Source organism: Canis lupus, chromosome 12 (assembly GCF_048164855.1).
Source record: "Canis lupus baileyi chromosome 12, mCanLup2.hap1, whole genome shotgun sequence".
Classification (NCBI taxonomy): domain Eukaryota; kingdom Metazoa; phylum Chordata; class Mammalia; order Carnivora; family Canidae; genus Canis; species Canis lupus.
In genome coordinates, this window is record NC_132849.1 from 63,651,220 (window position 1) to 63,720,548 (window position 69,329).

General features: G+C 58.7%; 4 long non-coding RNA genes across 11 annotated transcripts; 2 read left to right on the forward strand and 2 right to left on the reverse strand.

Moving 5' to 3' along the window:
- Positions 1-13,261: 13,261 nt before the first annotated feature.
- On the forward strand, positions 13,262-18,429 carry LOC140601829 (uncharacterized). Its single transcript, XR_012004937.1, has 3 exons — positions 13,262-13,607; positions 13,848-15,967; positions 16,366-18,429. It is a non-coding gene; the product is annotated as an uncharacterized lncRNA (long non-coding RNA).
- On the reverse strand, positions 16,359-19,550 carry LOC140601827 (uncharacterized). Of its 2 annotated transcripts, XR_012004935.1 has the most exons (5): positions 19,343-19,549; positions 18,949-19,151; positions 17,577-17,794; positions 17,220-17,428; positions 16,359-16,736 (listed from the first exon to the last, which is right to left on the reverse strand). It is a non-coding gene; the product is annotated as an uncharacterized lncRNA (long non-coding RNA). The 2 variants fall into 2 exon arrangements; XR_012004934.1 differs by having other exon boundaries at positions 17,220-17,794; positions 19,343-19,550.
- Positions 19,551-19,638: 88 nt separating this feature from the next.
- On the reverse strand, positions 19,639-21,761 carry LOC140601828 (uncharacterized). The gene is made up of 3 exons (XR_012004936.1): positions 21,703-21,761; positions 20,900-21,626; positions 19,639-20,587 (listed from the first exon to the last, which is right to left on the reverse strand). It is a non-coding gene; the product is annotated as an uncharacterized lncRNA (long non-coding RNA).
- A 48-nt stretch (positions 21,762-21,809) lies between these two features.
- Positions 21,810-29,434, forward strand: LOC140601830 (uncharacterized). 7 transcript variants are annotated; one of them, XR_012004943.1, is made up of 7 exons: positions 21,810-23,583; positions 24,084-24,135; positions 24,507-24,663; positions 24,794-25,473; positions 25,791-25,881; positions 27,261-27,371; positions 27,718-29,429. It is a non-coding gene; the product is annotated as an uncharacterized lncRNA (long non-coding RNA). The 7 variants fall into 7 exon arrangements; XR_012004942.1 differs by having other exon boundaries at positions 24,084-24,663; positions 27,718-29,433; XR_012004941.1 differs by lacking the exon at positions 21,810-23,583 and having other exon boundaries at positions 23,685-24,135; positions 24,480-24,663.
- Positions 29,435-69,329: the final 39,895 nt, after the last annotated feature.

Below are 69,329 nucleotides of genomic sequence, written 5' to 3' on the forward strand. Positions count from 1 at the left end.
GCCCAGCTGCTGTACGGTGACCTCTCTGCAGGCAGGGACCCGAGGCCCAGCTGGGGTGGCGGGGCGCCACGGCGTGGAGGTGTGGCGGGGTCTCCGGCCACGGGGACACGAGGACCAGAACCAGGGGCGTCTCATAGCAGCAAGGTGCCCAGTGAGGGCAGGATGGGAGGCAGCCCCGACCTGCCCCGCCGTCAGAGCAGGGGGACTGTGAGGGGGACCTCGGGACCCAGGAGAGCTCGCAGGCGGAGAACACACCCCACTTATGTGCCAACTCCGTGCTCAGAGCTGCTGCCACAACCGCACATTTATAGTCAACACGGGCTTCGAGAGCCAGGCAGGCCCTGCGGAGACCCGGCTGGGCAGGCGAGCAGAGCTGGGTGCTGCTTCATAATCACCATCAAATGGGGGGCGGAGGGGACCGCTCGGGAGGACAACACAGACGGGGGCGGCGTGCTCCGTGCGTGTGGGTGGGGCCTGCGTGTCCGCTGTGTGCTGTGTGGTGTGTCCGTGAGCGAGAATGTGCTGCATGTGCGGCGCGTGTTTGCGTGCCGTCCACAGCGGGTGCCTGGGGCGTCTCGCCCTGACGGGGCTGAGGCTGGGACAGCTGGCCACGGGGCGGCCGGCCTCCACAGCTGCGGCTTGTCTCAGGGCACAGCGGCCCGGGAAGCCGACTCCCTGAGAAAGAATTCCCGCTCCCTCTCCCCCTCCTCACGTCCTGCGGTCGGGCCTGGAGCTGGGCACAGGCTCACTGGAGCCCAGGGCCCAGCCTCGTGAGGGGCACCGTGTGCACGGGGCCAGCAGAGAGCGGCGTCGAGGGGCCCAGCCTCCCGGGGAGTGACAGACTGGCTGCGGCCAGATGCGCGGAGCTGGGCTCAGACACAGGCCGGGCGAGGGAGGCAGAGGGAGGCAGACGGGCAGCCCGTCCAACCCCGAACCCCGACTCCCCGGACGGCACAGCGTGTCCGCGGGCACGAAGGGACGCGCTAAGGACAGACCCTGGACCCCCGCAGAGACCAGCCCGGGAGGGAGGAGGGAGACAGACCAGGTCTGGGGAGCAGAAGGCACAGACCTGGCTCCGGGTTCGTCCTCCTGCAGGGAAGAGGGGCTTCGTGGGTGCTCCCCGGTGCAGACACGGGTCTCTAACCTCATCTGAGGGCCGCTCTTTGCTTTTCCTCTAGATGCGCCATGAAGGCCTTCGTCCAGGGTGGAAATGCCACCACGCGCTAGAGAGGCCTCGCCAGGCGTCCGCGGCGGGCTCAGTGTGGGTGCACAGCAGGACCGATCGCCGCGCCCAGGCCCAAGGGCCAGAGCCTCCCACGGAGGGGGACGTCCTGAGCCCCCCGCCCCCAGCGGGGCCCACCTCCCGTCTCTCTCTCCCTCTCCCTCTGCCTCTCCTTCCTTCCTTCCTGTACCCCCTGCCCCCTCCCTCCGTCTCCCCCTCCCCCCCTCCCCCATCTCCTCCCTCTCCTGCTCTTTCTCCCTCTCAGTACTGGGATAATAACCACCCCAACCACAGCAACGGCTGCGACATGCTTCATGTCCCTCCAGGACAAGCCTGACCCATGGGGAACCCAGGGCCACGGGGGCGGGTGTCCAGGCCCAGGAAGGGTGGTGACATCCCTTTGGGGGTGGCGGGTGAAGTGTCAGGAGAGCTTACCCCCATCCTGCTGACCTCCTGGACTTCTCTGTCCAGGGTGGATGCAGGGCTCGGCTTCCCTCCTCGTCAAGAAGTGTCTCTTCCCCGCCGCGCATGGACCCACCGCAGACGCATGCCCCACGGGAGCCCCCGGGACCTCTGAGTTAGACTATCTGCACTGGAAACCCAACCTCCCCTTACGCGCAGCCGCGTGCTCTTGCGAAGGTCACCTTTACAAGCCACAGTTCAATCTAGCTGAAAGTAAGACTATTTTTCAGGATGTTTTTCCTCCAGTACCACTGGGTCAAAGTCTCTTCGATAATGTGATTTACATCTATTAGCTCTTCCCCTTACGTTCATGAACATACGCTTGCAAAATAACTTGCAGGCGACAGTGGGGATGGTTAAGAATCTCCGGGGGTGGGCGTGTTCTGTCTCAGGACCCCCAGGGGTCTGTTCCTCCATAGGAAGTTCACCTGCTGCCTGCCCCGGGCTGTGTGCTCGCTGTGGGGCACCTTGCTGGGTGCCAGGGGGGTGAGGAGAGCAGACGTGCCGGGGGTCCAGGGAGTCTGAAAGCACAGGTGACCCCTGGGCCCGGGGCCTCGGGGGAGGGAGCCCACGTCTGCAGGGCTTCGGTGGTGAACGGTGGACTGACCTCTGTTTCTGTGAAGCTGAGACAACAGATCCGGGTCAGCAGTGGGGGCAGGGAGTCGGGGACCGGCCAGTGGAACAAGACATGGCCTGGCACGTGGTGAGAAGCTCAGCAGAGGCCCCTGCCTATGAGCTGATGCTTTATGGGGCCCAGGGCAGTGATTCTTAATCCACTTCCCCGGGAACATCCCCTGGGCATCCTAACAAAATCCCAAGTCCAATCTGCAGCTAAGAACAGTGAAACCAATGTTTCTGGGAGTAACATCCACGTGTCAGTATTTTTTAGGATTCCTGAGGTGAGCTCATGCTGGAACTAATGATGGGGAGGTGCAGGGGGAGGAGGTGTGGGTGAGAGTGGGGAGGTGTAGGAGGAGGAGGTGTGGGTCCAGGTGGGGAGGTGCAGGGGAGGAGGTGTGGGTCCAGGTGGGGGCCGAGCAGAGGGAGGAGGTGTAGGTCGGGGCGTGGGAGGTGCAGGGGAGGTGAGTGGAGGTGGAGCTGGGTGGAGCACACAGGGTGGTGAGCTGGTCCCGCCCACCCCTGCCCTACCCACTCATGCCCTGGTCGGGAGCCACTCCCAGACCCCGTCCCTGCAGCACAGGACTGTCCCGCTCACGTGCATGTCTCAGGCTGTGCACCTGTCACTCTCTCCTCCTCGGCTGAGGAGACCCCGTGGGACGACCGCAGATCTGAGGCGGCAGCCTCCCAGGCACCGTCACCCCTGGTGGCCCGTCTCACCTCTAGCCATGAAGACGGGCAGGGTGGCATCATGCGCCCTGCAGTCCGAGCCCTGTGTCCCTTCTCTCCTGCCTGCGTGTCCTGGGCCCGGCCTGGGCACCAGGCGCTGTCCTAGCCCAGGTCGCACCCGTGCCAGGCCACCCCGCACGACTTCCGTCGTCCGCCCCAGTGTGTCCTACTTCAAGGACACGTGCTGCCCCGGCTCATGCGTGGCCTCCAGGTGGGCTGCTCTGTCTCACCCTTCGCCCACCCTGACGCCGGGGTGATCCCTCCATGTGTCCCTCATCGACCGTCCAGGGCCCTCGGGGTCAGGTCATCTGCCTCCTGCGGGACCAATGATGCCTTGTTGGCGGGAAGCTCGCTGGTCTCCCCAGCGTGACCCCTCGGCCTGCAGCTCTCACCCATCCACGCTCCGTGGGAGTCACAGCCACTCGTCCCTGGTAGGTCCCGTCCCTCGGCTCTGGGCCCTGCATGCCCCTCCCCGCCGCCTGCTACAAGTGCCCCCCAGACCCTGCACATCGGGGAGGAAGCACCAGATGTGACCAGATGTGCCCCCACCCCATAGTCTACGCTCCCTGTGAAACAGGAGGAGGTGTCAACTGGGTTAAGGCAGCGTACATTGCTCGATTTCAATACATGGAGGTTGTGTTTTTAAACAGTGACACTGTTCCCTTGATGATATGACGTCTCTATGCCCCTCCTTCTGCGTCTTGAACCCAAGACAGTGACCACCCGTCGCTGAGCGGTTGCGAGATGTAAATCACGTTTGTGAAGCCCCCGGGCCGGTGCCTGCCGGCTGGTCACGTGCTCACGGCTCACGGAGCTGGTTACCTGCCTCCCTGCCCGCAGGACCCCAGCGTCGTCCCCCGTCTGGGTGGCCTCTGTGCAGTGGACCGAGTCCACGGTGAACAGTCCCAGGCCTGAGCTCTCGCCGCACCGTCGGCCTCAGCCAAGGGCATCGTCTCTATGCCCGAGACCCTCCCTGTCCCTCCTTCTCGCCGAGGAGGGGCTTGGGCCGCGGGACATTGAAAACCGCTCGGCGAATGTCCGCAGCCGTCACCTGAAGATTGCAGCCTCTTGGTTGCCCTTGAGAGCTGTGCTTTACGTCAGCGGCATCTCTGTCCTTCTTCTAGATCGTTGGTAAAAAGTGGCAAGTGCAGCCTGGCCTTCCTGCCGACGCACATGGCACTTGGGCTGCTGCTGCCGTGCCTGCCGGGAGCACCTCGTGGGCTTCGAGCACTGTGGCCGGTCGTAATTCGTGACCGCGTATTTATTTGAAATACAATTACGCTCAGCTTCAGGGACGTTCTGGGAGGTTGTTATATAACTGACACTTTCTTAGAGCCTGAATATGTTTTATCTGTTGCTGTTTATCCCATTGCTTAATGCCGTTTGGGGAACGCGTCCCTTGTCAGCCTTGCAGAGTGGCAAGGTGCTACGCTGAAATGAGTTTTGCAGATAACTAAAGTTTACCAGTTTGAGAGGAGAAACTTAAATGCACACATACGCATGCCCCATTTTGAATTCTGAACGGAAATCTCTCAAAAACGGAGAAGACCCTTCCTTGTCTACAGACTATGAGAGATATGATCCAACCATTCCTTGATGGTCATAAATATCAATGACTCCATCCTATAAAAACAGGGGTCCTTTTAAGAGCTATGGGACTGGGGTGGGCTATTTTTCCCCTTACCCTCAATGGCCTAGACAAGCTCATGCTCTCCAAGTCAGCATTAGGATCTTTGTTCTCTCATGACCAGCGGTTGGCCGTTTTGGGTGGTCAGTTTATGGGTGATTTGTTTTCTTGTTAAATACCCGCATAGCGCGTACGCATAATTCTTTACTGGGAAAATATTTATGTCAAACCACGTATGTGTCAATAAAGGTAGAGGGAGCAGCCCCGGGGGAATTGCCAGCCGCGGAGGGGGGGCCCACGGAGCAGGAGAGGCTTCAGGGAAGTCTCATCAGAGGATGACAGAGATGTTGAGACGCCACATCCGGGGGCGAATTCCTTCAAGAGAGGGTGAGGTCACTAAGGCCCGGGGTCACGTGCGCCATGGGTTTCGGAGCCAGGAAGATAAATCTCCCGTCCTGGCTCTGCAACTTAGCCTGTTTGACCTTGGGTCAGAGTCACCTTGTAAAGTGCAGCCGGTGCCGCCGGGCTCCCCTGCACCCGACGGGCGAGAGGAGCCCCCAAACGCTCCTCGAGGCACCTCGACACGTCTTAGCCGTGAGCTCCAACAACCGTCTAAAGGAACACGACGGGCGCACGCGGCGTGGGGACGAGGAAGCTTCTCTAGCTTTTCTTCTTTGGCTCTTGAGATTTCAAAATCTCACCATTTTTCCTGCATTCTGGCTTTTGGTAAATTGCTTGCGGCTATCTCAATAATTGGATACTTGATCATTCGAAGGATAATTTCGTTGCTTTAAAAACGTCGCTCGTCGCCGAGAGAAACTTCATCCGCAGTCTGCTTCTCGCCTTTCCCGCCCTGATCCACCTTCTTCCCTTTAGACCCTGCCCGCCTCCCCGTCCGAGCTCGCTGGGCAGGCCTGGTGCCTCTGATTTTGCTCGGAAGGTGTCTGACACCTCCTGCGCAGACGCGGGGACACCTCCTGGAGCCTTGTTCCTATTCCTGATGGATCAGCTCCTGATTTGTATTTATTTGGAATTTTTTTTTTCTTTTTTAGTTTTGTCTTTTTTTTCGCTCCTGATTTTTAAAACTCAAACCTAATTGACGTGCTTTTCTGCTGCTGTTTGTAGAGGAAGAGTTCATATTTCTGTTCCCCGAACTTGACACAACCCTTCGGCAGAAAACATTCAGGGGGAAACAGCTCCGGTGACGTTCAAAACACATTCAGCAGAATTTTCAGGCGCGTACACAGATGCTCGCGCTGCGCGTGGTGTGTCCGCAGCGGGACGTGTGCCTCCCGAGAGCCGTCGGTGCCGCGAGCCGGTCCCCTGCTCCTGGGCGGCCGCGCCGTCAGCTGGGAAGCCGGACCACGCTGTGAGCATGTTACTTACAGAATAAAGGTTTTATTGTGCTTCAGTTAGTTTTAGGACATCAACCCAGGGGTTTTTGATCAATAAGTAGTGTATATATATATTTTTTTTTTCAATTTAAAATAATCAGAAAGGAACTTCCGGTTAGTGTTTTCCCACAAGCCGTGATTCTCAGACAATAGTCACCGATGCTCGGTGGGCAACGTCCATCCCTGCCCCTGGACCTGCTGGGCCAAGCTGGGTCCCGCTGCTCCATGGCTCGGGGAAGGAAGGCTGTGTGTGATGCGTCCTTTGCATCCACGGCGGGTCACGGCACTGGGAGCAGCTTCTGCCTCACGTCTACACTGTGGGTCCCCCTTGCATCGCCAAGCCGTGTCTCAGAGCGCTGGTCGAGTTTTCTTCCAAACGAGGCGCTGCTTTCCTCCGCTACTGCTGTCCAGCACCTCTTTGCGCACTTCGGGTGGCTCCGCACGGCAGTTTATCACTCCTCACGGTTGGGTCACCTGCGAGGACTTGAGCTGGACGGAAGCACCGTGGCCTCACTCACGGGCCTGCCATTGGTCCTGTGTGTGCCCGTGGGCCTCGGTCCTCCTGCGTCCGCACTGAGCCCCAGTGCCCGTGGTGCATGGCCGCGCCTGCCACAGCCTGTTGGTGCCATTGGGGAGCGCGTGCAGCCAGATGGAAGTGCGGCCCACGTCTGCACACGAGCCTTCCGAATCCCACGCTGTGTCCTCTAGAGCTGCGTGCGTGCGAGTGGGACGCCTGCCAGGACCGCGAGCGGGAACTGAGCGCACCCCTGGCACCCAGGGCCCCAGGGTGGCCTCGACTTTGAAACCACCTCTGAAGTCACGGGAACCACATGGGGCCCTGCGCCGGGGTCTCTACCGTCACACCAGCCCACGGACCGCTGGGAAACAGGGAGGCTGCATTGCAACCCCGGGCAGTTCGCCTCGTTTTGTTTGTTTGTTCACTGGCCTTCTGTTAGATTTGCTATTCGATCGATACCACATATCACTAAAGATAAAATAATAATGTCTTTTATTTTAATTTTATTTTTTAAAGACTTTATTTATTCATGACAGAGAGAGAGAGAGGCAGAGACACAGGCAGAGGGAGAAGCAGGCTCCATGCAGGGAGCCCGACATGGGACTCGATCTCGGGACTGGGGATCACGCCCTGGGCGAAAGGCAGATGCTCAACCACTGAGCCCCACCCCCCAGGCGTCCCTAATAATGTCTTTTAGCTGCTAGAAATGCTCCCGCGTACACAAAGCCGTTGGGGAGATAGGCGTATAAATGCCTCATTGTGACCCCTGGACCCCCTCCCTGAGGCCCCGCAGCCCCCACCGCCGCTCTCTCCTCCAGCTGGGACCTGGCTGATCAGGGCCACACGGCGTCCGTGGTCCAGAGCCAGGAGGCCGGACGCTGAGACACCTGTCGGGCTGCTCACGAGGCTGCCTGGGCTGGGGGCAGGGGGGGGGTCCCTGTGCTCTGTCTCCTCCAAGTGGAATGGGTTTGATAGTCTCTGCTCTGCCCGCTGCATTTATGAATTCAAATGACAGTCGTGGGACCCTCTGGAAAAATACATTAATTTATAGTATCTATGGAGATTCATGATAGAAATGCAAAAATTGTCCCTGACCTGGGATAGAACTTCGGATTTGACATGCGGCATGTCTCTCTTCGGGGGCTTCTCTTTCCTTTTCTTTAACACTTGTATTTTCTCTTTTAACATTTTATCATCAAACTGTGCACAGGCGAGCTAATGAAGAGGAGACTCCAGCGCAGGGAGCCGAGGGCTTTGGGTTTCTCCCTCTCCGCTGCTGGGCCCGAGCTGGTTCTCCGGGCCCGAGCCCTTGACTGAAGGTGCCGGTCGGACCGCTGACGGCAGCCAGAGGCACGAGCCCCCGTGGCTAAGCTTCTGTGTGGTCCCTCCTCGTCGCATCCCGGGCGTGACGCGGGACGCGCGGGTGTTGCGGGGCTGGGCTGGCGTCGTGAAGGCTCCCTGTTCCCCGGGGAGGAGGCGGGGGCCGGAGGCGGCCAGTAGCCCGCGGGGCGGGTCAGCGTGCCAGGACAGAGGGGACGGCTGGACGCCACATGCGTTCGGAAGCGGGCGAAGGCAGCCCTGTCCCCAGGCCGGGCCTCGCGCACGTCCTGGGAGGTCCCCGCTGCTCCCTTGAAATCCCATTCTCTTGGTTCTTCTTATCACAGAGGTGACAGGGTGACATTTTAAACATCCTTCAAGATTCTAAGGCAAAACCAGAAGGGAAAGATTAGGAGTTAAAAATAGTCGTTTCCGAAGTGCTGGGTTTTCATCGGAAGGAGCTGCACCCTCCAAGCTGTGAGGGGAGGCAGATAATGAGCAGCAGACACAAGACTTAAGTGAGTTATGCAGCGGTTGCCCCCTGCCCCGCGGGGAGACGTGCCAAGCCCCCGTGGGCGCCCGGGACCACGATGACACCGAGACCTGTACACACTGGTTTTTTCATGTACGTGAGACAGAGCTTAACTTATAAAATAGACGCGGTAATAGACTGACAACGACTGATAATAAAATAAGACACTTGGAACAACAGACTGTGATAAAAGTCAGGTGAGTGTGCTCTCCTTCTCCAAACATCTTACTGTGCTACACTCACCTTGCTCTTCGTGTGATGACGTCAGATGGCAAAATGCCCACGTGGTGAGGCGAAATGAGGTGAGTGACACGGACGTGACACGGGCATCAGGCTCTACTGACCTGCTGACAACGCATCAGAGGGAGGCCTGGGGCCGACCACATGTAGCTGGAACCATGGGTGGTGAAACTGCGGGGGGCGCAAAGCCACGGGGAAGGGGAAGACCGGGGGAATAGAGGGAGACGGTGGATGGGGCGAGGCTTGGAAGTCCCGGGCGGTGGTGGGATTCAGTGTCACATCGGCCCGTCAGAGGGGGCAGCTCCGTGAGGACGCCGGTTGAGCCAAGTGACCTTGGAACTGACCCTGGGAAGAGTGGATTCGTGTGTCTGGGTATGTGTGTATATATGTGTGTGCATGTGGGTCTGACACTTATGTGTGTTTGTGGATACGTGTGAGTATGTGTGCATGTGTGTGTAGGTGTGTGCACATGACTGTGAGCGTGCACGTGTGCACGCATGTGGAGGTATATCAGTGTGCATGCACAGGCGTGTGTATGGGTAGGAGTATGTGTATATGCATTGTGTGCACGTGTATGAGTGCTGTGTGCACGTGGGTGTGTGCATGTGTCAGTTTGCATCCATGCATGGGTGTGTGCATGTGCATGAATATTTGCATATGCATGCGGTGTGCATGTATGAGTGTGTGTACATGTATATGAGTGTGCATGTATGCACATGGGCATGTGCAGGTGTATGAGTGTGTGTGCATACATGTGGGTGTGTGCATGCGTGTGCATGCATGCGTGTGTGCGTGTGCACCTGGGTAGGATACTATTTGATTTCCACTCGCTGGGGAGACTGAGGGGATCTCGCCCTCCTGCTCACCTCGGAAAGGCTCGGAGAACGTTCTGTCCAAGAGGAAGCCTTCCTGCCACTTTGCTCTCCTCCCTCAGTCGCGGTGGCCGCCTCACCGTCTGTGCATCACGGTTGTCACCTTCTCGTTAGGCTGTGAACACCTCGAGAGGAGGGATCTTGTCCCTCGTGACGCCGCATGCAGTTCCTGCAGCGTCGACATTCGGTCCTGGAGTTCACAGGGGAACGAATGAAGCCATCCGTGAGGCTGAGATCAGCGTTCGCGGTCGGTGTGTGGTCGGTGTGCGGTCGGTGTGCGGTCCGTGTGCAGTCGGTGTGTGGTCGGTGTGCGGTCCGTGTGCAGTCGGTGTGCGGTCGGTGTGCGGTCCGTGTGCAGTCGGTGTGCGGTCCGTGTGCGGTCCGTGTGCGGTCGGTGTGCGGTCGGTGTGCGTCAGATGCTGGAAGGGCACTGGCGGGAGGACCTGGTGCTGATGTCGGCGGCGGCATCTGAGCGGAGCCCGCTGTGGTCCGTGTCTGCGCCCGCCGGCCCTGCTCGGCCACACCGCCCAGTACGGCCCAGGGCAGCAGTCAGCGGGATCCACGAGCCACCAGCCCGGGGCAGGGACACGGACGCGTCTGGAGACGTGAGGAAGGGAGGCCCTGTGTCACCTGTGCCCAGGGGGCGGGACTGGGGGACGCCTGTTGCGGAGGACCCGGCCCCACGTAAGCAGGGAGCTCACACTCGAGGCTCAGGAGCCTGCGCAGCTGCACACCCCCGGGGTCAGCAGGTGCCAGTGGTCCGCAGGGTATGACGTGTGGGGCCAGGGCGACTTCCTCCGTGTCTGGATGGAGCGGGCCGGGTGGGCTCGGCAGCTCAGCCCGAACGGAAAGGGACGTAGAGGGGCTGCTAGGGGCAATGCACGTTCCGCTGACAGCGGTCTGGGCGACGAGAGAGGCCGGTTTAGGACGACGGCGAAGGTCCAGTGACTCCGCACGTCATCAGGCCCCCTTCTGTCAAGAACACGATCCTTGTCCCCAGGGAGGCTTCCAAGGTCGCAGGGGCGAGTCTCGGGCCCCGTTGCAGGCGGTGTCCCCCTCAAGTCTGACCCCCACCCCCTGAGGATGCCAACAGGCCACTCGGCATTTCGTGTTTTAATCTTCCCTCGAAGACCATGACTGTTCTTCCCGCATGTCCCGGGGAGGAGGGGACATCCACCTGGAAGAGCCCTGCTCGCTGCCGTGGGACCGACCCCTCCCCGATGCGGCCCTTGGTGACCTCTGTCAGAACGCTATTCGTGAGCTGGAATGACAGGACAGGAATCATCTTTCGGGACCATCCCTTCTCGCTCCCACGTTCTATTTAAGTTTCTGAGGCACGACTCTGGGGACACATTCAGCCGCTTCCAGCCAAGAGAGGAAATCCACGGCAAATCCCGTTCTCCATGCCTCACGCCCGATTTGACACGGCAGCTTCCCGAGTGAGGTCCCCGGTGGAGGTGGAGGGAGCCTGAGGCCTGCCCAGCACACGCAGCCGCCTGGAACCCGGGGAGGGGGTCTCGGTGCTTCTGTTCGGGCGGGAGAGGAGCTGCCCAGACCCCTTGAGCAGCCGCAGCCAGTCGGGGGTGGGGGCAGCTGTAGAGCCTGCGGGGCGCCCACCCACCCCCGACTGGCACTGCAGAAGCAGGTCGGGCCGGCGGTCGTGGTGCGGGTGCCTGTGGCGGCCACTGTGCAAGCCCGAGCGTGAGGCGTGGCAGGGGAGGAAATGGGGAGGCGCGGGGAGAGGTGCAGCGCCTCTGGGGCCCGCGGAGAAGGCCGGGCGCTTGTGGGTTTGCTGAGGCGTCCGCGCCGCACCCGGCTCTCTCGTCTGTGGTCCCGTGGCCTCCTTCACTGCCCTCCCCGTGGCGCAGAGGTCCCCAGAGGGCTGGGACTTGCCCACGACTTGCAGGGCGTCGGTGTCCTCTGCCCGCCAGGCACCTGGCTCCCCCCTCTCGACCGCCAGGGCCCACAGCACACATTTTAAGGAACGTTTAATTGAACGCGCATTTAGAAAGGTGGTGGGGGTGCAGGGGACAGTGGTTTGCTGACCACCGGGCTGGTCAAGGCGGACGGTTCCCGCTGCCAGGCCTGGCCCATGAGACGTCCCACAGGGAAGCCTACCTGCGGCCAGGGGTGGCGACTGGAGAGGCCCTGCGGCCAGGGGACAAGTTCTCTGTCCTCACACCTCTTCTTCCTTGCTTCTCCCGCCAGGGCTCCACACTGGTCAAACCCAAGAAGATGGGGAACAGGTGAGCCCGTCCACGCAGCTCACGAAGCGGGCTTCACAGGCTGAGAGCAAATGGGGACATCGTGGCCCAGTGGGTGGGGGAAGACCCGGGCTCAGACCCACGCGTGCCCTTGCTCTGCCGTCAGAGTGACCGGTGACCTCGCTGTGGGAGTCTGAGCAAATCTCCACCTTTCTCTGAGCTTCACACGCTGCACCTGTGAGTGGGGACAACGCGGCTGCATGCACACCCCGAGCCCCGTTCCCCGAGCTGGGCCCTGTGGGTGGAGTGGGGTTCAAGGGGCAGAGGAAAGGGGGCTGGAGGGGACGGCAGCAGCATCCTGCTCCTTGAAACGTGGCGGCTCTTCCCAGTTCCCAGAGCGCTTCCAGTGTCGCCTGTGCTGCTGCTGCAGGTAAAGGAGGTGATTTTCTTAACCACGAGGCTCGGAAGGACCACAGGATGTGCCTAAGGCCACACGGCTTGCAGACAGTGGACTCTGTCCTTGATCGGACTCCACGTGAGCATCACGTGTGCACTTGCACGGGTACAGTCTTGGGTGTGTATGAGGTATGCGTGCACCGGTGAGAGTCTGCAGGGACGCGCCCATGGGCTCATCCCCCAGGCGAGCGGCCGCCCCCGGCTGGTGTCAGGCCTCACCCACCCCTGTCCCCAGGTACCCAGTGCCTTGCAGATGCTCCATCCACATTTCGGCTGGCTCAGAATTTTGTCCAGAACCTGCTCTAGGAAAAGGAGGGATTTTTCTCCTCCGATGGTTGGGACTTACGGAAGGAGAACAGAGAGTCGTGGCCTTGTCTGTGAATATTTTCCCTCCCTCCATGCTGATGCTTTCTCCACGTGATTAAAAATGGTAACCAAGCGAGCACCTGAAGGTGTAGAGCACTGAACGGCAGTGCGGCCGGAAGCAACAGTCGCGGGCACCCCCTTTTCAGGTCCCGGTGCACCTGCTATTCCAGGGCTAAGGAGGGCCAAGAGCTGCCCCCCAGGACGTCATCTCGGCATTGGCAAGGCCAAGCCTCCCGATGACTTGCCTTCTTTCCAGAAACAGGGTGGCTGTCCTTTGAAAGAGGCCGAGGATGTGCCCAGCGACGGCTCTCCCTGGCACCCGGCGCAGCTGGCAGGCAAATCAATGGGTCCAGCGGCTCTGCCGTCGGAGACACAGAGCTGAGCTGACATCTTCCAGGGAAGCCCCGGAGCTTTGAGCCTGGGCACCTGGGTCTGTTCGACACAGAGCAACAGGCAGGCTCCGGGAGTGCTGTCAGCTGAGCAGTGAAAAGGGACAAGCAGCTATGTCAAAAATGACACGCCGGCTTCTGCTGGTCTTGCAAAGCAGATCCGCAGTGATGTGACCGCGGCTGACAGCCAGCAGCACAAGTGGCTGCTTTCCGTACTGGATTGAAATCCGTCCAGCTCCCCGCGCTCGCAGCGATGGCTTCCAATGCTAATTCTCAGCGAGCCACGCATGAAATATATTCACAGGCGCTACTCAGTTAGGGCCCTTTGGAGTTATTTGAGGTACCTGTGATGAAAACATCTGTGCCACTTGCTTTTGTGGGTTTTTGTTCCCTTGGTTTCAATTATGCAGTCAAAGAATCTTCCAGAGAGAGAGAGAGGAGAGAGAGTTTGCTGATGTAGTGCTTTCCTTTCTGATAAAAGAGGGTGCCTGGTCAGATGTCTGAATAGAAGGAGCAGGGGAAGGGAGAGGCGGACTTTCATTTCTACATTGACCAGGGACGCGCTCTGTTTGATGCAAATGAGGTCGTTCTAAACACATCTCCCCATGTCCTGCCAAGCTTCCTGGGGTCACGTAACCATCTCCTCACGTGACAAATAGAGGGTGAGTTTACCGGGATCACATCTGCGAACGTAAGCAATTGATAAGGATGCCTGGGGCAGGAAGGGTGGGAGGGGGCTGTGTGTGTATGTGTGTACACGTGTGTACGTATGTGCATGCACATCTGTGCATGGGTGCAGGCGTATGAGTGTGCATGCTCTAGCACACGGGTGTGTGCAAGCATATCCATGCGTGTGCGTGTGATTTCCTATGCAATCCTTCCCCATCTCTGTGGCTCCGTAGACTCGAGGAGCCCTGTCTCCCGTCACGTGGGCTCCCGCGTTCTCTCCTGGGGACGGCGTGCCGCACAGCGAGCTGAGAGCGGCTCAGAGAGGGCCCGCGGGTCACAGCGCAGGTGAGCTTGGGATGCAGGTGCTCTGCTCTCAGGGAACCATGGCTGGAAGAAGCCCTTCGTCCCTCGTGCCCTCTGCAGCCGCTGCTCCCGGGTATGACGATGGGAGGGTCACACCCTCCAGGATCCGGGTGTGGCTGAGGCACCCGTCCCGCGCGCCACCGTCCTCTCTGGGGTGCAGAGTGTGCCATTGGCTCTGCCCGTGTGCAGACACGCCCCTGCGCAGCCCGGGCTCTCCAATCTAACAGCCAGTGGTTTGGTAAGAAGCAGCCATCGGTCCCTGGAGCGGCCTCAGGCGTCTAGATGGTGGGAAAAACACAGCGAGAAAGGCCTGGAGAGGCACAAGGGCTCCCACTGGGGTTGGTCTCTGGAGCCCCTGGGTGCCCACTCGGCCCCTGCGGAGGTTGCACGCCGTGGGGACGAGGCATGGCTGCCCGGCTGCGATCGTGGCCTGCGTGGAGCGCAGAGCCTGGGCCGGTGCGTACGCTCTCTCCTCTGCAGCTGCGGCCTGCCCCGCATTGCTGACTGGCTCCCAGCACCCCTCCTGCCCCGGGCCCTGCACCCCTCGCCCTCTGCTGCCTCAGGAGAGCTCACAGCAAGGGGGGGGGGCGTTTGCTCCTCTCACGGGGCTTTTAGGTATGATGACGGTGTCCTTCATCCGGGGGTTCCACTACCCCGCTGCAGTCGTTCCTGAGCGGCCGTCCCACCCTCGGCTGGCAGGTCTGGGGCCCCAGTCCCCCTTGCAGAGCAGGGCAGGGCCAGGTGCCTCGCGGGGCCTCACGGGGGAGAACCCTTCCTTGGCCTCTTCCAGTGGTGGAGGCGCCTGCATTCCACGCTGGCTGCCCCTGCCTCGGTCCCCCCTCCCAAATGTCTGTCCCTCCCTGGCTGCCCGTCACCTCTGCGTCCTCGTCCACCTGCTGCCTCCCTCCCACGCGGACCTCGTGGTTGGGTCGGGCCACCGGCTAATCCTGGACCTTTGCTCATCCCAACATCCTCGACCGAATCACATCTGCGGAGCCCCTGCTGCCACCCCAGGTACCAAATGCTCAAGTTCCCAGGACTCAGACGTGGACTCTGGGGTCGCGTGCCGGACGTGCCACGCCCTGCCCTCCGCTCCATGCTGCGGCGTGGCTCCCCCGCCACCCCCCGCCCAGGCACTTGACTCGCCCTCCCTGCCTGCCATGTGGAATGGATCCTTGGCTAGGAGCTTCTCGGATGGCCGGAGTGTGCTGGGACACGGGACACGGGACACGGGACTCTCCTCCTGCTTCCGCCCTCGAGGCTCCTCCCGACGGCGTCCTCCTGTCTGAGTCCGGCCAGAGCCCAGAGAGGCGTCCCCGGAATTCCTCTGCAGGGATGGCTCTGGGTGGCCGCCCCCCTCCGTCCAAAGCACAGTCTTGAGGAGCGAGGAGAGTCTGCAGCGACGGGCCGCCGCGTAGGGGCTGAACACGGTGGTGCCCCGTCTCCCGCAGCGGGGCCCACCTCGTGCTGCCCCCATGGCCCGCTGGCCCCACGAGACCGTGCCTGGACCACTGGCGCCTGGTGCGTCATCGTCCGTCGATCAGCCTCCTCCACGACAGCATGAGGTTCTGGGAGCAGGTGCCAGGACTTGCCCGTCCTTGTTTGCCGAGGGCCACGCGTGGGGCCGACGCTCACACGGGGCTGTCTTTCCCTCCTTCCTCCTTCTGCTCTCAGACAATTTTGCTCAAGTTATTTATCCACCGCTGTGGCATTTTCCAGGTAGCAGGTACCCGGCTACCCTCCCTGGTGCCAGAACCGCGTGGGGGCGGGCGCCGCATCCCCCACACCCCCTTGGAGGGAGGACGGAGCAGGTGCGGGACGGCTGGACACAGCACAGCCACCCTCCCTCCTGCTCCTCCTCGTGGGCCGCTGCTTGCCCCCCTCCAGGGCAGTCGCGGGTGCACCATCAGCTCCAAGAGGCCCGGGTGGGCGGCCGAGGCATCGCTGTGCAGCAGGGGACGCGGGATTTGCCCTCGCGAAGACCCACGTCGTGAGTGGAGGGATTTCAGGCCGGAGAGAATGATGTGTGCAAGGGACAGGATTCCACTTCCCGGGTGGAGGCCGTTCCCCACCTTCCCTGTGTCCGGGCCTCGGGCTGCTCGGGCGTCACCGGAGCTGTGTCTCCACCTGCCTCCCGATGTGCCTGGCTCCCAGGGGAGCTGAGAGGCCGGGGCCTCGGGGCGGTGTGAGGGCCCGGGCCCTGGGGATACCGAGGCTGGCCTCACACTCCATCTACCAGCGCAGGGCCTCGGCGGGTCACTCTGGCCTCCTGGTCTGCGTGGTGGGGCCATCGGTGTCCCTGCCTCCGGGCTCTCATAGGAAGGTGCCCGAGCCGTGCCTGATGCCCAGGAATCACTCAAAAGGACACATCATTTTGCTTCCATGTAGGACATCCACGCTCATTTTTATTCCCCGGAGAAGGCCACACCCAGGAGAGCAAGACGCCGGCGGCGGAGGGAGGCCTGGGCGAAGCAGGACGGCCGTCCCCGTGTCCAGAGCCGCTCTGCCCTGTCTGCCAGATGCTCACACACGTGTGGTTTGGTCTTTGTGTGCATGTGTGTGCACGCGTGTGTGAGCGTGAGAGAGAGAGAGGGAGGGAGGGAGAGGGAGGGAGGGAGATGCTGCTGCTTCCCAGATAGGAGCCGAGTTGGGGATTTTTTCCAGCTAATTATTTCTGGACGGCCGCTGTGTCCTCCTGCCTCCCGTCTTAACTGCATCGTTCAGTGTCTCAGGATCGATCGAGGCGGGTCTGAGTAGCTCTGCAAGGAGCCAGTGGGAGCCGCGTTAGCCGCCAGCACGGATGGCGTCTGACGTGCTCGGATGAGGCCTGGCCAGGGAGGTCGACCGCCCGTCGTCCCCACGGCGTGTGGCCGGCATCCTTCCTAAGGCCCGGGGCCCCGGGACTCAAACGGTGCAAAAGCAGACGCCCTGGGGTCGCCTCGCGCTGGCCTCTCTCCCACAGGCCGGGCTCTGTCCTGAGGGTGGGGGCGTGGGCGACACCCGTCTGGGACAGAGCTGGCCGTGACCCGGCCCTGAGCGCGGGCGGAGGGGGCCCCAGGTCTGCCGTGTGCAGGGGTGTGGGGCTCAAGTCAGCATCTGCTACGCGTCCACATCCTAGCTGGGCTTGGAGCCGGAGAGCCGGGCTGGGGGCCCCCAGGTGGGGAGAGCTCATGGCCCGCGAGCCCTGCCACCCACCCTGCCGTCCACAAGGCTCCTGCCCAGGGCCAGCGGGGCCAGCGCACCTCAGTTCTTTCCAGTTTCCTCCGGGGCCAGCTTCGCCACTCGAGCAACAACGGACTTAGGAGGGATTGGCCCAGCGCCGGGCGCGGCGGCAGGCGGAGCGGACACCAGTGTGGCTGGGGCCACCGCTGCGTCCTGCTGGGAATCCTGGCTGAAGCTGTTCGTGTCCGGAGGAGCAGACCCCGAGGAGGCTAACGCCAGCCTGGCTGCTCTGGGAAGGTCAGAGGCGAAGCAAAATAATATGTGCGAGAGCTCCCCCGCCCCCACCCCACCAGTGACCAGGCAAGACGTGCGGTCAGTGTTCCCCGGGCTCGGTGAGCAAGGTCGGGTCCCACCCCCGGCACCTCCCGGGAGCTCACGTCGGGGTGGCCGACCCAGCAGACCCCCCTCCTTGGCCGGGGACCGTGCCCCTTGCAGAGGAACAGGCTGCCCCGAGATGCAGCTCCAGGACCGGCACAGCGGGAGGGCAAACGCGTCCTGACCCTAGGGCGGCTTCCCGTGGCCTCCGTCTACCCTCAGCGCTTACTTCAGTTCCTCTCCCGAGACGGCACCAAGCGCATTTGCCGCCCGCGTGAATCTGCGGAAATGAAAAAACGTGCCTCTTGGACTTGAGGGAACACGTGGACTGCAGCATGGGCACAGCGGTGCCCTTTGGGGTGACCTCCGCGAGGGCAAGGGAGCCACGTGCCGCCCCGCTGAGCGTCCCGCAGGGTGACGGCTGGTCCCAGCGGTGCAAAGAGGCAGGTGTCTGCGAGCCCCCCAGTGCGTGCACCCTGTCCGGCCGGCGGCCTGGGGCGCCCTGACGGCGCGGGTCCTCCTGCGGGGCCTGGCTTGGCCGGCGCTTGCCTCCTGGGAAGGCCCCGTGCCCTGTCCACGCCCCACATCTCGGTCCCCCCTTCTTTCCAGGGAAGAAGGATCGGAGACAGGAGGCGCCTCTAAGTGCAGCGGCAGGGTCTCTCCGTCTCCAGCTCCTCCCTGGGCTGCTCCGTCCTAGCATTTGGGCATTTAATAATGCAGACGAGAGGCTCTTGTCTTATTAATTATTAATCGCCCTTTTTGCATTTCTAAGGGCAGCAGGAGATGAGCTCTGAGGCGAAGCAAATGGAACTCGGAGGAGCTGCAAGGAAGCCGGCCTCCTCCGGGGCCCTCTGCGGGCGGCCTCTCGGCCCTCTCTGGCCCTGTCCTCCGAGGAGCCCGGCGCAGCCCGCGGCCCTGTTGGTGCGTGTGCTCAGAGCCCCACGTCCCCAAGGCACTCGGGTTGTCCCGCAGGACAGGAGCGCGGTGGGCTCCACGTGCATGGAGAGGCCCTCCCTCCTGCCAGCCGTCCCTGACCCCGTCCCCGTCCCTCACCCACAGCCCCGGAGCTCATTGCAGCCGGACGTGCGGAGGCAATTATGGCCGGTGGGAGTCTCCTCTCGCCACACCAGCATCCCTTCCTGCATCCCTTCCTGACGTTGTGCACCCGCTACTATCTTACTAATGCGGCCCTCAGCCTTGGGAAGTAGAATTAAAAACGTAATAATAAAAGGAGAAAAGAGGGAAAGAAGAGAGAAATGTGCTTGCTTCGGAGGCACGTATTTTGATTGTGTTCTTCCAAACCAGGGGCGAGGGTGTCACTGCCGCTCTTGTCAGAGTCTCCATGGGAGGCGGGAGGCGGATGCAGGAGGCGGGAGGAGGGCTCAGGGCGGCCGCCCCCCAGGGGAGGGCTCTCCTGACTCCCCGTTCGCTCACCCAGAGGATGAGACCAGCCAGCAAGCCTGGGCCCCACAGAGCAGAGCTGTCTGCGGGCGCTGCTTCCCCGTCCCTGCCCCAGGCTGTGCCGGGCAGTAAGACGGGGTCCAGAGGTGAAAGTCAGTTCCTAGCAAAGCGGGCTCCAGGTTCTCCAACCCCCGTCCTGAGAGGATGCTGTGTCCTTGAGGAGGCTGTGGGGTGGCCTGGAGGGGAAGCATCCACTCCTGGGGCAGGGGGTGGTTACAGGGCAGGAGCCCCCAAGCGTGTCCTCCTGGACGTCCCCACGCGGTGAATGCCAGCCCTCCCATGTGGCAGCCCAAGGCCTGCAACACCTGGGCCAGCCCCCCCCTCCTGCCCCCTGTCCCCCCAGAGCCCACGAGTGCCCCACACTCACCACCTTCTAGCTCCTGGGTGTGCTGGGCCCAGGCACTGTCTCCACTTGGGACACCAGCTGTCCCTGCAGGGGTCTGAGCCCCTTCTGGGTGCCAGGGGGTGGGACCCAAGGTGGGGGGTTGGATATGAGGATCGAGGGATGGGGGCGGGGTCCGTGGGGTGCAGGGCTGGGTCAGGGAACCAGGGACCCAGCATGAGGACTGGGGGCAGGGGACAGGGGGCTGGGGCGGAAGGGGGGCAGTGAGGGGTGAGTGGTGAGGGGCAGAGGGCCGGGGGCTGGGGGCCTGGGGTGGGGCATGAGCACCAGGGGCAAGGGGTGGGGGACCAGGGGATGGGGGCCGGGGGCCCAGGCACCAGGCATGAGGCCCGGGGGCTCGTGGGCAGCAGCACCTCCAGCCCTCGGTGGGCGCCCCGTGCAGAGTCCTTGCTGAGGTCCCGGAGAGGCCAGAACCCCTCCGGCCCGGCGCACCGAAGGAGCACAGCAGAGCTTGGGCCTGCCGCAGCCGGGCTGGGCCCTGGGAGTCTCGGTGGAAGCAGAACCTCTGCCCTGCACGTGGACTTTCTCCCCGCTGGTCCCGGGACCAGCCCACGGCCGGACAGACCCACTGTTCCTCGTCCTCCTGCATTGCCTCCGGGGCCAGCTTCCCTGACACCCCACGTCCCCTGCCCCCGGGGGACCTCTGCCCCTCAGCGGGCGCGTCCCCGAGCCGGACCAGGCTGCCAGAGGCCCCGGGAAGCTTCCACCACACTGCCCCGTCCACCACACTGCCCGTCCCCCAGGACCCCCCTCCACTCCGTCCCTGCTTTCCTGGGCATCGTGGAGCGTGGAGAGCCACGAGCCCAACCGAACCTGACACGGGTGCCCGTCCCTCTGCAATACCCACACACGGACCCGTCGCCTTGGGGCCGGCACGAGGGCTCCCAGGTCCCCGGAGAAGCAGCAGGACGGGGAAGGGCAGCCGTGGGGGCCAGGTCACCGCTGACCCCTCGTTTTGTTCTTTATCCTGTTCTGTGCTTCCAACAGGTGCGCCTCTGGGGGCCTGGCCTGGCTCTCAGAACGCTGTTGGTCCGGGCTCCGCTCTCCAGGCCGAGCACAACGCCGCAGGGTGTCACTCGGGGCAGCTCGCCGTGGGGACTCAGAGGAACAGTCGGTGCCGCACGGGTTGGCGAGGCTGTGCCAGGCTCCACAGAAGCCGGGGAATGGGCAGCGGCTGTCCCGGAGGATGCCCTGCGGCTGTCGAGTGTCCTGAGGGGCAGGGGGCAAGCCACGGGGAGGGAAACCTGCTGGAACAGGGACCCCCACTCCCCCAAAGCCCAAGAAAGCAGCTCTGCTTCTGGCACGTGAAGGGAGGATGAAGCCGGGCTCGGGTGGAGCTGGGCCCCGGGGCCTATTTCTGGGCGCCCCCCAGCACTGCGGCCCCGGCCCGGCCCTAGGAGCCCCGTCGCCACGGAGACGAGCTGTGACCAGACTCCGTGGGACTTCCCCGGAGCGCCTCACTTTGTGGCCGTCCTCCCCTCTTCCCTGCTTCTCTTACATAATCTGTCCCGTGGGACCCACTTGCAGGAGGTGAGCCAAGGAGTCCTGCTTTCACCGCGGGCCTGGCTAGAAGAGGGGGTCTCGAGGGCCTGCGCTGCGCGTCCACGCAGTGACTGTGTGTGCGCTCGAATCAGAAGGTCTGGACCGCAGAGCATCTCCGCTGCGTGTCCCGCCCACGCAGATGGCCTTATCTCTCTGTGTCCCCAGCAGCAGCCGTGGGCCAAGGGACACGGTCGAGGCCACTCACTGGCGCTCACGCTCGTCCCGCCTGGGAGGGGAGCTCACGGCGTCCGTCTATAGGAAGAGGAGTGTGGGCCCGCGGGTGGACGTCACTTTCCTCCCAGTGGACAGACCTGGGTCTGGGAAGGAGGGTTCAAACACGCAGGGTTCGAGTCCCCAGAGCTCTGGCCGCCTCCAGCAGGGCTTCAAGGTCCATCCTTCTTTCGACGCTGTGACCTCAGGCAGCGGGTGCTCAGAGCCACAAGGATGGGTGACCCAGGAGGTGGCTCCTGTCGGCCGAGAAAGGGGCTGCGCTACCCGCTGGGAGGGCCCGGGCTGCTCCCCTCTCAAGGGCAGAACTGCTCGGACCTGTATTGAAAAGGATTTCAGGGATGCCCGGGTGGCTCCACGGTTGGGCACCTGCCTTGGGCTCAGGGCGTGACCCGGGGTCCTGGGATCGAGTCCCGCATCGGGCTCCCTGCATGGAGCCTGCTTCTCCCTCTGCCTGTGTCTCTGCCTCTCTCTGTGTCTGTAATGAATAAATAAAAACCTTAAAAAAAAAAAAAGGATTTCGGTGAGAGGTGTTTCAGGGGAGCCCTTGGCACCTGCCGCCCTTCCTCCATCCTCTCATCTGAGGTCAGACCAGGGAGCACATGGTCGTCGGTGGTTGTCAAGGCAACGGGCTCCACAAACATTCGAATGCCCAGAACACGGCAGCCGCCGACGCAGCGGCGCCAGAGGACACTCTTGTCACCCCGGGGTGTGGGTGCCAGGGGATGGGCTCCAAGACGCCAGCCCGTGAGCCACGTCAGGAAGAGTGGGCCACCCTGGCCCCAGAGTGATGCGGGAGGACGGGCAGGAGGGGCAGGGTGAGGACCCGTGGGAGGGGCCTCGGTGCAGCCCTGTGGTGCTCTGTGCGCGGTAGAGCCCAACGTATGCAGAGGAGCCAGCCGGACACTCGAGTCCCTACGGGATGGGGGCCCTGCAGACTTGCCCAGGCCCCCGGGGCACCCGCAGGAAAAGCTGCAGCTATTTCATTAGTTCTAGAAGACAGAAGGAGGGGAATGTGCAGGCCGGGGGATCGTGCACGACCCTCATGCAGCAGCGGTGAAACGGAAGCGGTGCCTCCTGCATTGACTTGCAGTGGGGAGTCCAGCCTCGTCCACACACTGCGGGAAGGGACGCGATGAGGATCAGCCTGGCTGCCTTCCAGGTTCCCGGGGCCACCAAGTGACTCCCGCAGTTGGGCGGTTGGACGGGTGTCCCGCATGGTCTGGGGGCTGAGGCCTTCCCCCTGCGAGCCCGCGCGGTCCCTCTGGCAGGCCCATGTGCCCATCCCTCTTACAAGGACACGGAGGGTACGGGATCAGGGCCCCCCTAGGCACCCCCCAAACCTTAATCTCCCGACCCCACAGTCATAGGTGCAGGTGCTGGGGGCCGGGCCTTGACTGCGAAGGCTGGGGGGTGGGACAGGCTGCGCCCCCAGGGCAGTGCACGTCTCTAGCATCAGGGAGCCGGGGGTGGCCTTGCGGAGAGCGTAGAGCCTCTGAGTGACGCGGGGGCCGGCGTGAAAGGTGAGCGGGTGGGAGTCGTCGCGGTCGTCCTGCACGGACACCCACAGGTCCATCCGGCGCCGTCAGCACAGCCCTTGTATCCCCCCTCGGTGGACGTCATCAAGTTGTGCTGGGCTGGCGGCTGCGGCAGCTGCGGTTCCGGGGAGGCCGGGCAGTCTGGCCATCGGGCTCCGCAGGGCTGGCCAGGAGGATCGGGCTCATCTTGAAGGCGGGGAAAGGTCACCAGAGTGCCAGGAGCGAGTCCCCGTGGACAGAGGTGCCCAAGAGCCGGTTGAGCAGCTGCCGGTGGACCGCCCCAGTGGGGTGCCCAAGCCGTGCGCACAGGCACCCGGCAACGCCTGGCCCCTGTCCCCCCTGGAGGCCGGCCGCCCCCGCGCCAGCAGCTTCCGAGGTGCCGCCTCCGGTGCCCGCTGCCTCAGGTGGCTCTGCGTGACCGGAGCCTCCGGGGAGGCGCTCAGGGTCCTTGGGCTGTGCTCACGGCACCGCCACACAGCGACCCCTTCGCTGGAGTTTAAGCCTTTGCTTTAATGGTAGAAAGAGTCGCTGGGCTAATCCCAAGGGGCTTGAAATAAATACTTGCTGCCCGAGGCGAAAGCAGCGTTCGCGGTAAAGGTGGGAACGCAGAGGACAGCACGCAGAGGAGCGGGCCTGCAGGAGGACAGACCTGGCCGTCACGTCGGGGCCGGACCTCCGCTGGACGCCGACCAGCTGCTCGGTGGCCCCGGCTCATGCCTGCCCGCCCCGCCTGGGGGGAGACGGAAGGTGCCCCCGCAGCAAGCAGAGCGGAGGCAGTGACGGGCTGGGCCCAAGGACCACAGACCTGGAGACGTGCCTCCCGGGCTCCTGGGGCCAGTCTGAACGGCGCGGGCGTCCTGTGTCTGGCCCCCAGGGACCGCGTCCAAGTGCAAAGACGTGAGCGGCGTGCAACGGCGCGGCTGTCAGAGCTCAGGAAGGGGCAGTGCTTCCAGGAGAGCTCACGAGGGGCTCCATGGCCCCAGCCCACCCCGCCCCAGCTTCACCTGCCCCCCAGCCCCACCTATCCCCCAACCCACCTGCCCCAGCCTCACCTGTCCCCAGCCTCCTGCCACCAGCCCCTGGCCCCCAGTGGCCCAGTAGCCCCACCTGCCATAGCCCCCAGTGCCCCAGCCCCTGCCCCTAGCCCCCAACACCCCAGCCCCATCTCCCCCCAGCCACACCTGCCCCAGCCCCTCAGGGCTGGCATCACCTGTGAAATCATGTGACATCAATTTTACATGACGTGTGTTTAGGGGGTAATTCCTTTCTCCCACTTCTGTGGAGATGGGTCCCACGGGGCTCTGGTGAAGGCCCTGACCAGCCCAGGACGGTGCCTCCACCCACTCGTAGGCTCCGACCCCAGTGGACGTGTTAATTTAAGTGTTGTTGCCACACAGACAGCAGACCTATGCCGTCCTCAGAAGAGGCGTTTAAGACGCCCTGCTTCAGGTTAGGGGCACTCTCCTACCCAAACTGCTAACTGCCACCGGACCCAGCTTCCAGGAGGAACAGTGGGCATAAATAACACGGATGATGATGCAGTTGACCACAGAGTGGGGCCACATGCCCTGGGAGGGCGCATATATGGGAGGGGGAGGGGTCTTCATGCCTGAGCCGGGGGTGCTGCTGGCGGTCAAGGGGCCCGGTGGAAGGTGTGACATTGGTGCGACAGTTGGTAGTCGGGAAGCAGGAGGCAAGCCCTGCAGGGAGGGAAGGCCTCGTGGGAGAAGTGGTGTTTCCTGAGACGGTGGGACCAGAAGTAAAGACCTAACAGGCTCTGGGGTCAATTCCAGGCTCCAGGGTCAACTCCGCCCTTGCAGAGTGACGGTCCCGATGATCTAGCGCTTTGCTGTCGCTGGTGTACGGTGGGGTCCAGGCCACAGAGAGGGAGGGGACGCATCCCGACAGCGATTGTAGAATACACCGGAAGCAGTCTGGACGGTCCCTGCACTGCCCGGAGTGGGACTCCTTGCTCAGGTGACCCCAGACCCCTGTGTGCCATCTCCAGGGATGGCATGCGCTGTGCCCGCCTGGAAGACCACCAGACACAGGTGCAGATGCAGACTTTGTCTAAAGGGCTCATTGGCTTCTCTTTACTCTCCGACAGGAGCCCCTGGGATTTGGACTGGAACAGTGGCCGGAGGAGCTGTAATCGCAAACCAGCCTCACGCCGCGAGGGACCCTGTGTGCTGTGCAGTCGTTGTATGGCCACAGGGAACAGTGAGTCCTGCAGACAGGCCGTCCCCATCTACACAGAAGGAGAAAGCGAGACGGCCTTCACAGCACAGCAGGGCAGGACTAGGGGGTGGCCCCAGACTGGACCAGGCAGCCTGGCAGGGGCGCAAGCCCCCTGTGCATCAGGGGTGCGGGGTTGGATGGGAGGCAGAGGGTGAGGACACCTGCTAGGGCCCTTCTCAGCTGTACCACTTACCTGCCTGAGGTGGCCGACCATGCGGCCTCATGGGCACAGGTGCTGGGTGTTGGGCCAAACATCTCCCTGGACGCGTCTATGAGGGCGTTTCTGGAGGAGATTAACATTGGAGGCCAGACTAGTAACGCGGGGGGCCCTCCCCAGTGTGGGCCGACCTCCTCCGACCTGCTGACGACCCCAAGATGATGAAACACTGGTCCAGCGCTGGTGAGAAGGGGTGTGTCTCTGCCCACCTGTCTTCAAGGTGGGCCACTGTCTTCCGCTCACACGAGTGCAGATGGGAACCACACGATGGGCTTTCTGGGGGCCCCAGCTTGCTGACTGCAGGTCTGGGACTCCGCATCCTCCAAAACCTTGTGAGTCAATTCCTGATAACAAATCTTTCTCTACACACACACACACACACACACACACCTCCTCCTGGGTCTGTTTCTCTGGAGAACCTTCACACACTACTGCAGTCTAACAAATCACCACACAGTTAGTGGCTTCAAACAACACATATTTATTGTCTCACGGTGTCCATAGATCTTAGCCGTGTCTCCTGCTCAGGGTCTCACAGGGCTGCAGTGGAGATCTGGCCAGGCTGCCTTTCCCTTGGATGTTCCACCGTGGGAGAGTCTACTTCCCAGCTCACTCAGTGTCAGCAGAATTCCTTTCTTTGTGTTTGTAGGACCAGCAGGCCAGCCTCTTGCTGATTCTCAGCTAGAAGCCACCCTCTGCTCCCAGAGGTCATCCACAGCTCCCAGACGCCATCATAGCTTGTAAGGGTCATCCACTCCTGGAGGTCTTCATAGCTCCTAGAGGTCATCTGTAGCTCCTAGGGATCATTCATAGCTCCTGGGGGTCATCCATAGCTCCTGGAGATCATCCATAGCTCCTGGGGGTCATCCATAGCTCCTAGGGGTCATCCATAGCTCCTGGGGGTCATCCATAGCTCCTGGGGGTCATCCATAGCTCCTAGGGGTCATCCATAGCTCCTGGGGGTCATCCATAGCTCCTAGAGGTCATCCGCAGCTCCCAGAGACCACTATAGCTCCTAGAGGTCATCATAGTTTGTAAGGGTCTTCCACAGGTGCTGGAGGTCATCGTAGTTTCTAGGGGTTATCTATAGCTCCTAGGTGTCATCCATAGCTCCCAGAGGTCATCCACAGCTCCTAGGTGTCATCCATAGCTCTCAGAAGTCCTCCATAGGTCTCAGAGGTCACCCACAGCTTCTACGTGTCATCCACAGCTCCTAGAGGTCATCCATAGCTCCTGGGGCTCATCCATAGCTCCTAGGGGTCATCCATAGCTTCTGGGGGTCATCCATAGATCCTAGAGGTCATCCATAGCTCCTAGGGGTCATCCATAGCTCCTAGACATCATCCATAGCTCCTAGAGGTCATCCATAGCTCCTGGGGGTCATCCATAGCTTCTAGAGGTTGTCTGCAGCTCCCAGAGACCACTATAGCTCCTAGAGGTCATCATAGCTTGTAAGGGTCTTCCACGGGTGCTGGAGGTCATTGTAGCTTCTAGGGGTTATCTATAGCTCCTAGGTGTCATCTATAGCTCCCAGAGGTCATCCACAGCTCCTAGGGGTCATCCATAGCTCCTGGAGGTCATCCATAGCTCCTAGAGGTCATCCATAGCTCCTAGAGGTCACCCTTAGCTCCTGGGGGTCATCCATAGCTCCTGGGGCTCATCCATAGCTCCTAGGCATTATCCATAGCTCCTAGAAGTCGTCTGCAGCTCCCAGAGACCACCATAGCTCCTAGAGGTCATCATAGCTTGTAAGGGTCTTCCACAGGTGCTGGAGGTCATCGTAGCTTCTAGGGGTTATCTATAGCTCCTAGGTGTCATCCATAGCTCCTGGAGGTCATCCAGAGCTCCTAGGCATCATCCATAGATCCTAGAGGTCATCCAGAGCTCCTAGGTGTCATCCACAGCTCCTAGAGGTCATCCATTGCTCCTAGAGGTCATCCATTGCTCCTAGAGGTCATTATAGCTTGTAAGGGTCATCCACAGTTCCTGGGGATTATCCACAGCTTCTGGAGGTCATCTGCAGCCCCCAGAGGTCAGTGTAGGTTGTAGAGTTCATCCGCAGCTCCTAAAGGTCCTTGGCGGCTCCTTGTGACATGGGTACTCCCCACGCTTTATGAAGCCGGCAGGGTCACCTGCAGAATGTCTGCAGCAGGAAGGAGTGTCCATGTGCTCGCGCCCCCACAGGAGCAGCATCTCAGAGTCAGGACTGGCCCTGGCTCCCGGGCCCCAGGTGATGCCGTCCTCTCTTCCCGAAGGGCCCCTGCACTCTCCCCCCGCTTCCTCCCCTCCCACCTAGTCTGGCTCGTGGCCCTCCTCCCTGCCCAGCTCACTGCTGCACGCTGCGGAGCCCACGGACGTTCCGGATGACCCTAAAGACAGCACCCTGTCTCCGATGGGCCCGTCACCCGCAGTGACCCCCGCACATCCCTGTCTCCCGCTCTTCCGGGCCTCCTCCCACCTCTCCGGCCGCTGCCGGCTTGTTTCATCGGGGCGCCCTCCTCGCCGGGGCCCTGGGCTGTACCTCAGCCTCTTCCATGAATCTGCTGTAATTTATGGGAATCTTCTCCTGTGATCAGACGGTTCGGCCAGGTGCCGTCTTCGCTGGTGAAAACACCCCGTGCGGACCCATCTTTGCGCTCCGAGGGCGTTGTCAGGATGAATTCGTAGACCTGGAATGTCCTATGCTTCCTTCGCTGGCCTGTTTCCGTCATCCTCCCTGGGCCTCCGCGCCTCGGCTGCAGGCTCCATCCCTCTCACGTCCAACCCCTCCCTCACGGCCTCCTGGGCCCCCGCTCCTCCGCGTTTCCATGGCCAGGGCCAAGCCCTGACATGTCCCGGACACCTTGACCTTGCAGGACAGTGGCCTCCATCTGCCCCAGCTCGTGTCGTCTCTGCGTCCCCACATGGCTCAGCTGGGCGGACCTCTCGCGGGGTGACCCCCCCATGGCTGGCCGGCTGCGCCTGGCAGGTCTGACCGCAGGTTTCCTCATGTGGAAAATGGGACGGACACCCGTCTGCAGCCTGGCGGGCTGGCGGGAGACGGCCTGCGTGAAATTGCCAGCACGGTGTCTGGCACATTCCAAGAATTCCCGAATTACAGCCACTGCTACCCTTGTCATTAGCAATAGTAGCGAGAGATGTTCGTTAAATGAGTAAATGGAAGGACAGGTGGAAGAATAGTGTCTGTGCAGAAATTCCTGAAGGTCGGAAGAGCGCAAACAAAAGGAGCAAGTCAACAAACCCCCGGGAGCGGCCGGCCCGTGCTCCAATTAATTTAACTTCCATTAGCAACTCGTAGAAACGTCTGTTGTTCAAAAGTGAACGTGTCCCCTATTAACCCATTAGAGGGTCCCTCACAAGCCTTTCTGTAGATCCTTCATCTTTTCTCTTCCCCGAAGAAAGAGGGGGAAGGCCAAGGCTTTGGGGGGGGCAGATGTCAGGGATTTCAGTCTTAAACATAAGAATTAGCAACTATCCCAAATTTTAAGTGGAGGATGAACGTTATCCATATGGATTTAAGTTCAAAAATCTGGACGCATGAGCTTGGATGGTTGATTAAATGATGCCTGCCCGCATTTTCCCAGGCCTCCCCGTCTGTGCACGCGGTAAGGTGGCCGATGCAGACGCTCATGTAATGGTGCTCACGGGGCGGCCCCCGTCCCGCAGAAGGTGATGGGCATGTGCTAGGGCGCTGCAGGGCACGGCCCGCCCCCTCCTCTCACACCAGCAGCTCCGTGTTCCCTATTCCCATCCTGTTTCCGGAGCCCGGGGTCGGGCACAGAGGGCCCTGCGGTGGGAATCACTTCCAGGGGAAGCTGCAGGAGTCGACGGTGAGGACTTCCCCGGCTGTGACTCTTGGAGGCTGCTGATGAGGGTGTGAAAAATTCAAAGACATGATCTGCATTTCACGTCCCCAAATTTATGATGGCGATGGCAGCATGTTGATGTGCATGACTCCTTGTAGATCTCCAGAAATGAATTTCCTGACATTTTGCTCTTAAACAAAATGTATATGTGTTGCCTGTCAAAAGCAGGTGATTTGTATGTTCTGAGATTCGCAGGCTCCAGCAGCTAATCTTCACCAGCATTACCTGATGGGCCATTATAGACAAGATTTACTTGATATTTGTCCTTTCCCTAAATCTGCACATTTATTTAAAATCGTGTCCCGGGCTCTCCGTGGAGGAATGGTCCTAGACCGAGCGGTCGCACACCTGGGCCGTTGCCCGGCATTGATTGCTCAGAAGATGATCGCCTCCACGGCGGCGAGTCGAGAGGGAGCTGCAGCTTCCTGCCCAGCAGAAGGTGGGGCTGATGCAGACAAAGCCAAAGGACGATGGGAGAGAGGTCAAAAATCTCCGCATCTTACGATTACGCAGAGGTATCCGCCTCGCCTTGTCACCTGCGTCCTCCCGGATGCTGGGGAGCGGCCAGCGCCCCGTCGTGTCCAATGTGACCCAGAAGGAAACATGATGAGCCAGCGGTGGTCTAGACGGCCCCAATACGTGGGCCGGCAGCAGTTTTGAGTCCCAGGGGGTCCCAGGCCCCCCGGGAGCCCACGGGGCGCGTTTCTCCTTCGGGCCGCGGGCTCCTGGGCGACCGGCATGCCAGGGGAGCACAGCCCGACCCGTCTGGCTGCCAGGCTGAGGTCAGAGCCGTGGCTTCCGTGGCGGCCGGAGGCCTGCGTCCGAGCTCAGGCTCCGCTCTGTGGTCCGGCCAGCGCCCCTGCGGCTGGATATGCTCGCGCTCCTCCGACGAAGGTGCTGTGTCGGCTGCCCTGGGTCCTCACGGGCTGTCGCGGTGCGATCTGTGCTCCCAGCTCTGCCCGGCCCGACGTGATGTCAGGTCCCAGGACACCTGCCGTTGGGCGCTGGCACCTCCCCTCCGCCGATGCACATGATGGTGACCCGGACGACCATCCGCATGTGCACATTGGCCTCCCAGGGCACAGCCGGCCCAGGCTGCCTTGGTTTACCCCCCTTGCTGTCCGTTCCTCGGCCCCCCACGACCTTGCCTGGCCTCTCGCCGTCTGCCTGCTTGTGGTGTTTCTCCGACGGGGGCTACAGGCCCTTCCCCGGCTCACCCGCGTCCTGAACCCCATCTGCTCTCTGAGTCTACTGAGCACATCCCCCGGAGCGCTGGACGCTGGGGGGCATCTGGGCTGACCGTCCCCCTGCCGCCCTGAGCGCACCTCCACCCTCGTGCCCCCTCCCTCAGGTGTGGCCACTTTGTCGCTCAGGAGGCTCGGCCCCTTCTCTGACCCGGGCAGGAGGGGCTCCTGCTGGCCCACGTCTCCGCATTGCCCGGCCCCACCGCCACCCATGCCACCTCCTCTCTGGCCGCGGCCTCCCCTCCTCACCGCCGTCAGAGAGCTCTCCCTAAAACATAAGCCAGGTCCATTCACACCTCTGCCCAACGTCCTTACGTGGTCTTCATTTCACTCTGAACAAAGCCAAACCCATGAGTGGCCGGGACCCCTGTGCTCTGGCTCCAGTCGCTCCCCTGACCCCACCCCCAGGCTGGTGCCCTGACTCCCTGGCTCCTCCCCGACCTTGTCGGGCGCGGCCCACCTTCAGGGCATCCCCGTGCCTGGCTGTCTGGCCGGAGGCCCCGCCCCTGACATCTCCGTGGCCCTGTCCCCCACCTCCGCAAGCGTCCTCCCGGGACACAGCTGGTGTCCACCCTGATGGGGGCCCCCTGACACCCTGGCTCTCTTCCCCCGCCACCCCGTGCACCTCCTGTCCTCACCTCCTCTGTGTCTCCACCGCACGCATCACCTTGGAACAAGCAGTGCAGGCCTCCTCTTCATCTGGCTTCTGTTGTGCGTCACGGACTCCACAAGACGTGGAGTCCCTGACGGGGGACTTGCCATGTGGTCCCTGACGCCTCGGACACCATGCGAGCACACTGGGCTCTCGGGCCGGCCGGCGACGTCGGGGGCGGTGATGTGGGGCAGTGAGCGCGGCAGGCGGGAGGCGGGTATAAACGGCCTCAGGAGTATAGACGGGAGCTCGGGGCTGATTCTGTGCCCTGGGGAACGCACGCAGCTGGGGGGCGGGGACCCGGCTGGCACCGAGGGAAAGTTGTCCTGAAAGCAGCGCTGATGCAGGCTGCCGTCGGGGGGACGGGGGCGCCGACTGCAGAGGCCTTCGGACCCGGGCCGCTGGCCATGTGGCAGGGCTGCAGCGGACATGGAGACGCTCACGAGGCTGAGATGCCCGCGTCCCTGGGCCTGACCTGCGGGCGTTGGGCCTCCCCGCCCCCGCTTGCCCCACGGCTCCTGCGGCCCCGTGCAAACCGCCCCTCCATTCCCGCCCCGCCGCAGTCTGTGTTCCGACTTTTCCATCTGCGCAGCAGCTAACGTATACCAGGCTTCATATGAACATTGCATGAGGCCGCAGATGCACCAGGAGGGCGGACAGCCGGCCACAGCGCGCCCAGTGAGGGACGGGAGCTCACATGAGCCCGGAACCTCGGGGTATGAGCCGCTGGGATGAACCCAGAGCCTCAGGCAGACGCCCCCGAAGGACCGTGTGGCACTGGGTGTCCAAGGGCGGGAATGGCGGCCCGGGGCCCCAGGGCCGGACTCGAGGCATGGAGACGGCTCCCTTCTGCAGGAGCCCAGCCCCAAAGGCAGGGAGTGGGGTGGGTGCAGGTGGAGGGGAGCCGCGTGACCTCGGGTCCTCACGCGGGGGCTGCCGGACGCAGTGCTGGGCCGACCCCCTCCTAGGATCTCCTAGGAAGCTGCTCGGAGGGTCCTTGAGTTACAACTTGAAGACGATCTGGACTTGGGGGCACTTGTCCAAATAATCAGATGCCCCGAGAGAGGGGAGTGAATGGTGAGCCCAGCCCTCAGGGCTGACTACCCCCTCCTGGAGGACAGATGAGTGTCTGAAGCCCGTGGCCGCAGCGAGGGCTCATGAACAATCCAGGGTAACCCAAATCTTGCTCCTGTAAAGGCTCCGTCTTTTAGGCTCCTGAGCTCTCCGGTGTCGCCCGCACACTCCCTCGACTCACTGGACGCCCCCGTCCTGCCCATCACAGTGACGGCCCTGCGGTCCCTGGACCGCAGCCAGGGTGCAGGGCACAGCTGGGCCGACATGGCCAGTAGGGCACAGGGCAGGCCGCCCCACAGCCCGGCCCGGGGTGAGGCGGCCAAGTCCGAGCCACCGTCCTGGGGAGCCGCGGCCCCCCATCTCCCGGCCTGCGCGGCTGGGGCCTCAGGAGCCCACGGTGGCTCACCGAGAGCAGCCCCGCAGAGATGTGGGGGCTTCACAGACGGAGACCCGTTTCCGTGCAGCTTTCACAGAATAGGAAGCAACCTGGAGCCCGGTTGCCACCTGCACATTCAGCTTCCCGCCAGCCCGGTGAGCGAGCCACACCTGCGGAGAGGCCTATTGGCCGCTGCCCAAGTCCAGCAGCCACTGCAGCCGCCCCGGCCGGGGAGAAGCCGGTGGGACCTCCACCCGAGGAGGCAGGAGGGTGCTGGTCCTCCCGCTGGGGCACGGCCGTGAGGCCGCCGGGGGCTCCTCCCCAGCCGCGGGCGGGCGTGGGAACCTGCAGCCCCAGGTGCACAGGGTCCAGGACGTGGCTCTGGGGTACCCACTGCTGCCCATGATGCCCTAGGCCGGGCGCTCATCCCGAGGCCTGTGTGATGCAGGGCTGGGGGCAGCCCATGGAGCCCCGAGGGCAAGGTGGCCATTCCTGCCTGAAATGAGGTGAAACCCCCAAAATCACCACCGGGAGGGAGCTGCAGGGGCCTGGGTGGGCTCTGGGGCAGGGGCAGGTGACTCCTTCAGATCTGCCCCTTGTGACTGCTTCAGAGGGGCAGGGAGGGCAGATGTGAGCGAGGGCCTATGGCTGAGCATGCGCGTGAGCTGTGTGCGTGGGCGCATGTGCGGGTATGAACGTGAGTGCATGAGCTATGTGCGTGGGCGCGTGCATGAGTGCAAGTGTGAGTGTGCGAGCTGAGTGTGAGCGCGTGAGCTGTGTGCGTGGGTGTGTGTGTGTCCCATGCCCCCCTCCCTGCCAGCTGCCTCTGCCTTGCACAACTGCCTCTGAAGAGTCCCCGTTGGACGTGGGCCCCCGCGTCTCGACCACATTTGCAAAGGCTCTGGTTCCAAGCAGGGAGGGCCCCTCACACAGGTGCCGGGGCTTCGGTGTGTCTGTGGGACACGGGTCAACTCCTCAGACGGGCGACGCTCAGGTCCACGGGGGTTGGCGTGGCTCGCGGCAGACCAGGAAGGCCGAAGCGTCATAAACAGGCGCACACATGTCAGTGGTGGCGGCTTCCCCGCTAGACCGGGTGCTGTCATCCATGTGGTCACCTGTCCCTTGACGCGTCCTGTCCTGTGGCCCTGAGAGTTGGGCTGGAGCCCCGGCCGGCCTGGTCACGGCCACCAACCGCAGTCGTCCCGCGCTGCGTGGGGATGACTGCCCGGCTCGGCTCTGGTCCTGGACTCTGTGCCTGTGTGTTCATGCTCCGACACAAGCGCCTAGCGGTGGCAACACACTGGGCAGACCCCGTGTGGACCACCACGTGGATCCGCATGTGTACCGCTGCGTGGATCCCCGTGTGGACCATCCTGTGTGGATCCCTGTGTGGATCCCTGCGTGGATCCCTGCATGGATCCCCGCATGGACCACCAGGTGTGGACCCCCATGTGGACCGCCCCATGTGGATCCCCGTGTGGACCGTCCTGTGGATCCCCGTGTGGACCGTCCTGTGGATCCCCGTGTGGACTGCCCCGGGGATCCCTGCGTGGACCACCCCGTGTGGACGACAACATGGATCCTCCCTGTGTGGACCATCCCGTGGATCCCCGTGTGGACCGTCCCATGGATCCCCGTGTGGACTGCCCCGTGGATCCCTGTGTGGACCACCGTGTGGATCCCTGCATGGACCGCCCCGTGTGGATGACAGCATGGATCCTCCCCGTGTAGACCGCCCCATGTGGATCCCTGCATGGACAGCCACATAGATTCCCTGTGGACCGCCACGTGGATCCCCGCGTGAACCACCACATGGATCCCTGTGTGGTTCATCCCGTGTGGATCCCTGCATGGACCACCAAGTGTGGATCCCCATGTGGACTGCCCCGTGTGGATCCCCATGTGGACCTCCCGTGTGGACCTCCGCGTGGACTGCCGCGTGCCCAGGTGCGGCTTGCTCTGCGCCGGTGCCCCGGCCGCGATCACCACGATGGGCACCCGCCTCACCGCTGGGCTCCACGGTGCGTCCAGAGGAACCTCAGTGTGTTTCTATGATTCCAGCCACGGGACCGACCACTTCCCACCACGGTTCATAGATAGTCTCTGTGGGTCTGAACCAACCGACGTCGTCAGCATCTCTGTTTTCCGTGCAGGCTCGTTCTGCGTCAGGTTGTTGACTCAATTTGGAAGTGACCGTTTGAGCTTGATGGTGCTGGCAGGTCGGTGTCCGTTGCAGCGCTCAGCACCACTGTCCCCCATGAGGTTGCAGCAGCCCACGCAGCGGTTACCGTCGTGCTCCCCGTGGTGGATCGGGAACCTTCCGACAGCGCACAGTCCCACTGTCCGTGCTCAGGGACGGTGCTGGAACGACGCGGTGGTGCAGGGCGTGTGGGCTGCGGGCGCACACGGGGGTGGGGGGCAGGGCGGGCTGGCTGGGCGCCGTGTCCTAGGAGGGTCCCAGGGACCGAGCAGTCGTCCTAGGGGGTGCCTGCCCGCGACGGCGCTGGGCTGTGGACAGCCCGGGCAGCAGGACGGCAGGCTCAGGGCGGTTGTTACCCTGGAGGGGGCCTGTGGCCTGGGACAGGCACCCCGTGCTGGGGGCAGGCGGGGCTCACTCCTGCAGAGCCGGGGCTGCGAGGGGACTGGGGGGCGCCCTGGAGGGGGCGGGGTGGGGGTGGGGGCACCCAGGCCAAGTGCACGGAGTCAGGCGACGCTGGACTCAGGGTCAGCCTCCTCTGGCTGTGCTGCGTCGGGCAGACAGGGTGGCCTCTCTGGGTCCTGCTCCCCTCCTCCTCAGGGGGCTGCTCTGAAGACTGAGGGGGGGCCCCCTGCAAGCAGTGAGTGCCCCGGGCTCACATACAGCAAGGGCAGAGTCGGGGCTCGGGGGGGCAGCTGGGGAGAGGGCTTGGGCAGAGTCCAGGCAGGGGCTCTCTAGGGCAGCGGTCAGGGCCGAGGGGGAAGCAGGCCGTGCCCAGAGCAGGGAGCCAATCCCATGGGCGCTTCTGGAGAGCGGGGTGCCCCTCCAGCTGCGGAGCCCACACTCGAGTCCCCAGGGGCACAGGGAGGAGGGGTTGGGGCTCCCAGCTCCGTGGGGAGGGGCCCACACCCTGTCCTGGTCCTGCCCCTACCCCCGCTCCTGCCCACGGACAGCTGTGCGTGTCTGCAGCACCCATGGCCCCTGCAGGGAGCTCCCCCCACCCCTCAGCCCCGGCTTTGGAGCCTACGGTCCTGTCTTTCCCTCCAGGGTCTGTGGGGCTGACGGGGTCACTCTGTAGATGCAGAGGTGGCCGTTTCCCAAGGCGCTGGGGGCCCCGCAGGGGACACGTGGCGATCCTGGTTGAGGCATCAGCAGGGGACGGTGGGGGCGGGGGGAGTGTTTTCTGGATGCTTCCTCCTATGCACACGGCCAGTGTCACTGGGCCTCAGAGCCAGTTCCCGTCGCCTCACCCCGAGCCCTGACAGGCTGTCACCGAGGTTTAAACCCCAAATCCAACCCACGGGAACCAAAAGTACAAGATAAACGGCCCCGGGGCCTGTAACTGGGGGAAGCCCCCCCGCCCCCCGCCACCCTCCGACCCGTTCTCCCGCGAGCCCAGCCCCAGAGCCTCTCCAGGGCTCCGTGCGACCCGGCCACGCGTGTGGGCAGAGGATCCCGGGCTGGGGGCTCTCTGGACCCTTTCGTCCGTCCAGGGCAGACAACGCGATGGTGTTTGGAAGGTAAACCGGGTTGTGGATGCCAACAGCCTGTCCTCGGGGCGACCAGAGGCCTCAGGGTATGTCGCTGCCACTCGCTTCGGGAATGGGTCTGTATTCTTAGGACTCAGGGGCCGCTGCCTGTTTGCCGCGTGAAAAGCGCCTCCGGTCTCTGTCGACACCGTCCTCGGTGAGTCGCACTTCTCCGCGGCCTGAAAGCCGCCGGCCCGTTGGGACGAAGGCTCTCCACCACCCGCAAGGCAGAGCTCTCTAGATGTCCCCAGACGACGTGTCCCCGGGACCCAGGTCGTGGTCACCTTGAAGGCCCGGCCTCCGTCCACACGCACAGGTGCAGGGCTGAGCCGCACCCCACAGTTCACAGGGGGCTCCCTCACACCTGGGGGGAACGCTGAGCCCCCACAGACAGACTGGGTGCTAGGGGTCCTCCCTGCAGCCCCCGGCACCTGGCCCCTGGCGCTCCTCCGGGTGCCACACGCACAGACGCCGCCGAGTAGGGAGCTTATTAGGATTCGTGAAGAAAACTCAGGGCTTCTTTGTGCTTGGCTTTTGCACCCCTAGTAAAATTCCACGTGACGTGGGAAACACGTCTACCACCAAAGGAGCACGTACCGCTGGAAAAGTCCGCAACCAAACAAAGATTTTGGAAAACGCAAGCAGTAGCTTAAAAAGAAAAAGAAATCATCCGTAGCTCTCTACCCAGAGGACTACGTGAGCCCTGCGGTGAGCGCACCTGTCCCTGCGCCTGGACTGAGCATCTCTGGGTGTTTTAATGCAAACCTATAATTTTTTTTCTTTCTTTCTTTCTTTCTTTCTTCTTTCCTTCTTTCTCTTTCTTTTTTTCTTTCTTTCTTCTTTCTTTCTTTCTTTCTTTCTTTCTTTCTTTCTTTCTTTCTTTCTTTCTTCATCTTCTCTCTCTCTCTCTCTTTTTTTTTTTTTTTGCTTTCCAATATCCTTTTATATTTTAAGATATCCTGGACTATTTTCCACGTCGTTATTAAGTGTTCCTTATGACATTATTTCAGTGGCTGCTCAGTATTTCTGCTGAGAACCACACTCTCAATGTCTTGTCCTTTTTGCATTTTTCTTCATGGCATGTAGGCTAGCTGATGGTTTATGATGGGCTTAATTGCTTCTCGTCTGTGTCCTGGGCCAAAACAGGAGCCCCAGCAGGACACGGCTTTGCCAGGCTCTCGCCGCTCTATCTCCAGAGCACGGAATACTCTGTAGCACGTAATAGGCACTTAACAAATATTGGTGAATCAATGGATTTAACCAATCTGGCAGACATTAGAAGCGTGGTGCAGTAAGCCACCCCGTGTGTATATCTGTGAGGGTGCGTTCGCTGTTAACTTAGGGCACATTTTTCTGGGTTGATGTTTCTAGGCAAGAAAGTACTGGTATTCACATGACTCTTGATAAAAAAAAATTAAAAAAAAGAGGCCAAATTAGCATCCAGACAGGCTATCCTCACTTACACTCTTACCACTAGTACAGGAGAGAATTATATTTTTCACTTCTTCCCAAATACTCATTTGCATTTATTTGCATCTCTATCAATTGGATGGATACGCTGTGCAACTTTTAATGTGAATTATATTTCTAATGAAACGGGGAATGTTCACGTATTTATTGACCATTTGTATTTTAAATTGCCTGCTTACGTTCTTTGTGCTATTTCTTATTTCTTTGTTGGATTTCTTCTTCTTTTTTTTTTTTTTTTTTAGGGATGTTGATCCGTTTTGTGTAGCAAAGATTCTTCATTCGCCATGTGTCCCTTAATTTCGCCGTGATATTCTTGGCTGTGCAGCACGATTATTATTGCCTCTGTACACAGTCAGATGCGTCCAGGTCTTGCCCCACGGACTTTGCAGACACGTCGTTCAGATTCTTGATCACAGCCCAGCCATGCTAGCGGGGGCCTCTAAATGAGGAGTTCCTCCGTGAATTGAGAACCCTGAACATCCGCGCTGAAAAGAGGAGAGGGAGCCATACATCTTCCTCAGATTGGATTAAAGTTCACGGCTGTAGCAGAGACAAGACATATCGCACGTGCGTCAGGGCGCGTTGGACCGGGGACCTTCGGGGGCTGTGCCTGGGGATGCAGCCGGCGGTGAAATATGAGGAAGGGGAGCATCTCAGAATCAGAAAAGGCCACTCCGTCCTGCACACCTGTCCTCTTAAAATTTATCTTAATCCTCCGTTCCTGATGTTTTACCATCTGTCGCCACGCCTCCCCTCCCTCTCCCTCTGAAGAAATAAGTCAGGGGCTTGAATTAATTTTTTGCTACATTTGCCTTGTCTCTTCATTTATTCCATATGTTCATTACCTTCCGTGCGCAGCCATTCCTGCCCGAGTCTCTCCGCCTTCCTCGCACGCCCCGGTTTTTATTTCTTTACCTTGGTCTACAAAATATGCTTTATTGTCCTTATTAATCCCTCTACTGATATCATCTCCAACTCTAGGGTTTTTCAAGGAAATTAGAGCAATTTTGAAAAGCCTTATTATTTTCACACCCGTGAAATAAAAGGAGCTATCTCCCAGTGGACCGTGTCCTCACCAACTCACACCACAGCCACGTCTCCCCGGGACAAGGTTTGGATGTCGTGAAAGCCCGACCTTGGACCTCACCTCAGTGGGGAAGGACCCACTGGAGGGAATGCGGGGCCACCGAGGCAGAGGGTTTGCGGGTCTGGACTGGTGGCTGAGCTCCCAGCCCTTGGCCCTACTCCATCCCCCTGGGAGCCAGGAGGGCCTGCATTCTTCTTCTACTTCCACGGGAAGTTCTGCATGGATGCATGGCTGGGTGGGGGGGGGGGAACCTTATGTGGGACTCTGGCACTTTCTGCCCCAGGGAGGGAAAGGCAGGTGTCCTCCTCTTCCATCAGGCCGTCCTCTCCATCTGAGCCCCGGGGACAGTCTGCTGGGCCTGCTCTCTGCATCTTCACATCTCTCTCTCTCTCTTTTTTTTTTTTTTAAAGATTTTATTTATTTATTCATGAGAGACACACAGAGAGAGGCAGAGACACGGGCAGAGGGAGAAGCAGGCTCCATGCAGGGAGCCCGACTCGGGACTCGATCCCAGGACTGCCCTGGGCCCAAGGCAGACGCTCAATGGCTGAGCCACCCGGGTATCTCCATGTCTCTCATTTAAAACAAGTTAGAGGCACCCGGGTGGGTGGCTCAGTCAGTTGAGTGTCTGACTCCTGATCTCCGTTCAGGTCGTGCTCTCACCATCCTGAGTCTGAGCCCCACGCTGGGCTCCACACTGAGGTGGAGCTGCTTAAAAAAATAAAAAATAAAAATAAATAAATAAATAAATAAATAAATAAATAAATAAATAAATAAAAGGATGCCTGGGGTGCTCAGCGGTTTAGTGCCACCTTCAGCCCAGGGTGTGACCCTGGGGCCCCGGGATGGAGTCTCACGTCGGGCCTCCTGCATGGAGCCTGCTTCTCCCTCTGCCTGTGTCTCTGCCTCTCTCTCTGTGTCTCTCATGAATAAATAAATAAAATCTTAAAAAAAAAAAAAGTGAAGCCCAGCAGCCTGGAGCAGCAATCAGGAGAGAGCAGTGTGGGCGAGGCGGCAGGCGTGCAGCGGGGGGAGCACAGGCATCTGGGCCCCAGGTTTGGCTGACGGCTCCTCTGTTTCAAGAAACGTGGCCTTGAGTTTTCTAGTTTTGTACTGAAGGGAGCGCACGTTGTCAGAACAGGAGGTAACAGATAACAATCAGGGAACACACGACCTAATTTACTCCCTGAAATTTAAGTTATGAAGAAGTGTCATTGAATTTTCGTGCATCATTTAGCTTCCTTAAACTGCTTTTGGGATGAGTTTTAGGTGCCAAATCAGCTGGTTAATCATTGCAATGAGCACTGTTTGGCAGAGGCCCTAACTTACCAATGTCATCAGTATTTGTCGAACGGTGACTGGGCATTTGACTAGAGTCTGACACACGGTGTGTGATGTAGCTGGGTGACGTGTGACGGTCCGAGAGGCGACTTGGTAGTGGAAGCTGCGGGTCAGACGGTGGAGGCTGGCCACCGGCTGCAGCTTGCGGACAAACCCGGGCGGCCTGAGCAGCTGGGAAGAAGCACGCAGACTAGCCTGCCTCTCCTCGGCTTGCGTGGCTTGCAGGGGAAGGCCCTAGGGTGGGGAGGCCCTGGAGGGGAGGCCCTGGGGGGAGAGGCCCTGGGGGGGAGACCCTGGGGGGGAGGCCCTGGGTGGGGAGACCTTGGGGGGAGGCCCTGGAGGGGGCTGTGCATCTCCCAGACAAGACAGGGAGTTGCTGGGCCCCAGCGCCGCCCCCCACCCCCCGAGCATGGCTGCCCACCCTACGCACCTCCTGCCTCCCCACTGGATCCACATGCACCGACTCGCCGAGGACATGTGTCACGTGTTCTGGGGTGCATAGGGCCCAGGCCCCGGAGCTAGGGACTCGGTTCAGCTTCTAGCCAGGACGCTAAGGAGCTGCTTGTGCTGTGAGGCCCCCACCGGGAGCCCCAAGCTGCACCCCAGCTCCCTCTGCATAGCTGGGTGGTGGGGCCCACCTCCCAAGCTCTGGGAAGCCCCAGCGAGATGTGTTTCTTGGCAAACCTGGGGGGCGGTTCCCTATTCCTCTCCTGCGCTCCCCTGCAAGGCCTGGTCCCCTCACCTCTGCAGCAGAGGTAGGGCCAAATGCTGGCCCTTCTGCCCTCCAGGACGCCAGCGGAGGTCGGCTTGGCTAGCTTGCTCACTCACGGCTCAACTGTTCCTCCTCCAGAAACACGCTTCCTGCCGGAGACGAGGCCTGGCAGCCCTGCTGGGAGGAGCCACGCTGTCCCTGGTGCCAGGGCCTTCCTGCAGGCGACCCTGCCCGTGCCCAGACCGGCTCTCCAGGCTGGCATCCAGGGAAGTAGGCCTTCTGGAACAGTCTCTACAGAAAGGGGCGTGGGGGTGTCTGTGAGCACATGTGCACACACGCCACAGCAGCTCACCTTCGTGCTCTCCTGGCCCCCACCCTCCTTCCCGACCCTCTGCCCCTCCTCGCCTCGTCCCCCAGTCACTGTCTAGGCCTGGGACGGTGGCTCAGCCCTGCCTCCCTTCCTGCCTCCAAAGCCCCAAAACGGGTCGTTCTTGGTGGAGGAGGCTCAGGGCCAAAGCAGGAAGCAGGGGGCACGGCAGGCCTCGGGGAGCAAGCTGGCAGGTGCTGAGGGCCTCTCTCCTGCCCCCTGTGGCCTGCAGGCTCCAGGCTCCAGGCTCCGTCCTGCTCAGGCCCTGCCCTCCGGGTGCTCTCAGGGCCGTGGCCTCTAGCACCCTCCCGCGGGGCATCTTTCTTCCGCATCCACCCCCCCTCCGGGTCACCACGTTTATCTCTGAGGGCGTCGGCCCTAAGGACTCCCTGGTCCCACCTCTGAGTATGTGCACACGCACAACACACACGGCGCATAGACACAAGCACATGCACACACACCACATGCAGGAGAACACCCGTGACAGGCATAGTGGGTCAGGGGCTGATGGAGGGTGGCCGAGGGGCAGGCAGGGGCCCAAGGAGACCGGCAGTCAGGTGGGCAGCGCCAGGGACGCCCAGGAGGAGGTTGGGGTGCAGGAAGCACCGGGTGGTGTCCTCTGGGCCGGGGCCTCCCAGGGTGGGCCGCGCACTGGGTGAGGTGCACACCGTCTCGATCACACGAGCATCCAGTTACCCCGACAGCCCGTGACACGGTGAAGGAACAAGGGGAGCTGGGCCGGCATCAGGGGTGCGGGTGGGGTGCGGGCCGCCCAGCAGGGTCAGCCAGGTGGGTGGAGGGATGAAGAGAGAGCCTCAGGGCCCGGGGAGCACCCGCTGCAGGAGCCCCAGGGAGCCTGGGGGGGGTGGAGGGTCAGCAGCACCCACCTGGCCCTGGGCTCCAGAGGCCGGGGCCTGGGAAGGGGCGGCTTCCAGCCCGCGAGATGGGCATCCACTGTAAGAAGCGACCTGGCGGGATGGGGTGGCGGGGGAGGGATGTGGACGGACGGGGCAGTGGAGGGTCAGGGCCAGGGGCCTGAGGACAGGAGGCAGAGGCGCGAACCGCGGCAGGACGGGCGCTTAGCTGGGGGAGGGGAGAACGGGGAGGAGCGGCCGTCATGGACCCTGGGACAGATGGACAGGCCTCACCCTGACACAGGGCTCGGAGAGACAGGAGGCGAGGACTGTCAGCGTGGGGCAAGTGGGCTTCTAGGTCCTCATGGGGCCGGCCAGTCTCACCCAGGGGCGCGGTGCGGGGTCGGGGGGCAGAGGGAAGGGGGCTGTGGGGCCGCAGCCCTGGAGGAGACCTTCCCGGGACCTGGTGGGGATCCAGCATACAGGCCAGGGTGGAGCCCGGGGAACCTCAGTGCGTGTGGGGCGGGAGCTCAGAGGGACCCAGGGAGGGACCCAAGAAGGAGACCACGGGCAGACCCACAGAGGGAACTGCAGAGGGACCCACAGAGGATGCGGAGAAGTAATGGGTTAGCCGGGAGGGACTCAGAATGCCGGCTTCTCGGGAAACCAGGGGCGGGGAGAGCGGGGGGGTCAGTACGTTGGGGGCTGGGGAGGGTCCAGCAAGAGTCCAGGTCAGACTGTCTCCGGCGTCGGGCTGTGGCCCCCTGACAAGCCCTCAGGTCTCAGCGGCCGTGGGCTGCAGGTGCCCCCATGGCCAAGGGACAGCACCCGAGTGGGAGCGGCGCTGCCCACCCAGGAACTGGCGCAGGGGTGAGGGACGTGGGCCGAGAGCAGTTCCCGTTTCCGGCCTGGACGTACCATCTGGTGTCCGTGAGCACCGGGGTCGGGGAGGGACGAGGAGGCTGGGGGTCAGGGTCTGGGGCTGTGGGACTTGCTGGGCGGGTTTGATAGGAGGGGAGACGGCCGGGGAGGGAGGGGGACCCGTTGCTGCGCACAGGGTGGCTCCCAAAGACCAAATACGGGACTGGGGTCCTCGCCGTTTTGTCCTGGTCTCAGCCTGGCAGTGCGTCAGCCCCACGCTGAACACAGCACAGCAAACGGCCGCTCCAAGGAGCTGGACTCGGGGCTCCGTCGTGCCTCCCCGCCTCCGGCCTCCCCGGGCTCTTACTGTCTCCCCGGGACAAGCTCGGAGACCTTGATTTTGGTCTGTCTTGCCCAGTAGCCCTTTGCCCCTTCCTGCCTAGTGGTCGAGCTGCACACTCGTAGCTGGACACACCCGTCTGATATCAAGGTCCTATTTCCCTGCTTGCTTGATCCCGAGAGTGGCCGTGTGACGAAGCTGCAGCAGGGCCATGCACAGGGGGCCTGGATGTCTCCAGCCCCTTCCCGCTCCTCGCTGGCTGGAATGTGAGGACGAGGGCAGGCCTCCAGCAGCCTTCCTGACGTGTGGCTTACACGTGCTGTGCAGCCCGGAGTCCCGGGGGCACGTGGGGCTTCTGCACCCGCCCTAGACTGTCCCCTCCGAGCTCGCGTGATTCGAGGGAAAAGGTGAACGTCTGTTTTATCAAAGCCCGGTTATCGCAAGCTCTCTGTTCCTCCCACAGCCGAGACCCCCCCAAATAACGAGGAGAGGCAGGCGACCGTCACACAGACCGATCACGTCCTCATAAGTTGCAATAAGGGACCTGGGGTGAGGGAACGTCTCACGCTGATGAGAAGATGACGGGCAGGAGAACGGGGTACGGGCCCCCGGCCAAGGTCGTCAGAGTCGGCTCCGTTCAGAGCGGCTCAGAGGGAGAGAGGCAGAGGCGGAGGGGGGAGCGCGCCGCGCGGGAGAGGAAGGAGGCCGCTGTGTTTGACACCAGCCCCGGGAGTCGCGGCGGGGATCCCGGTTGTCAGGATTTCTGTTAATAAAATAGAATAAAGGGCACCTCTGAGGATTTATAGAACCTGTGCAGGTGACAAAAATCCCGATCAAGCTTGACTAGCTGAGACCTGGGCCTCCGTGGCTCCAGGCTGGAGGGAGGGCGGAGGGCGGAGGGGGCTGCGGCCGGGGCCGGGGGTCGGGGGGGCCGGGTCGGGGCGCCCTGGGGAGGCCTGCAGGCAGCGCGGCTCCTCCGCCCCCCCAGGCTGCCGCCCTGGCCCTGCCCACGTCCTGCTCCCACGTGCACATCTTCACCACCAAAAAAGGAGAATTCTTCTCCCCTCTAGATTTCAGAGCCACCAGCACGGCGTGTGAATTATACCTTCATTTCAAGGACCCAGTCCCTGTGCGGGCTGGCTCTCCAGGCCCACCTGAGGGGCCAAGGCGCCCCCGGCGGGCGGGGGCTGGTGGACGTATTTCGGGGTGTGTCTGGAGGGCAGGTTAGCATTTTAAGCTAATTTCATCTTAATCGGCGAGCTGAGGGGAGGAGACTCGCCCACCAGCATGGGTGGCGGGCACCCGGTCCGTGGGGACATCCTGTTCGCCTCCGGGACACCGCGCCCTCGGGTCGGGCTGTAGGGGCCGCGGGCACAGGCGGTGACCTGGGTGCCTGGGCCTCCGTGTGGGCCGAGCCGTGGCGAGGGGGTGACTTCGCGTCACACGGGACGGGGCTGCGTTTGCTCGGGCTCCCGTAGTCTTTTTCCCAGGGATTTTCTAAAAATGTGCGCTCTGCTTTACCTACGTCCCATTAAGTCTTACAAATTTAAGCCAAAGAAAAATTGTCACAGAAACGTCTTATTCCCCGGGCTCATATAAAGCAGTCAGCATGTACGCGAGCCTTCAGGGATGGGACTTCCCGCTACTGCTGCTGGCCGGGCTCGGGCTGCATGAAATGCAGGTAAATACCACGTAATCACGAGTGAGACTCGTCCTCTTAACCGTACAGGAGATACTTTACTTTGAGCATTCTTCGGCTGAACCTTGCTTTGAAGGTGTTACTTCAAAAATTAGTACATTGTAGGGTTTTTTTTTCTTTCTCTTTCTCTCTTTTTCTAAAGATTTTACTTATTTATTCATGAGAGACCCAGAGAGAGGCAGAGGGAGAAGCAGGCTCCCTGCGGGGATGTGGGACTCGATCCCGGGACCCCGGGGTCACGCCCTGGGCCCAAGGCAGCCCTAACCACTGAGCCCCCTGGGCTGCCCCTTGTTCTTTCTCACTGAAACAGGTTTTCTAACAGATGAGCCTTCCCTGGTGCATGTCTCTGAATTTCCGAGACTGGTGCCTGCTTTCCTGCCACTGTCGTTTAACCGCGAGACACGTGCCTGTGACTTAACCCTGACATGATACTGACTTGCTCTAAAACCTAGAGCCACTTGAAGTTTGTTCTGGTTCTATCAGGCCTGGGGAGGCTCCCCCCCACTTTGGGGTGATTAGCAAGTGCGTGGACGGCGTGCAGCAAAATGAGCTTTGCAGCGAAGCCAGAGGAGGGCCGGGGCGTCCCCAGGAAGGTGAGAGGGAGTTGCGTCTAAATCCTGGGAGCAGAGGCATCCCGACCTCAGCCGCATCCTCCTGTGGTGCAGAAACATTGCACGGAATCTCCACACCAGAGGCTGCTGTCACTGGGACCCGTCAGGTCCCAGCCCACCCGCGCCGCGAGCCCATGACCGCCGCCCCTCCCAGCTCCTAGGGTGACCGATGCTTTCTCAGTGAGGTCGGGCTTTATCCAGGCCCTTCTTCCTGCATCCTAGCTGAGGGTCCGTGAAATCCCCAAAGGGACAATTGGCCCACTTCCCGCCGACGACTCCAAGCAAGCCCGACCCTCCCAAAGGAGGGAAGCCACCCTAAGGTTGCCACCCTCGCCCTTGCTCTCAGAGACACCTGCCACCTGCCCTTCCCCGGGCCGGTGAGTCTCTTCACAGGCCAGCCAGCAACCTGGTCCGTCCGCCTAGGGGCAACCTGGGGCTCTGGCTGGGGCGTCGGCGACAGTGGCTGCTGCTCTAGAAGCTTCTTGAGCCTGTGGCTTGGGGAAGGACTGCTCCCCGAGGACGCGGGTAGCAGGGGAAGCTTTGCACCGGGTGGCGCAGAGCCAGGGCTGCGACGGGGCGGTGGGACCTGCGCGGGTCCCCAGGAGCCAGGGCGGAGTCAGACCTCAACCCCCGCTGCAGGGAGGATGGTCCCCGGGAGCTCGACTGTCTGCGCAGGGACGTCCTCCTGCCCGCACCTGGCAGGTCCTCGGGGGGTGCCTGGGTGCTCTCTGTCCCATGCGCAGCACCTGCCTCCCGGGGCCTTGGGGGCGTGCGCCCCTCTGGGCAAGCACTCACATGCCAGCCAGCCTGCCAGGCTTTGAGATGCGGAGAGACCGGGGCTGAGGGGGCAGGCGGGGCAGCCTCCGTGCTGACCCTACGTGTGGTCACAGCCGGCCTGGCACCGGCACGGGCACCGGGCGGCAGGGATGGGTTGGGGCTCGGGGCCGTGGGCGGATGTTCGCTGCAGAGAAGCCCAAGCGGACAGCGCCGGCCCTGGGGACGCCGTGCGGCGGCATGTCGCTCCTGAGAAGTGTGTGCGCCAGGGCAACGGAGGATGGCATGTCGTGCCCGCTGCCCTGGCCTCAGGGCCCACGTCCCTCTGCTCCCTGCGTGTCCTCTGTCACCCCACCTCCCCCTAGTGGGACCCGGTGGCTGTGCCAGGCCGCCCGTGTCCAGGGTCATCCCCATCTCAGGATCCTTATCTCATCACTTTCGCAGGCCCTTTGCATGCAAGGTCGCACACCCGCGGGCTCCATGGCTGGATGCGGACATCCTTTGGACGCTCCCTCCCTGGTGCCCTAGACTTCGGGGAACCTGCTGGAGCACAGGCACCATTCAGACAGCCTCAACCCCGTTTGTCCCCGGAGCTCGAGTCCACAGGGAAGGATCCTGGCCGCAGTGGGCTCGTGACAGGGCACCTAGCCAACCGCTGGCCCGCAAGAATGGGGGTGAGGGAAGGGCTTCCGGTGCCCACCCCGGGAACTGGAGGCTTGAGTGCCCCAAGGGCCCTCATGTTTCTGCTATTCCGTGCCACCTCCGTGGTGCCAGGATGGCTTGTGAGGCGCCATGGGTGGCTGCTCCAAGTACCCTTGTGCTTCAAGGACTCTGCGCTCCAGAGACGGTCACCTCTCCTCAAGGCCACTGAGCCATGAGCCCAGCCTGACACTAGTGAGGCTCCAGCAGTGCAGGAGATGGTCGGGGTCGAGGTCACACACACACCCTCCCCTCCTCGGTCCTCCGGGGCGCTGCCATGGTGTGTGATCGCGAAAGAACCCAGGCACTGGGGCCGGGGGACCGTGGGGTCTCCCTCCTACACCCGCCATGGGGGGGACGTGCCCACCCGCTGAGCTGCTCGGATTAAGGACGCAAAGGCCCAGCCCCGCCCTACCCGTCACACTCTGGGAGGGGAAGCAGAACCAGCGCCAGCTCCCGTCTGCTCTCCAGCCCCTGCCGGTTCCAGCGTGGGGCTGACACGGGTGAGGAATAGCGCTTCCTCGCCAGCATTTCATCCCCACCTGCAGAGTCCTGCTTCTCCGGGCCCGGAATAGCTCAAGTAGGCTGTGACCTCGGAGAGGCCCCTCGAGAGGCTCTTGAGGCGCCTTGAGAAATTGCACACGCGGCGCTCTGCGTCTGGGCCGGATCTATTATTCATGCATGCATGTTTCAGAGAGCGCAGTAATTTAGAGTCTCTCAGAGAGCACTCTCTGCAGCAACCATAAACCACGTTCCATGTGCTTCGGGGAAAAATTATCTTTCCCTTGCTTAAGCTAGGGGTCACGCGAGAGAATCCGCACAGATGGAGTGGAGGGGCCAGGAGGCGGCCGGAGGCAGGCCCGGGCCTCTGCAGGGAACCTCCGGGCCCCACGCGGGGCCGCGCCTCCACCCCGGCTGCTCCGGGACGACCTTCGGGGCAACGGCCTCCTCCTTACGAAATGAGACTCTGGCCCTGGAGGCCCGGTGGTCACGGGGTCAGCCTTTCCGTCTCACCCCTGCTCCGCGCGACCCACAGCGAGCGGCTCAGCGCCCCCACCGCCGCCTCCGCAGGGCTATGGGTGCCGCCTTCCGTGTTTCAGGACCCAGAAACGGCAAATGCGCAGCACCTGGCATATTGAGCCAAGAATATATGTTATGCGTATATTTATTTCCATCTCCAGAGCCCTCATTTTAAAAAAGGCATAGCTTTTACATCTACAGAGAATGTAATAAATACAGAAGCACAGATTTTCCCGGAGCACGTAGCACCGGGGTGGCAAATTGACAGGCACTAACATATACCCCTCGTACCAAGGGGGTGGAGGTGAAAATAAAGATGAAAACAGGAAACAACATCCACTGGAAACAAGATCAGGAAAAAACACAGGAATTCGGGAGGTCAGGTCGGTGCTGGTCTCCGACTCCACGCTGCTGAGATTATGTGAGAAATCTGGTGTGCTGCGCTCGCTCCCTCCCGCCACAGCACCAGATTCTCATTTCTATTCCCCCCAAAGCTCTGCTCCTCTCCAGAAAATGAATAGCATCATTCCGCACGGAGCAGACGGTGCTGTGCATCAGCTGGGACGCTGCGCCAGCAGCCCCGCGGATGAGGGCTCCCCGCGCCCTCCTGCCGCCCGGCCTGAGCTCTCCAGGGACTCCTCGTTGTCCCTCGGGGCCCGGCCTGCAGTGCCCCCGCTCCTCCCCTGGCCTGGAGGGGTCCCCCGTCCAGCCTCTCCTGGTGTCCACGGTGTCACCGGGCACAGGAGGCCCTGGGTCCCCGCTGTCGCCAGGCCTCCCCAGGGGTGGTCGGGAGAGGGTCCCCCCAGCTCACAGCCTGCCCTGGGGACAGTGACCGTGCCCTGGGGGCCCTGCTGAGGGGCCTGTGTCCGCACAGGTAAGCCATCTGCTGCACAGCACTGTGGCGCTACTAACCGCCACCAAACTGTTCTCCTCTAAATGGTTAGTTTCACGTTGTGTGGATTTCACCTCAATAAAAATAGTAATAACCGTCGTGTAGAGCAGCCTTCTGGAATCTTCAGGCCTGCAAAGCTCTGCACGGCAGCATCTCGGAGGCAGCATCCAGCAGTGCCTCACCCTGCAGGTGACGGAGGGAGCCCCCGGCCCCCCCGGAGAGGCGCACGGTGGGACTCCACCCGCCTCCTCCCCTTCCTGCCTTTCCCTGCTGCTTCGGGCAGAGGCTGGGGTTTGGAAGAGGCTGACACCTCCCAGCAGAGGAGGGCTGGGGCTTCCAGGAGAACGGTGGTTGGCCCTGTTCTCATGCCTTGCTTATTGTCCGGGTTGGGGTGGCCCAGGGTGGCCCGGGGTGGCTGCCACACGACAGCTGCCACGGGAGCCCCGCCGCCCTGGGACACACGTCTCCCTCTTTGCCTGAGCGGCCTCAGCCAGGGTTGGGGCTCCGTGTCCTGCAGCTGCTCTGTGGCTTCTCCGGGCAGAGCAGGGGGTGTCAAGGGACCGAGAGGGGAGTCCATCTGAGCCTCCAGAGGCTCTGCACCTGCACTCGGGGAAGGGCGCCCAGCAGGGAGGGGCTCCGGGAAGACAGAGGCCCCCCCCGAATCCCGCCAGGGTGCTCCTCGCCGGGGCCTAGCAAGACGGCTTGCCTACTCCCAAAGGAGCCGCAGGTCAGGACTGCCTGTGCCCGGGGGGGCTGCGCCCGGGCCTGGTGAGCGGAGGCCGACAGCCGGGCCCAGAGCAGCCCCGGGCCTGATGAGGCTGAGGCCTGGAGAGCTTCCCACCGAGAGCCAGAGAAGGCCACTCAGCGCGGCCTCCACACCCCATCTGGGGACACATGCTGAGGGGTCAGGCCAGGAGGGACGGGGCCGTGGCCCCTGAGGATACCTTGGGAGACCCGCTGTGCACAGGATCCCAGCAGACAAACGGAGGTGTCAGCAGAGGGAAGGAGGGGAGGAAGGCAATGCGGGCGGGCAGGAGCCGAGACCAAGGCTCTGCAGACAAAGGGCCACAAGGAGTAGCCGCCGCCAGGAGGGAAGCGGGGCCACGGGGGGGTGGATTTCACAGGGAGCAGTGTGGTTGGGCTGCCCTTGAGATGACCTCCGGGATCGCCCCAGCATGGAGACAGGATGAGGGTGGTGGGAAGACTAGAAGCAGGGAAGGGCCTCTGGGCCGTGAGGGAGAGGGCAAGGACAGGGGTGTGAGGTGCTCGGAGCCTGGGGCAGCAGGTTCAAGGGGCGGTGGGAGGTGGGGAGAGGGTGCAGGGGGGAAGGTGCAGGGGAGAGGGTGCAGGGGAGGGAGAGGGATGGGGAAGGGGAGACAGAGTGAAGGGGGAGGAGGAGGGATGGGGGAGGGTGCAGGGGAGAAGAGGTCATGGGGAGGAGGGAGAGGGTGCAGGGGGATGGAGAGGTATAAGGGAGAAGAAGGCATGGTCGAGGGGGGAGAGGGATGGGGAGGGTGCAGGGGGAGGGGATGCAAGACAGGAAGAGAAGGGGAGAAGGTAAGGGGCGAGGGGGAGAGGGTCAAGGGGGAGAGTGCAAGGGGAGGGATGGGAGAGGGTACAGGGGAGAAGAGGGCACAGGGGACTGGGAAGAGGGTGCAGCAGGGGAGGGGAAGGGGCAGTAGGGGAGGAGGTGGCGGCGGGATGGGGGGGCAGGCAGGGAGGGGCTCTCTGCTGTGTGCTTCCAAATGACCTGCTTCCTTGGGGAGGCGACCTGTGCCAGGGCCGGGTCCAGGGTCAACCGAGTGGCAAGGCGGTAACCCGTGTGAGGAGGCTCGTCAGGGTGGCACAGGACCTGGCAGTCTCCCCAGATATCTTGGTTCCCCCCCTCTCCTAATTTCACATTCCTGACCCCAGGAGTTCACTGACGTGTGCCGCCCACGCCCACACCGAGTGACCTGAGTCTGTTCTTGTCACAGCTGCACCCCAGGGTACGGCGCAGTGAGCCCCCTGTTTATAACCTCTCCCCTTGAGGGTGGGCAGGACCGTGACTCCTTCCAGCCAGCAGATGTGGTGAAGGCGACGGGATCGGGTTGTGGTTTAGGGCAAAGATGACGAAAGGTTTTCAGGTGTAATAAGATCGCTATTGGGGTTGACTTCGGGTAAATGACCGGCACCCTGAGTGGGCCAGACCTAATCAGAAGAGCCTTCCCAAGAGGTGTGGGCCTCTGCGAGCTCAGAGACCGGAAGCAGTGGAGGCACCTGCTGGTCTTGACGAAGTGAGCTGCTGTCCACTGGGGGCCTGGGGGACCCGGAGCAGACCCTGAGGGCAACCCCCAGGCGAGCACCAGCGACAAGGAGGGGCGTCAGCCTCCTGTCACGGGGAGCTGAACCCTGATGACAACCGTGTGCTGTCGTAGGAGTCCCCGAATCCAGAAAGGAGCAGGCTGGGCTGAAAGCACGTGGTGGCCTGGGGGACCCGGAGCAGACTGTGGCCTTGGACCCTGGGAGGTAACAGGCGAGTTGTGTTCAGGGCCGAGCTGTGGATTTGCTGCTCGGCCGTGGGCGACAGACGGGTCCTAAAGGCTGCCTCCACCACCTCCGCAGTGCGCTTCTCGGATGGAAACGGTCAGAAGCTGGAGGCCAACACCTCCCTGTCTTCACTTCACCTGTGACAATGCGCCCCAGGAAGACCACAGCCCGGACCCGGGCCAGACGGAGCTCTGGCTCCCATAAGGATTTCAGCATCAGCAGAGGTGAAGCAGAGGCGAAGAATGCCACCTGCGGGGACGGCCTCCTGGAGGTTCCGAATATTGCTTTTTACTGTAAAATAAATGGTACAACATACAGCAAATCGAGTCCCGTTTCTTATGTTTTCTTGGGATGAGAAGGGCTTCTCTGAAAGCCAGAGTGTGGGCCCTTTGGGCAGCGGGTGATAACGCACAACACACCAGACTCAGCAAGGTGCTAATCAGCAGCCGTGGAGCAGAGGGAGGTGCAGGGGACGAGAAGGGGTGGGTGGCAGGTGGGCGGGAGGGGGCACCTGCAGAAGAGACCCCGAGGGGACAGGGACGCGGAGGAGGGGACGGCGAGCAGCAGTTTAAGCCTGCAGGTGTGCGGTGGGCCAGGAGCAGGTGCCTGGGAGGCCCGGGGCTTCTCAACCACGGGGCCGGGCCGCAGAGCGGGAAGGAGGGAAGAGAAGTGATGAAATATCAGAAAGGGAGACAGAACGTAAAGACTGCTAACTCTGGGAAACGAACTAGGGGTGTTGGAAGGGGAGGAGGGCGGGGGGTGGGAGTGAATGGGTGACGGGCACTGGGGGTTATTCTGTATGTTAGTAAATTGAACACCAATAAAAAAAAAAAAAAAAAAAAAAAAAAACTGGTGCAGCCCCTTTGGAGAACAGTATGGAGGTTCCTCAAAAAAGTTAAAAATAGATCTACCCTATGATCCAGCAATTGTACTACTAGCTATTCAGCTGAAAGATACAAAAATACAAATTTGAAGGGGTGTATGCACCTCAATGTTTATAGCAGCATTATCAACAATAGCCAAATTATGGAAAGAGCCCAAGTGTCCATCAACTGATGAATGGATAACAAAGATGTGGTACTGGGGTACTTGGGTGGCTCAGTCAGTTAAACATCTGCCTTCAACTCAGGTCATGATCTCAAAGCCCTAGGATTGAGCCCTGCATTGGGGCTCCCTGCTTCTCCCTCTCCCTCTGCTCCTCTCCTTGCTCATATTCTCTCTCTCTCTCAAATAAATAAAATCTTTAAAAAAAGAAAAAAAAAAAAAGAGAAGTGATGAATCCACGCTCCAGGAAGTGGCAGGGAGCAGAGCGGTGGGGTCGCCCGGGAGGGGGGAGGTGAGGGGGAGCTTCGGTGCTGGGGCCTGCCCTTGGGCGGCCCGCTGCCCCCGTGGCTCCCGCCAGGACTGAAACCCCAAACCTCGTGGCACAGCACGCACGGCTGAGGGCGAATCCGAGGCCATGCTTGGCCACCATCCCTCGGGCACTGACTGCCAGACGGCTGGGTCCTTCCCGAGGTCACTCAGCGAACCACAGGCCGGTGGGGCACTGGCCAGGATTGAAGGCTGACGGGGGCGCCTGGAGGCCGCCTTGCCTGACGTCTCATCAAGGACTCTGAAGGCAGTGAGGAAAACGCCTGAGGTTCGGCATCCTTCCCCAGGTAGCCTCTTTCCCTGGGAGCATCTCCTGGAAGCACCTCCTAGGACAGCGCTCGCTGTCTCTGGGGCTGTCACCCGGGGCCCTGCGTGTGGCAGGGCCCAGTAATGAGCTCCCCACTCTCCTCCTCCTGGGCTTCTGGGGATGGAGTAGCCCCACCTTGTGAACTTCCTTCTGGCTCTTTATCAAAGGCTCAAGAAAGGGAGTCTATTTGCATGTTAAGAGGAGGGAAAAGAACAACCATTTTAAAAGATAAGAGTTGGAATTTATAAGCCTTTACAAACTGCTATTTCTTTCACTGGGGAGAAAATAAAAAGTGGGAGATAGTAAGGAGAGGCAGTGGTGTTGCAGATAACATCATTTGGAGGATTTTTGAAACCTGGTATAATTTATCATTATATAAGATGCTTTGGTCCGCAAGATCAAAAGCAACTGACGTTATCTATCTACATGCAGCCAGTTGAATTGCTCTTCAGAATCCCAGACAAACATTTCATTAGTCACCATTCATCAGTAAATTGGGATGAAACGCCAAAACGCTTCTTTCAAAAAGCTGGATTGCATTTCCTACATATGGTGCTTTAAAAAATAATCATTCATATTGCACTTTTCTTTCAAGTGTTCAAACTATGCTGCTTTACAAATATTTGCTTAGTCTCCATGACCCTCTTTTTCAGTCACAAGTACTATTCTCTTCATTTCTGAGGCCGGGGGAGGAGACACAAACTATTCCACTACATGGAGCCAGTCTGCTTTTATCCAGGAAAGCCATGATTTCAGGAAAAACGCGGTTGAATCCAGTCAGGCAACCTCCGTGCCACTTTTTGTGTGAAGCTGGCAGATGTTTGACCAAAATGACCAAGGAACATCCCTCCTAAACATAAGCACGGGTTAGGACGGAGTTGGGGGGGGAGGTGAGGTGTTGGTTCCTTAGGAAGTCCTGGGCCGTGTGCTGGGGATTCAGGGAGCAATGTCACCCGGAAAGTGGGAAAGTGCCGAGGACGGGGTGGGGGCTGGCAGGGACGAGCCTGGAGCCTCAGCGCCCTCCTTCCACCCCAACTGGAAACATGGGGCGACCTGCCGCCACTGGGGCTGGCTTTCCCCAGCTGTGTCATCCTAACCCAACTGAGGGTTTCTGCCGGCAGTTGAGATGAAGAAGCTACCACAGACCAATGCTTCATCTACAACAAGTAGAAAAGTCAGATTTCTTTTCTTTCTTTCTTTTTTTTTTTTTTGATTAAAGTGAGTTGGAAGACACCAGAGAACCGACATAGAGCCAAGACTTGAGACGGGAAGATTCCAGAGATGGGAGAGAGTCTGATAAACCTGCTAGGCTCTAGCCAGGACCCTCTGGAGTCAGCAAAGTGCTGATCCCATGAGTTCCTGGTGCTTGCAGGGATAGTAGGAGCCAGGAGCCCGGAAGAAAGGCAGGTGCCGGGGGTCTGTCCTAAATGTGCAGCTTCCCCGGAGGCATTGGCTGCATCCTGAGAGCAAACAGGAAGATGCTGAGAAGCTGAGCACAAAACCCTGCAGTTGTTGGTTTGGAGCACTGGAAGTTTTGGTGTCTTGGGGCTTAAGTGGAGTTGAGGAGATGGATGGACTTCAGCAGATAGTTTAGGGTTTCAGTTGGAAACCTTGGGGAGGGGGACTTCCTAGAAGAAAGGTGAACAAGAGCACTGTGGATCCTTACAAAGCCGCATCTAAAGAAGTGAGCAGGTGAGGAAGCTGCCCTGCATCCTACTCAGGAAGGACGTCAGCCCGTGGTCAGGGGCCCCGTCTGGACAGCTCTGGAGGAAGACAACCACATCCAGAGCCTCTGCGACTTGTTGTTCAAGATAGCCAGCATTTCCTGAAGGTTTACCAGACGTAACCAAGAAGGGGAACCAAGAAAAAAAGGACAATGGGGAAAGACCCCAGACAGTCCATTTATCGGAGTCATAATACATGGCCTTTAAAATACCATCGATTAACAAGTTGAAGCAAAGATGAGGAATTTAATCAGAAAATCCATAAAAAAGAACCAATAAATAATTTTAGCATTAAAGTGTTCAATAATTGAAAGTAAGTTTCAATTCAGTAAAGTTGAGTTTAAAACCTGGAAGAGAGGATTAGATTACCAGACAGTGGGTAGTAGAAAATACCCAGACTCACGAGCAGAGGAGGAAAGCAGAGAACAAGAGGAGAGACGTGGAAGGTGGGGAAGTAATGATGCAAGTGCAGCGTCCGTGGGAGAAGCGAGCGCGAACACGGCCCAGGAGCCTCTGAAGAGACATTGCTGAGGATTTTCCAAAAGGGACAACGGAACCCCTGCCACAGACAGAAAAGCTCTGTGGACCCCATGCAGCACAGGCATGAAGTGAACCATGCCTGACACATCCTAAGGAAACTGCTGAAACCTGAAAACAAAGAGGGAAATCATAGAAATGGTCAGAGAAAAAGTAATCATGACCTTCAAAGGAGGAACAAAAATCTTGAAAGTTGACATTTGCACAGAAGCAATGGGAGCTAGAAGACAACAGAATGACGCCTTTAAGATGCTGGAAGGATGAAACCGAAGCCTGAGCTATATCCAGAGAAAATGTCCTTCACAAGTGAAAGCAAAACAAACACATTTCCATCATAAGCAAAAGCTGAGAGATTTTGTTGCCAGCAAATATACACAAAAAGAAAAAAAAAATTTAAGAATTTTTTAGGGAGAATTCTTTAGGAAGAAAGAAAATAAGACCAAAGACAAACACAGAAATCTAGTGAGGAATAAAAGCAAGAGAAATAAGGAACGGGAAATAGGGAGGTAATTACAAAGAAATATTAACTGGACAATAATAATAATATCTGATGTGGTCTGAAGTACGTGGAAACTAAAAATGCATAACAATAATAACACGGAGAGAAATAAATGAATTTGTCTCCCAAGGTTGTATCATTGGCTAAGGGGTGATGGTAGTAGGATTAATTTCCATTAGACTGTTATTAATCAAAGATGCATATTAAAATCTTCAATGTGTAATTCTAGTCTCTTTTTTTTTTTTATGATAGTCACAGAGAGAGAGAGAGAGAGAGAGGCAGAGACATAGGCAGAGGGAGAAGCAGGCTCCATGCACCGGGAGCCCGACGTGGGATTCGATCCCGGGTCTCCAGGATCGCGCCCTGGGCCAAAGGCAGGCGCTAAACCACTGCGCCACCCAGGGATCCCCTAATTCTAGTCTCTTAAAGTAAAAGGAAAATTTATAAAATGTATAAGATGATACCTGTAAATTTTTTTTAAAAATATTAGTTAAATCTGGGGATCCCTGGGTGGCTCAGCGGTTTAGCGCCTGCCTTTAGCCCAGGGCATGATCCTGGAGTCCCAGGATCAAGTCCCACATCAGTCTCCCGGCGTGGAGCCTGCTTCTCCTTCCGCCTGTGTCTCTGCCTCTCTCTCTCTCTCTCTCATAAATAAATAAATAAATCTTTAAAAAAAATAGTTAAATCTAAAAGAAGGTAACGTAGAAAAAAGGAATTATTACCTTTCCTTTAGTGATTCTGCTCCTGAGGGTATATTCCAGAGAAGCGTGCACACATTGTTCATAATAACCCAAGCTGGAAACTGCTTATCAAGAGTAGAATAGATAAACATCGTGGTATATTTATGACATGGGACACCACAGAGCAATACTGAAATCAACCTATTGCCACACGCGAGAGTATCTGTGAACACCACATGCACAATTGTGTGAAAGAAACCAGACACAGCAAAGAAGCAACCTAACATATGGGGATGAGTGTCAGATGGTGTGCTGACATGGAGGGTGTGTGCAGTTTCTTGGATGATGGTGTTTTCTACATCTTGAACTGGGTAGTGTTTACACCGGTGCACTCACTTGGTAAAAACTCATTGAACTGTAAGCAACCAACAAAACCAAAAGGCAACCTTCAGAATGGGAGAAGATATTTGCAGATGACGTATCTGATCCAGGGTTAGTATCTAAGATATATAAAGAACGTATACCACTGAACACCCAAAAAACAAATAATCCAATTTTTAAAAAAATGGGTGGAAGTTGTGAACAGACATTTCCCCCAAGGAAGACATAGAAATGGCCAGCAGACACATGAAAAGATGCTCAATATCACTCACGATCAGGGAAATGCCAATCAAAACTACAATGAGATATCACCCCATACCTGTCAGAATGGCTAAAATCAACAAAACAACAAACAACAGGGATGTGGAGAAATGGGAACCCTCACGCACTGTGGGTGGGAATGCAAACTGGAGCAGCCACTCTGGAAAACAGTATGGAGGGTCCTCAAAAAGTTAAATACGGAGCTACCCTAAGATCCAGCAATCACACTACTAGATACCCAAAGAACAGAAAAATACTGATTTAAAAGGATACATGCACCCCTAAACGCTTACCGCAGCATTATCTACAAAGACGTGGAAGCAGCCCAAGTGTCCATCGACCGATGAACAGATAAAGAAGATGTGGGGTGTATACAATGAAATATCCTTCAGCCATCAGAAAGAATGAAATCTGGCCATTTGCAATGACATGGTTGGAGCTGGAACATATAATGGTAAGTGATATCAGACAGAGAGAGACAAATACCATAGGATCCCACTCAGGTGTGGAATTTAATAAACGAAACAAATGAGCAAAGGGGAGGAAAAAAGGACAAAGCAAAAAACAGACTTTTAATTATTAAGAACAAACTGGTGGTCACCAAAGGGGAGGCTCGTGGGGATTCGGGTAAGACAAGTGAAGAGGATTGAGAATACGCTCATCATGAGGAGCCCCGAGTATAAAAGTGTTGACTCACTACAGTGTGTGCCTGAAACTAATATAACGCGGTATGCTAACCACACTGGAATGAAAATAATAATAAAAAAAAATAGACCTGACAGGTCATTGCCATTCTGGCGAACACAATCTTGCTTTCTGGAGCTATAGATAGGACGGGCACTCGATTACGTAGAGGGGCTCTCGGCTCGTCGACTCGGGGATTGTGCTTCAGAGGTCACGGGGGCCGCCTAGCTGAGCGGCTGAAGAGGGAAACACTCCTGTCAGACTTTGGGATGGGTCACAGGTACTGCTCTGAAGGTTCCCCAATCATCCTCTGGTCTAGCTTTTGCCCTAATTCTGCAGACACACGTAGAGAAGGAGATACTTGTATGCAGAACCTGCAGGGCTTTCTGTCCTACAATTTCCCCTCATTTACACGTATCTTTCTGGTGAAATGCATTTCTATAGGCCTGTATCTGTTGTTCTAAAAAAAAAACAATAAACAAAAAACCCAACGTATTAGAAATGGGAGAGCATGGGGAAAATAATCTCTCTTGCTTTATGTGTACAGTTCTGGTGGTTCACAAACCTCTTGCACGCATGACTTCACTTGATTCGTATCATCATCTTTGCTACGTGCCAGGTGATTTGCCAAGACCACGCAGCCGGTCAGGGTCACACCAGGACTTGAACCCAGGACTTCTGACCTTAAATTTGCTGTGCTTCATAACCTGAGCCATACATTACAGTATCACCCAAGAATTAAAAGTTAAAAAAATCCCAAATAAGTGATCGGATATTAATTAATTAATTAATTAGCTAACTAAATAAACAGAAGCCTCATCAAGCTGTATATTCATAATCTGTGCACTTCTTCATCTGCGTTGTCCTTCAATAGACAATAATGAAAATCAGAGGGGGCTCCCTGACTGTTGTCCGCATGCACCTAACTCAGTCCCCAGAGGCGAGACTCCCATCTGCCCCAGGAATTTCTGTAACCCAGATCTCCTCTTTCCCTGCGCTGCACATTGGTGTTCCTTCTGTAGAGGACTTCACGTTAAACTTCAAGCCTGGAGGCACCCGGGTGGCTCAGCGTCTGCCTTCAGCTCAGGGCGCAACCCTGGGGTCTCGGGATCGAGTCCCACATCGGGCTCCCTGCATGGAGCCTGCTTCTCCCTCTGCCTGGGTCTCTGCTTCTCTCTCTGTGTCTCTCATGAATAAATAAATAAACCCTTTAAAAAAATTTAAAAAATACTTCAAGCCTGGGCAATTTTTTAATCATTTATTTGGGTCCTTAATTCCTAAAACATCTCTGAATACTGAGTTTCACACCAATCCCACCTCCTCTGTAGCCCGTGGACAAACCTCCCCAACCCCATCTACAGCCCCTGCTCTTAAGAGCCCTGACGTAGCTCTGACCCCCTCTCCCCTACGTCTGCAGCGAGGCATTCACACCGCTGTCCCCCCACGGCCTGTTCGCTCCGTGGTGTCGTGAAAACAGCCCAGAGTCACTGTGGAAGGGCATATCCTTGAGCTTATCTTCTGTACATCACCATTATTCAATTCAATGGGAAATTGTTGTTAACTGCTAACAGAGATGAGTAAATCTCTGTTCGTGTCCCTGAGGATATTACAGTCAATTTCGGACACCGGCAGACAAAACACAGCATGTTGAGCGTTACGGTAAGGCGCCACGCGAGGAGAGAAAAGGCGCATCCAACCAGTGGTGACTTTCCTAAGACTGTGGAGCTCGGGCTGAGTCCTGTGGAATAAGAACATATCGTACGGGCAACGAGAAGGTGCAAGAGCATTTCAGGCGCACAGAATTGCAAGAGCTAGGCCATGGCTGGCGCGAGCACATTCATCTCTCGCGGGGACTTTTCTGTCCCGTTACCCTGGACGCAGACAGTGGCGACCTGTGCTTTGGCTTTGCCAAAACCGACCACCAAACACAGAACCAGCAAAAATGTGTGTCACCAGGGCTCACAGGATGATGTCCATCGGCCTCAACTTTCCCATAAGAGCAACTGCTTTAGTGTCTGTTCTGGCATCACGGCCGGGCCTGGAGATCTGACCCAGAGGACCTGAGGACCCGCTGTCCACCCCTCTAGGAGGCAGGGGACAGTGGTGTGCTGACGGTTGTCTGACGCCTGGATGTCCACAGAAACTGATGTGCGCACATACACATGCACGCACGTTAGTAAGATTGTGATAAGGGATGTGTTGCACAATATTTACAAATAATGATATATACATAATTATTATACATGTGTAGAGAAAAATGGATTCTCACAAAAGGCTTCTCTTCATTCCCCCCCCCCCAAACTCTTAAGCCAGAGCCAAGCTGCGGTTTGCCATCCCCAAGTGAACACGATTACGGCACGTGTGTTCCTGTGGGTGATGCACACCACACAAGACGGGAGTGAAGCCATGACCGACTCCGTCGTCAGTGACGTGTGGCCTCTTTGTCGAATCAGATTACGGTCCGCGGACCCGAGAAGACTTTTTTCCTCCATGGTTTCACTTTTCACGAAGCAATGACTGCAGCCCCAACCCCACCTCTACGTTCACTCTGCTTTACTAGCATTTTTCAGCGTCTCAGATCTAGACCATTGATGGCACAATGAATGCCTCCACCTCGACTCGTGGCGTGTGAAGCCACTCCCGCCGCGGTGGACCTCAGGGGCCAGCGTAGCTCCACCGGATGCGGAGCCGGGGAGAGGCAGGCAGCAGCCTGACACACCGCGGACACGGCGTCGGGTGCAGCAGATGCCGAAGAGCTCAGGGGGGAGAGAGTAGAGGACCGAGCAGAATAAGTAGGATGTATGGAGAATTTTTTTTTTTAATGATCTTTTTTTTTTAAGATTTTATTTATTTTTTCACATGAGACACACACAGAGAGAGGCAGAGACAGGCAGAAGGAGAAGCAGGCTCCATGCAGGGAGCCCGACGCAGGACTCGATCCCGGGACCCTGGGGTCACACCCTGGGCCGAAGGCAGACTCCAAACTGCTGAGCCACCCAGGGATCCCCGGACGTACGGAGTTTTGAGATGCATTGTTCTTGTATTATTTTTGTTTTTGAATATGATTTATTTGATTGTAAGCTTCTATGATTTCATTTTTCATGATGACTGCTTTTAACGACGGGCTCATGAAATGCCTGCAAGTTTACGAATCGATTCTCAGGCGGTGGTCAACCCGCCTCCAGCACATGACTTCGCAGATTTCGTTGGAGACGCTCTCTCTTCGCCGTAACCTGCTGAGGAACGTTTTCTGATCCGACTTCTCAGCAAGATCTCTAAGTATAAAGAGATCTGCAAAAACATCACACATGAAGCAGGCGGCCGCCTCCTAGCGCTGAGCCCATCTCTGCTTCCCCAACGTTACTTCACAGACGCAGGAAAAAGGTGGGGATTCCGCATGACCGACCAGAGGCAGCACCACGCGGGCCACACAGACTGCACGTGAATAATCACGGAAAGAGGTGCATTGTTTACCCATTAGTTCGCAAGTTTGAGGCCATGGAACTTTTGCTCTCTGTCTGAAACATCATTTCGAACTCCCGGATTTCACTGTGTTTCGATTTCTGAGCATAATGACTTCCAAACACTTCAATGTATAATTTCCTTGGCAACAGAAACATATGCACACACACGTGTGCGTGCAAAACGAACGACAGGTGAACAAGGTGAACAAGGCTCACACGTGCCCGTGGCTGAGGCTTTCCCCTTGAAGAGCCGTAAAGAAGACGAGGGAGCGCTCAGCGGTGCAAAGGCAGCCTGTCTCTGGCCAGGGTCCCTGTCTGTGCCCCTCGATTGGTGCTCTGGAGGCACCGCGCCCAGGGCCCAGGGCGTGGAGCGACCCCCGGATGGCCCCGCGCCTCCTCCCGGGCACAGGCTGGCGGTCCAAGTGGGGAACCCGTGAGACCACGGCCGACCGACAGACTCCACTCCCCATGGCGGCTGCAGAGGGACAACTGGCCGGAGCCAACATGGAAACAAAAGCAGGGTGACGCCATCCGAGTTCCCAGGCCGTATCCGTATCTGGCTGCTGAGTCCTACGGGTTCCCCACGTGGGAGAACCTGAACTTCTGGGAAGACGAAGGGGCTTCAGACTTTCTCGTGGGCACAGACCACCTACTGTCACTTGCTTATCCCGGTGAGCCCAGCTACCCCGAGCCCCCCGCGTCCCCCGGATCGGCAGGGCTTACTGACAGCCGTGCACTAGAAGAGCGATGCTGGGCAACGGTCCCCTCTGTGCCATCGCCATCTGGGGGGCTCTCAGCGGCACGGCATTCGCTCACGGGCAGCGCTGCCGGACACACCGTGTCCCCGTGTATCTGTCTGACCAACAGGCTGAGCTTCTCAAGAACAAGTACCCGCCTTTCTCATCAGTGTTTCTGGCATCCAGCTGATTGCTTGGCACAGATCATTCCTCCAACAAATAAAATCATAAACAGATTTTTTTTTTAAAAAAAGATACTGTAGTGGCACATTTGCTTATATGCAGTTACGTTCTCACAGTATATTGACAGGCACAAAGATGGTCATTCTGCCAGTCCCCCCACCGTACGACATGTAAGGTGGGTCAGTTTTCATGGTCGTGAGCATCCGTTTTATGGCATTCTTCTGTGGGCATGTTGTTGGATCGTTGTACATGGGTAAAATTTCTAGAAACACAATGCATGTGTCAAAGCAGAGATATATGCTGAGACTTTTGATATCTAGCTGCATAACTGGCCTCTGAGAGTTTGTGACATATTTGCAGTTAAATGTGGCCGTTCAGGGGCCCCTGGGGGGTCAGTGGGCTAAGGATCTGCTTTCAGCTCAGGTCACCGTCGGTCCTGGGGCCCTGGGATGGAGCCCCAAGCCAGCTCCCCACTCAGTGGGGAGTTGGTTCCTGCATTTGCTCCTCACTTGCTCTCCCTTTCTCTCTCTCAAATAAGCAAATATCTTTTTTTGAAAATGTGGCCATTCGTTTATTGAAATATTTTAGTTCATTTTCTGCTACTGATTTTTAAAGCCAAGAGCACTCTTGTAAGGCACCAACCTGCTAAACCGGGCCTCTTCTTGTGCATCTGCTCCTCTTCCCCTCCGACCACCCTTCTCGCCTCCCCCGACGATCCTCATTAGCACAGCTTCCTACGGTTCGTCTCATGGTCAGGAAGGAGTACTCCCTGCTATGTGTTCATTGAAATTATTTATTCTTTGACGAACTCCAGAAATACTTTGAATTTTTTCACCCAGTTGGAATTTTTCATGAAAGACACTTACACTCATACATTAATGTGGAGAGGAATTGCATCTTCACGGCACTCTGTGCCGTCTCCAGAGCTCGGAGCGCCACCCCGCTAGCCGGGGGGTTGTTTTGTGCATCGAGTTAGCCTGTGATGTCTTCCACGGCTGGAACTTTATTCTCGTGTATTTTACGTTGGTCCAGTTCCCCATCTGATGTCACTGACGTCACTTCCTCCCCTGAAACACCTGTTTTATAATCTCTTCTTGTAGGGTCAAGCTCCTCGAGGGAAGTCCCTTCCACTTTTCCTTCTTTGTCTTGTGTTCATTTTCCAAGAATACGCTGACTTGATGTGAATGTGAGGTTGACAGGATTTTCTTTTTTTTTTTTCTTTCACTGTTTTTAAAACACTTCCATTGTTTTCTGGCTTTTTTTTTTTTTTTTTTTGGATCCTCTTGAGAAGTCTATTATCAACGTGAATGTAGAGTTCCTTGTGTGGATTTCTATCAAGAAATTGTCAATGGGGATTCCCTGGGCTTCTCGTATAAGTGCTTATAGTTTTCACCAAATTCATGAAACTCCTGGCCATAGTTTCCTCAAATAATTTGCCCCTCCTCGCACCATCTGGTTTGTTGGTTTTTCTATTTCTCTCCACAATTCATTCAGATCATTTGGATCGCCATGTTTTATTTTTTATTTTTCATATTTTATTTATTTATTCATGAGAGACACAGAGAGAGAGAGAGAGGCAGAGACACAGGCAGAGGGAGAAGCAGGCTCCATGCAGGGAGCCCAATGCGGGACTTGATACCGGGACTCCAGGATCGCGCCCTGAGCTGAAGGCAGGCGCTAAACCGCTGAGCCACCCAGGGGCCCCGGTCGCCATGTTTTAAATTAATTACTTTTTTCTTCTGCAACATATAATCTGCTGCCATCTCGGATTGTGTGTGTGTGTGTGTGTGTGTGTGTGTGTGTGTGTGTGCGTGTTTTCCAAATTAGATATTGCCCTTTTCATCTCTAAAAGTTCTATTTGATAATTTTCACTTTAATTTTTATTATGATAAAATAGTCATAGCATCGAATTTATAATTTTAACCATTGTTAGGTGCACAGCTCAGTGACAGTAAGCTCATTCACATTATTGTGCAACCATCCCGATCATCCATCTCCAGAACTTTCTCAGGTTTCCAAACTGAAGCGGTGTCCCCAGGAAACACCAACTCCTGACTTCCCCCTCCAGCCCCTGGCTCCCACCATCCACTTTCTGCTTCTATGGACCTGACTCCTCCAGGGACTTATGATGCCCGGAATCATCCAGTGTTTGTCCTTTTATGTCTGGCTTATTTCACTTAGCATAACATCCTCGAGATTCATCCGTGCTGTGGCAGGTGTCAGAATGTCCCTCCATTTCCCACTGTGTGGATGGACCACATTTTGTTAACTGACTCATCCACAGGCGGACACTCAGGTTGTGTCTACCTTTTGTCCATTGTGAACAATGCTGCTATGAACGTAGGTGTAAAAATATCTGTTTAAGTCTCTGCTTTCAATTCTTCTGGGCGTTTACTCCAAAGTGGAATCTCAGGATCATATGGTAATTTCATGTTTAAGTTTTTGAGGAATTGCCAGACTGTTTCCTACAGAGGTGCACCACTTTACATCCCATAGCAGTGCACAAGGGCTCCAACTTACCCCACACCCTCTGTGACACTTGTGATTTTCCTTTGAACAGGTGTGAAGTGGTGTCTCATTGTGGTTTTCATTGGTGCTTCTCTGATGAAGAGTGATGTTGAGCATCTTTGCCTATTGGCTGTTCCTGGATCTCTTTTGGAGAAATGTCTATTCAGGTGCTTTGCCTAATTTTTAATTGTGTCATTTCTGTCTTATTGTTGAATTCTAAAGTTCTTTATATATTCTCATTATTAATCCTTTATCAGATACGTGATTTGCAAATATTTTTTTCCCATTTGGTGAGTTTACTTTTTTGGTGGTACTGTCTTTTGATGCACAAATGATTATTTTTTAAGGCTTATGCTTATTCCCTCATTATGTCTGTGTCTTCATTTAAATACTGGGGTGTATTTATAACGTTTATAATAGCTTTTTTATGTCTGTGTTTGCTAATTTCAGCATATCTGTTACTTCTTGATCTGTTTTTATTGACCCATTTCCTCTTGGATATGTTCAACCATTTGTAGCAACTCTACCTGCCTCATAATATCCAATTGGCTGCCAGGCACTGTGAACACTACATTGTTGAGAGTTTGGCTTTGATTTTCTTCCTTTGAAGAATATTTGGCTTAGCAGGTGTCTGGGTTCTGTTAAGATCAGTTTAATCCCTCAAGGCTTGTTTGTAAGTATTATTATGGCAGGCATAGAACACCCTTCGCCTTAGGTTCAATTTTGCCAAACTGGAGGAAAGAGTTGACCATTTTAGTGTTTTTACTGACTGCTGTATTCTGAATGTTTGTTTTGTCCCGAAATTCACTTGTTGAAATCCTAACCTCTGATGCAATGGTATTAGGAGGTGGGGCCTCTGGGGGGGTGATTAGGTGGTGAGGGTGGAGCCCTGTGAATGGGGTTGGGGGTCTTATGAAAGAGACTCCAGGGAGGTCCCTACCACTCTGCCATGTGAAGACACAGCAGGAAGTCTGTCCCAGTCAGCCTGTAAGAGGGCCTTCACCAAATACCAAATCTGCTGGCGCCTTGATCTTTAACTTCCCGCCTCCAGAACTGTGAGAAATGAATATCTGTTGTTGAAGTGGTCCCGTTTAGGGCCCTGTATTACAGTCCGAGTTGGTCACAGCATCATCTTACAGAGGATAAAGTAATGTTCTTAGGAGGAAATGTCTCTTGGGATCAGCTAAATAATTTTTAGAGAACAGTTCAAAATACAAGTGCATGGCTTCCTTGTTCAAAAATTAAGTATTTCAAGACAGTGAAAGCAGAGCATTAGGCCAAGTGTGAGGCCTTCTTGAGAGCAGACCGTATGTGACTGGTCGGACCGCGTGCCCATGTGTCCGGCACAAGGACACAAGGTTCCAATCATGGTGAGCTAGGACTGCTCCGACACTGAGTAGAATTTTTGATCGTGGGCTCCCTGCCTTGCGACATAATAGGCTTAACTAAGATTTTCTTAGTTTTGCTGTTCTCAGTGTTCTGTCCTTGCACATAAGCTGGAGCCAAGGACAATAACATAACCCCTGGGGGAAGAGCTCGCAGGAGCATCACATGTCCCAGCTGGATGCAGAGGAGCCCTGAGGAAGAGGGCTGACCTTGACCCCTGTCCGCTCTAGTGGAGGTGCTGAGCGCCTCCAGGTAACTGCCAGCTGTGCGGGGCTCATCCTGTCCTGGAGAAGCAGCTGGAGGCTGTCTCTGTTTGGGTGACAGCGGGGCTCTGAAGGCTCATGCCTCCCTGACTAGGACAGGCTCCATGTGCCGGCTGGCCTCGGGGGTCTTCTGGGTTGGGGGAGGCCTGACAGCCACAGAGCTGAGCCTCAGCCGAGCTGCTGTCGGTGGGGAGCGGGAATCCTCAGCTGGCAGGGGACAGGCAGGGGACAGGCAGGGGACAGGCAGGGCATGCCGGCTCAGTGGCCAGACTGTCTTGACAGTCAGCCCTGGGGGAGATGCAGTCACAGCCTCTGCAGCCCAGGAACCTGAGAATATTCTTTTGTAAAAACTGTCACCAGCCTGCAGACATTCTCTGTAGGAGGGAGTGCACGTAGCGCGCGCGCGCACACACACACACACACACATTCCGGAGGACTTGCTCTCGCACACGTGCATTGACATGCACAGAATTACAGATGCCGGTGCACAATCCCACATGGAAGGGCTCCTCTTCGAAACAATACCTAGCTAGCTGTCCCTGATGCAAGAGGAACACAATGTGTGACTCCCAAACAAAGACTGACTGCATCAATATGGCCACACTAGATGAGCGCTCCCCCATTCTTATAGATGGCTGCTGGAGCCATATTTTAGAATGCATGCCGTGCTCTCTTTAAGACGGACCCTGGACGTTGCATCCGTGGAGCACTGTGTGCTCGGTGCTTCAGAACGCGAAGTCGCGTGTCTGTCCAGGAAAGAAGCAGCTTCCCTGCTGCAGCCGTGCCACGCGGATCCTTCGGGAGCCAGCGCGCAGTCGGCCCCTCCCAGGGCTCCACCACCACTCGGTGCTCAGTCCTAGCACACGACTCAACCCGGAAATACGGGTGTGGGCTGCACGTGGCCCGAGGCCTGCTGGGGACTGTAGTCCCACGACCCTCCGCATGGGCAGGAAGCAGCCCTGGGGCAGTGCGTGCTGGGGATTGTAGTACCACGAGCTTCCCTCGAAGGGCAGGAAGGGCTCTGGAGCAGTGCATGCTGGGGACTGAAGTCCTCGGTGGGCACCATCTTTCAAGGAGAGTGAGCAAGGTGCAGGGCTGGAGAAGATGCCCCTCTGGTCTCGCAGAGCTGCCACAGCTGCAAGTTTCCATCTGAAACACACCTTGAGCTCTGGCTGCACATCCAGGAAGGTGATTTCATGAACCCTTGGGAGGGCAAGTGGAGCCAAGGTTCATACATAACCACGCAGCAGTGCCAAGCACCAAGCCCGGAGGCCTGGGTTCTCCATGGGGAGTGATGATCCAAAAATAAAAAATAAATGGAAGAAAAATGAGAAGAATAAGAGTACCAGCAGGGGACCCAAGAAGACACTGCTGAACAGAGAAAGGAGGTCCTCAGCCTGGGGACCCAGGGGACAGCAGACCTCTCAAGACCATTGACGTCTGAACCCAAAATACAGATATTTAGAAAACTGGGGTGCTCTTCTCAATGGAAGCTGCCTGCAGGAAGTGGTGGCACAGTCCCCTTCTGAGGGTGTTCATAGCAGGAACTCCAGCATGTGCTGCGTGACCTCCCAGGGCACCCGTGAGGCAGACACCATCACTTCTCCGTGGTTAGATGACGAAGCTCCAGGTCAGAAAGGGGAAGTGACTTTCCCGAAGCTTCGTGGCCAGTGAGAAGCACAGATCTGAACCCAGGCTGTTCCCTGGGCCCGCTCCCCCAGCACCGGTCCAGACGGATGAACAGGCAGTCAGCCAAGAGGAGAGCTGGTTCGAGGAGGGAAAAGCTGCAGTGAAACGCAAATTTAAATACCAGAATTAAAATCTGCCTTGGAAGTGATGAGGACAAAAATCAGCTTGGATTAACTAATATCATAATAAATTGAGAACCAATTTCTTGAAGTGAAATACAAGAAAAACTCCTGGAACAGTCTTTCCAGAAAACAGAACTTACCACCAGTTTCAGAAGTCTGGTTGAGTGTCATTAAAAAGTATCTATTCTTGGGAAATTTCCTGGAGGGGAAAATATATCAAAATATTATATTAAGGATCTCTTTGGTATGAGATTGAGAATATTTTAATTTTTTTAATGTGTCTGAAGTTTTAGCATCCTCTAGGGTGTGTGTTTCTTTAAACACACAGGGATGTCCTTTGAAAAGATGACCTGTTCTGTGAGGTTGGAGAGAAGTGTCTGGTGTTAGCGCCCCGTCCTCCCCTGTGCCTTCCCCTGGGTCCCCCCGGAGCCCAGGCCTCTACTCTGGCAGCTGTAGCTCTCGGGCGTGTCAGGATCCGGTACCCGTGTGGACTCGGCTCTCACCCCCACTCGGCTTCTTGTCCCCGATTCCCTGGGGCCTGCGAGTGACAGGGAGAGCCCTGAGGGCTCGCTCAGCACAGGCTAGTGGCAGCTGCCCAGTGCCTCTGGTCCACACAACCCCCTCTCCCCCCGCCCGGTAGTGAGTGCTCTGCAAACACGATGCAAGAGGAGCTAGCCTTCCAGGGCCGCCTTCCGTGCTGGCCTCTGGGAGAAAGTCCGCTTGCTGTCCCGGAGCGGCAATGGCTTTGCCCAGGCCGCACTGTGGTTTAGCTGCCCGTCCAGAATCCTCTCCCTCCGTGCAAGGCCCCGGGATCGGCGTCACGTGTCCCGTCCTCCGCTGGAGATGGATTGGCTCACCCATTGATTGTCGGTGCAGGGCCACCTCCTCCGGGGACCTGGGCCGGCTTCTGGCTCGGTCTGTGCGGGGCCTGGGTCTGCCGCTTGCTCCCACGAGACCCGGTGAGTCCTGAGCTTCTGTGGACCCCTGTTCATGGCTGCAACCGGCTGATCTCCGTGTCTGCCTCGTGGGTTCCCGCCAGAGTCTAACAGTGGGGGCGCTGGGCGGCCCTGTGTGAGGGTCCCAGGTGGCCTATCACTCGTAATAGAGCAGAGCACCCTCCGTAGGGAGTCAGGTGGGGGTCCCACTTCACCAGAGGGAGCTTCAGGCCACGCGTCACTGCCGCTGCCTGGTCCTGCCC